Below are 72,089 nucleotides of genomic sequence, written 5' to 3' on the forward strand. Positions count from 1 at the left end.
GATGAAACTTGAATTCATCGTCTTACCCTTCAATCAATATCATATAAGTCAAAACCAATAGAACCCAGCCGTGAGCCTTAAAAAAAATCAAGAATTATAAAAATAAATTTATTCAAAATAAGACTATAAGAGTTTTCTCACCTCTAGTAATTATAAATATTAATAAGTTCCTCATAATTAACACTTAGAAAATCAACATGAAAATTTACTTCTTTATTCTTCAATTCTTTTCTGAAACGAAGAATTGTTAGTATAATCATAAACCAATGTATAAAATTGTTAAAGTAAAAACAAATAACGTGTTATAAAAGTAAGCTCAGAATAATATAATTATAAAAAGAAGAAGACAAGAGAAGTAGATGTGGGAGAAGACTTTTCTTCTTATTTAATTCTGTCATACAATGGTGAATGATATCTCTATTTATAGGTTGAGAAATCAATCTAAAGGTCACCTTGTTTAATGTCAAATTATAGATACATTGTTATCCCAAAAAATGGTTCATATCACCTTCGGAATACACATCCATGATAAGGATAAATTCATGATAAATTTAATGGACATCCACTTAGTTCAATAGATTTATAACAAGAAAAAAATAATTGAAATAAGAAAAGGTGCAATTTAGAAAAATATGTTGCTAGAGAGATTCAAACTAGTGACTTACAAGCACCTACACGCCTTAACATTAAGGTCAGAACCAAAGCATCCACTAGTTTTCTTTGTTTAGTGGGTGCTTATTTATCTGTTATATCATTTTTTCATATTTTATCTATATATATAGATTTTTTTTGTCGGAGTCAATGGGTGCTCGAGCACGCAAAATAATTCATGTAGATCCGCCCCTGAGGACGGTAAAATGGTATCGAAAGAAAATAATAGAATAAATATCATGTTAAAAATTACTGCTGGTAATTTAAATTTATATAAAACATAAAATCGACATTATATAAAAAAATTTAATCTTAAATAGTCAAATTAATCTCATAATCTCTAATGTAAGTTTTTACTCAAGTCTATATAATTAAGAGAATTTGCCCCGACCTCTAAATGGAGGGAAAAATGATCTTATTTTGCATAGTTCAAGAGCAAAATTAGACTATTTTTCCTTGTTTGAAGCAATCTTTAGTAAGAAGGGTATTTTTGAGCTATTTCGCTAGTTAGAGGACATATTTGAGCTAAAAATGTAACACTAAGGGCATTTTTGGGCAAATATATAATGAAAAGTAAAACTAAATGGTTCAAAGGTATACTTGACTCTTTTCCCATAAGATAAATCAAATAACTAAAAGTTTTTTTATCACATTTTCGTGAAATTCTAGTGACTATACTAGGTCAATCCAATTGGAATTGGACCAAATGAGTAAGACTGGGTAGAATTGGTTGAATAAGTAGTAATTCATCTTTGCGTAGATGAAAATGGGCTACTTCATCGCAGATGGAAGACTTTAATATCAAGAAAGATCTTTTGAAACATAATATTTTACACACTTGACAAATGTCCATGAACATTTAATAAATCTTCTCTTTGTTTACATACCCTAGACTCTTCTCTCTTTCTATCATTTGAGAATCGATCTCATAGCTTAGCCACATAACAAGTTTGATTAAAATGTGTAATGATCAGGTCGGTCATTTTTTTATTTTTCCATGGAAATTACCATTTTCCCCTCTCAATATTTACCTCGAGTCTTCTTTGGTTAATTTTAAAAAGTTGGTTTTGAACTTTGAGTTAAAAATGAGAATTTGGTAAGTTGTGAGTTTGAAAGGCTAAGTTGTTAAGAAAGTGGTTTTTGGTGTCTTTTGGAGTTTCGAGTGTCACAGTGGAGTTTTGTTATTGCATCAATCTTGATATGTGAAATCTGATCCGTGAGAGTTGATGGTTTCAGTTTCTGAGTCTTTTTGAGGATTTGAGGTCTTAAGTTGTGAAATTGAGGAATTTTAGCCTTTGGGTTGACTTTGGTCTATATTCCGAGTTTGAATGCTCGGATCAGAATTCCAAGAGTTCCATTGAATTTGGGTGATGACTTTAGGCCAAGGTGAGGTCTTGGTTGATTTTTGAGAAGTCGCGAGCTGGTTTTAGCCTTTTTAGGCATGAATTAGTTTCTTGTGGTTTTTACGATTGTCGGGTCAAGGAGACCTCAGATGCGTGCTTTTACAATTCCGTTGAGTTCGGAATATTGAGTATAATTGATTTCCATATGTGGTTTGTGTTCACAGGGTTCCGAACGAATCTCGAAGGTCTTTTCGATGTTTTGGAAATTGGCTGAGTTGTTGGTGTCTGCAGGTCTCGCTTTTGCGAAGGCCAACCAATTAAGCGACCTCCGCTTAAGCTATGGCATGTCGATTAAGCAACCTTCACTTAAGTGAAAGAGGTTTCACTTTTGCAACTCCCGCACTATTAGATGGGTTCGCAAGCGAACCCAAGGTCACTTGTGCGATACCTAAGAGGGGTTTTGCTCCAAATTTTGGGGTCTAAATCCTATTTCGCTATTTTTGATCTTGGGAAACCCTTATTGGCAAATTTTTAAAGTATTTTCTGTGCTAGATCAGTTGGGTAAGTGTTCTTGATCCTCAACCCTCATTTCCCATTAATTAATTATGAGCTTTAAAATCAAAATATGAGATTTTGATTGGTGAATGATGAGGTTTTTTAAGAATCCAAGTTCTTACCTAAAATGGAGTTCGTGAACTGATTTTAAGTCCTATTTTGAAATGATTTTCCCCTAATGAGTTCCTAAGGTCTTGAGTGTTTTCAAGTATTAAATTTCGGATACAAACCTTAATTTTAGAATTGGGTATTGTGTTGATTGACAAACCTTTCAAGGGAATTGTTGTGGGTGTTGTTATTTTTGGAAAGTGATTGTGAATACTTGCTTGTGCATAGATTGTGTGACTTTGGAAGTGATTCGTAAGGGGAAGACTCAACTATTGGAGTGATTTTGATTGAGTTAAGGTAAGTGGCTTCCTAAACCTTGTATTCTTGTTGAATTTGTATGCTTCCTTCGTTGATTGTGTATTGAGAGTAATGAGGATGAGGCGAAGGGTTTAAATTGTCCACTTGTTATATCTTAATGAATAAAAAGGGGTTGAAATGAAAAAGAAGAAGCTATGTGATGAATAAGATGATGTGAATTTTCTTATTGTTCCCTTGTTGATTAATTGATGAAATACTTGAAAGCATGATTGTGGACTAGAATTGTAAAAATTGTTGTCTTTTCCTTGTGGTGTGATATTGCTTGTGTGCATTGACTACGAATACCGTGATGAGACATGTGATGATGTTATAAAGCCAATGGGAAATGGTTCTGATTAGTTATGTGATATATAGTCGATGGAAAATGGTTTCGGCTAGTGATGTGATAAAAAACTGATGAGAAATGGTTCTTACTTGTGATATGATAAAAACTCGATGGAAAGTGATTCAGGCTAGTGATGTGATATAAAGCCGATGGGAAATGGTTCTGACTAGTAATGTGATATAAAGCTGATGGAAAATGGTTTCGATTGCCGATGGAAAATGATTCCAGCTAATAATATTTCCATTGTTCATACCATATTTGAGTAACATCCTTCAATTGGTAAACGGCTAGTTCCGCTTTTTCTACCGTAGTCACTCCCATGATAGCTAGCACCTTATAAACCTCCTTTATAAACCCATTAAGATCCTTTTCCATTTTGGAGCCACTAAACTCCGGTGGGTTCATCCTCAAAAACTCTCTCACCCTAGAAGCAGTCATCCCCTTTATTGGGTTTGCCGGAGCTACCATCTCCCTATTGATTTCAAATTGTACACAAATTTGAAAAGGTTAGAGGTGAAGTCTTCAATATCTTTGGCCTAAACAAAATTTTCATTTTGTTGTTTTTAATCATGACTATTATTTTTCACTCAAAAACCTTGAGCTCTTGATAAACATCAATACACCCAAAAATATTATTACAACAAGAGTTCTTGATAAAAAGCAATACACCACAAAAAAAATGTTAATGTAAGATAATACTTGTAAAGATTATGAAAACTTATCGGTTCAAGAGGAAAAAATTGGTGCTCAATTAAGAAAAGAGAGGAAGAAAGTTTGTAGAAAGAGAAAGAAAGTCGTGCAATGAGAGAGAGGCAGCGTGATTTTTTTCTACCATATTAAATAAGTTTGAATGTTGTTAAGACTCTCCTATAAATTTGATTCGTTCAGAACTTTTCAGATCCATAAAGAGGCTTTTTTAAAAAAAAAAGAAACAAATGGACCTAATGAGCCGAATCTAAATGACTAAGATTCAAACCTAAAAACGTTAATGAGTTGAATCTGAATGATTAAGAATTTTTTGTATTGGATTAGCTAATTAATCAGAAAAAGAAAAACTTGTACTATATATTCAGCAACTAAATAATCGTATTGTAGTGTTATAAGAATAATGAACATTAATATATTTTTTACATGAGCACATACAATTTTATAAAATTTATATCTTATTAGCATGCTCACATATCCCTTTAGTTCAAATAGTCATAAAATCAAACATATTTTCAAACCAAACTCCAGCAGATTATGTTGGAGTTTTACATGTGGGAATTTTAGTACTTTAAGATAGTGCGATGAAGTTTCACGCTATTAGAATTCTTTTGTATTTTAGTTGGGAATACTTTTGTCCAAATTTTATTTTCACATTAAAATACAATTAAATATCGAATAATTTTGAGATTTATTGTTTAAAAGTAGCTTATTTTCCCATTTTCCCTAAAATTAATTCAATTTAATTTCAATACAGAGCAAGGGCAATTCCAAGACCTTCTAAAATTTGTTGCCTTAAAATTTAATTTAGACTTATGAAACTGAAGTTGAATATTATGGATATGAAATTTCAAACTTCATAAATGCGAGTTTGAAAATTTAAACTTCAAAGTAGCAAATTTGAAGTTTCAAAATCTAAATATACAAATTGGGCTTTTCAAAATCTAGCCTCAAATCCGCATGTTAAAGTTTAAACTTCAATTCTAGTAAAAATCATAATCAAACTTAAAAAATCGAAAGTTGGCTTGACAAATCGTAACTTCAGACCTAAATATATGAGTATGAGGTTAGCATAGCCGTTATGAACTTTGTACCCAGAAAAAAGTCAGCAATTCCAAATAAGACATTCCTAACATGCTTAGATGAATTTTACTTTTTTTTTTTCTAGATAATGATGAATTTTACTACTCTAGAGCACCTATGAGATGCATGATATTTACAAAGCAAAAACTTTACCATCCTAGCTAAAATGGTAAATGACATTTATTTCGCAAAAAAGCACTAAAGTCGATCCATTAGGTATTAACTACATAACTCCAATCATTTTAATTTGTTTTTCTTAATTCAATATGATATGAAACTGGAGAATTATTTTTTTATTAACTTAAATTAAAGGTGTATAATGAACCAAAATGTCTTTTGAGTCTTGTGATCTTAAGAAATATGTCCTCCATGGATACTGCATATAAAAAGTTATTCCTCCATTCCAATTGACGTAAAGTCATTTGACTGGACACAAAATTAAAGAAAGAGAAGATTTTGTCCTTCAAAGTTGGACCCTTCTAGTATGTGTGAGTCTTTTCAATCGACAAAAATGCTGATCAAAACTTTTGAACAATCCATCTCTAATATTATCCTTAGATAATTATGTGGTTATAAATCATTATATGATAAAGTGAAAAAGGAAAATTTTGAAGTTACATTATTTATAGTTTACAATTTAAATATAAAAAGTGATGTTCTTTTTAAATAGATTTTAAAAATCTAAATATAAAACGTGATATTCCTCAAAAAAAAATTATTTTTTTCCCGAGAGAAAGAAAAAGAAGCAGCAGAGAAGGAGCAACAGAGCAACCTAAAATTTGCCAACACTGACATTTTAAATGGCGTAACTACGAGCAGCTACCAGATTCCCATTCCTACTTGTTTGCAACAAAAGAAAAAGTAATTCATGTGGTTTAGCATAAAATCAACGGAGTATGACACAAAATGTCCTTGAACTGTGATATTTGGTACTATAATTTTATTTTATTTTTATGACAAGGGAAACCCGCAGCCGCTACCCTTTGGGTGCGCACAGGGTAAAACCCCCGCTCCTATGCAATAGCTCGCAAACCACATAGGAGAGGTAACCCGCACTAGGCAAGCCCGGTGCGACGAGCTCGACCCAGAAGGCAAACCCCTTGCTTTCGCTGGCAAGGGGTTTCGAACTTGAGACCTCCAACATAAAAGTCCCAATCCCAAACCCCTTGCTTTCGCTGGCAAGGGGTTTCGAACTTGAGACCTCCATTCACCTATTGAGTCAAAACTTTAACGTTAACGTTTTGACTCAAGATTGGCCTTTAAGAATAACGGGCACACACCCAATTGAAATTATTTAAAAGGTGTTGGATCTCATAGTAATTTTAAAAAATAAAATAAAATCCGATATTTCAGGTAACTTCGTTTCAGCCCTAACTTGCCTATACTTGTCAGATGACGGCGGCGCCTGTGGGGAAGCCTCCACCATTGGAGGTTGCTCCAACACCTAAGGGAATCATTAATAATCTAGGGCGTCCATTGAATATGACTTGCGCCAACGCCATTAAACCAAGGAACTCACAACACAAGCCTATACCAATGAAACAAGTAGCATATCTACATGGAGAACCAAAGATAGTGTGGGAAGAAGAGGAAGTAGAACATATGATCATCAATGAAGACTTGCAGTTAGCGGTGATAGGAAAATTTTCCTACGGGTGGCTGGAGATCCAAGAGTTAAGGAGATTAATACCAAAACAATGTGAACTGAAAGGGGATGTAAACAATGGCTTACTAAGTAATAGGTATGTTCTAATAAGGACTACACTATTGGAAGATTATGTTACTCTACTGTCAAAACCACAGTTTTATATCACGCAAAATTATTGGTCATATCCTATGAGGACCCTTAAGTGGGATCCAATGTTTGATCCGGAGGAGGAAACATCAATTGCGATTGCATGGATATCGTTCCCAGTGCTCCCTCCAAACTTCTTTGGGAAGGAAGCAATATTCTCGTTGGCATCGGCTGTTGGAAAACCTTTACAAGTTGGCATGGCAATTCAAAATAAAACAAGACCAAGTTGTGCAAGAGTCAAGATAGAAGTGGATTTAATGGGAGATTTCCCAATTAGAATCAACGTGGAGTAAGGAGGAAGACAGGGGAAGTAGTGGAGAAGTGGGTTGCAATTAAATACGACTATGTATCAAAATACTGCAAAACATACAAGCTACAAGGACATAATGAAAAGGAATGGTTTATCATTCATCCAGAGTTATACCCTAAAGAGGAGAAGGAAAGTAATGCTGAAAAATTGACAGGGGACAAGAAGAACTGGAAAGAAGATCCAAAGGAAAAGAAAAGATGGTGGAGCATAAGGGGGAGATTAAGCAAGGTGAAAACAATAATTTAAAAGAGCAAAGCAGGTAGAATTTTGAGAAAGGGGATAGATATCATAACAGAGGTGGAAGGAGAGAACAGGTATGGCATCCAAGGGAACATCCAGTGAAGGACCATAATGTTCAAATACATACATGTATGAAGCTTTGGGGGAGAATAAAGAAGAGGAAGAAGGGGAAATTGAGATAAAAGAAGTGGAGGAAGGAAAAATCAGTGAAGAGGAAAGAAGAGATGTTGATCAATATGAGTCACAAAGTGGAGGGGGGATAAATAGGGATAAAATAGAGGAGAATAAAGAAAAGAATGGATCGTGATGAAAAGAATGACGAGGAGAGAGAAGATAGCCAAGAGAGACATGAGCATGATATCATGGGGGGAAATCAATCACAAGATGAATGGAATGAAGGTGATCAATTGATCAAGGAGAAAGACTCAAATGAAATAGGGACATCGAGTAGTACTATTAATTCATCAGAAAATTCCCAGAGAGAAAAGAACTAACAGCAAGTTAAAGGGGTAAGGGGACTGAATGAAGGGGTAAAGTCCGAACAAAAATCACCTGATTTGGAGGGAGAGCTATCCCCCAAAATCCATACAACTAAGCAGCAGGAAAAACAACATAAACAGGATACAGAGGAGGAAGACAACATGGATGCAAATATTGACAATATAGGCAGAAGTGGGGACTTATCACCAACGCAGATAGAGAGATTAAAGGGTAGAAACAAAAGAGGATCCAAGCATAATCAGCCGTCACAAATAAACACAAGGAGTAGGATGGGGTCTTCATTATCATCATATCAATGATAGACAAAGTCCTCTTTTGAAATATCAGGTCGGTTAAACCTCAAAATGCTTTTGAGAGAGTAGTCGACTTGAACATGAGACATCACTATTCATACATTGCAATACTAGAGCCTTTTCAAAGTCCCTCCGAACTGGAATATTATAGGAGAAAGCTGGAATTACCACATGCTAAGGCAAATTTTTCGAATAAGATTTGGGTTTTCTGGGAGGACGATTGGGAGGAGGAAGGTTCAACAGATACCTTTCAACTCACTATGAATTACAAATTAAAAGGCACACAATTTAGATTTTCTATTACAGCAGTCTACGCGATGTGCAGTGCGATAGAAAGATTAGAGCTATGGGAGGATTTGGATTTTGTGGCAAACGCAAACAAGATTGTACCTTGGATGGTGGGGGGGATTTCAACACAATAGTGGATGGCAGGGAGAAATTGGGGGGTCTACCAGTGTCTCATTTTGAGACACAAGACGTTCAATGTATTAATAATTGCGCGTTGAATGAGTTGAAGTTTATAGGTAGTCGATATACTTGGTGGAATGGGAGAATCGAAGAAGCTTGCATCTTTGAGAGACTAGATAGGGTCTTTGGGAATAACATTTTGATGAATTTTGCACCAGAAAGTGAGGTCCACCATTTAATAAGGTAGAGGGGTCAGATCACACACCACTACATGTAATGTGTAATTATGATCAAGAACCATTCAGTAGGCCTTTCAAGTTCTTGAATTTTTGGACCAAACATGTAGATTTCAAGAAGATTGTAGAGAAAAACTGGAGGAATCAGGTTGAAGGATCCCCTTTTACCATTCTTCATACAAAGATGAGACGACTAAAAACAGTACTGACGCAATGGAGCAAGGAGACATTTGGAAACATTTTTCAAAAAATTGCAACTTTGGAAGATGTGATTAAAGGAAAGGAGGTGCAGTTAGAATTAGCTCTTACAGAGGCCAACAGAGTGAACTCAGCAAGGCTAATGTAGAATTAAAGAGGTATCTGAAGATGGGAGAAGAGTTTTGAGGCAAAAGGCAGGAATGAGGTGGTTTACAAAAACACAAAGTTCTTCCATGCATATGTTAAAAGGAGAGGAGGAAATTGAACATTAAAGAAATCAAAACTATACAAGGGGACACTATTAACTCACCTCGGAATATTGGAGAGAAAGCAGTAAATATTTTCAGGGATCAGTTTAAGGAAACACATGAGACAGTGGACTTTTCAATGCTTCAGTGTATCCCTAAAATGATTACAGAAGAGGAGAATAATGAAATGGAGAGGATACCTACAAAAAAAGAAGGTGAAGCAAGTGGTTTTTAACTTAAATGGAGATAGTGCGAGTGGGCAAGATGGCTACTCAGGCCATTTCTTTCAATATTGCTGGGAAATCATTGAAGATGAAGTGTGGAACATGGTAAGGGCCTTTTTCAGTGGTTTTGAGCTACCAAGATACATACCACACACAAACCTGGTCCTGATTCCACAGAAAGAGGTAGTGGAGAATTATGGAGATTTAAGACCAATCAGTTTGAGCACTTTTGCCAATAAGATCATCTCAAGACTGATACATGAGCGAATCTCAAAAGTGTTGCCAAGGGTTATATCAGTGAATCAGTCGGGGTTTGTTAAAGGGAGGAGCATAACTGAAAACATTCTCCTAGCTCAAGAAATCATAAGGGATATTAACAAGAGAAACAAACTACATAATGTGGTTGTGAAACTAGATATGGCAAAGGCCTATGACAGAGTCTCTTGGAAGTTATCTTGTTCAAGTCATTAGAAAGTTTGGCTTCTCAGAAAGAATGATTGACATGATAGTAAGGTTGATTAGTAACAATACTCATGAATGGGAAGTCTTATGGTTTCTTCCAATCTTGAAGAGGGCTGAAACAAGGAGACCCACTCTCACCTACTTTGTTTATTATTGCAGCTGAAGTTTTGGCAAGAAACTTAAATGGTTTATTTGAAGAAGCTGAATTTGAAGGTTTTGGGCTTCCAAATTGGAGTCCCCAAATTAACCATTTATCTTATGCAGATGATACTATACTTTTTTGTTCACGACAGCCTAAATCAATGAGGATGATGATGCAGGTACTAAGAAGATATGAGGGTGTCTCTGGTCAACTGATAAACATTAACAAGAGTGTGTGCTATCTACATGAAAAGATGCCAATAGGGGTATGCAATAAAATAAGAAGGATTACAGGGGTCAAACAAGGTAAATTTCCATTCATTTACCTAGGATGTCCTATATTATATGGCAGGAAGAATAAAGGTCACTTTGAAGAGTTGATCAGAAAAGTAGCAAAAAGAATGGCCCTGTGGCAGAATAGGTTTCTTACATTTGGTGGAAGGTATGTTTTAATATCACATGTTTTACAATCAATATCAATGTACTTATTATCAACAATGAACCCTCCAGCCTGTGTCATAATTCAATTGCATAAATTGCTAGCAAGATTTTTTTGAGGAAATGCTAATGGAGCCAAAAATAAACATTGGGTGTCATGGGACTGCTTGTGTTACCCAAAGGAAGAGGGAGGTTTGGGTTTTAGATCATTACATGATGTATCAAAAGCTTTATTTGCAAAGGTATGGTGGATTTTTAGGACTTCAACATCTTCACTATGGAGTAAATACATATGGAACAAGTATTGCAAGAAGTATCATCCATTTATAGCTACAGGATGGGGTTCATCACATGTGTGGAGGAAAATGATTGTGGTAAGGGAGGAGGTAGAGCACAACATTTGGTGGCAGATTAAGGCAGGAACATCAAATTTTTGGTTTGATAACTGGACAAGATTAGGGGGACTTTATTATACTGAAAGTGGGGAAGTTAGGGAAGAAGAAATTGAAGTAAAGGATTTTGTTAGAGGGAAGATGGGATGAAAAAAACTAGTTGAATACCTGTCTACAGAAATGGTGGAGTATGTTAAGGATAACATAATTCCTCCTAATAGAGAGGATCAAAATGATAAAGCTTGGTGGACACATGGAGACTTTACTGTAAAATCAGCTTGGCAGAAAGTGAGGAAAAAGAAGGAGATCATTTTGATTATATATGGAATAAGGATGTCATTTTAGGTCATTTTTTCCCTATGGAGGGTATGGAAGAGGAGGGTCCCAACTGATGATAATCTAAAGAGAATGAAAATTCAGCTAGTATCAAGATGTTGGTGTTGTGAGAAGAAAGAGGAGGAAACAATGACACATTTATTCCTAACAGCCTCCATAGCCAATAGGCTATGGAAGCAGTTTGTTGGTTTTGCATACTTACACATGGATGGGATGCATTTGCAACAATTGATTATAGCATGGTGGACACACAAAACCTCACCACAATTGCAAGGAGTTATGAGGGCTATGCCAGCTATAATCATGTGGACTTTATGGAAGGGGAGAAATAATCTGAAACATGGAGGGAACTCAACCTTCAATGGGATGGTGATGCAAGTGCATGATATGGTTAAAAAGCTAGGGAAAAGGTTATACCTTTGGATATATTTGGAGTCAACCCAATGGTCAGATATAACCAGAAGACTGAGGAGGTACAAGCCAAAGCTACACTATTATAGTGTGGTATGGAGACCCCCTGACATGCAAAAGCTGAAATGCAATGTAGATGGAGCTTCAAAAGGTAATCCAGGACCAAGTTCATATGGATTCTGCCTAAGAAATTCACATGGGGATCTGATTTATGCAAGAGCTGCAGGAGTGGGTAATGCCACAAATATTGAAGCAGAATCATTAGCAATTTATGAATCATTGGAGTATTGTTGGGAAAAGAACTTAAGAGAGGTCATAATAGAAACAGACATTGAGTCTAGTGAAGATGATAAAGAGGACAATGGAAGATACCATGGGAATTGGTGGAAAGAGGGGAAAGGACAAGGAAAAGGTTACAAGGATTAAATGCTACTATTATCCAAACATTTAGAGAAGCTAACAGTGTGCCAGATCTACTATCTACTGGCAAAAGAGGTCGTGGAATCGCAACATATAAAAGAATATACAGCCTTTGGGGATCTACCAACACACATCAGGAGACAAATAAAAGCGACAAAGCACAAATACCAACATTAAGAATCAGGATGAGAAAGATAAACAGTCAGCATTGAGGATAACAGAAGCAGCAAAAGGGAGAAAATCATTAACATGTCAGCAATAAATACGAGAGGAGTTTATTTACAACATAACAGAAAATACAGAACTGAAGCTACGACTTAGGCCCGGAAACACGAAGGTAGGGAGTTTTGAGCTAGAAGATCGAACCATGGCTACTAGAAACCTTCACAGCATCACAAAGAGCTCCAATCAGTGTTTCTTCATCCCATTGAGAGTAAACCCAAACCATCTATCAGATGAAGAATTGATTAGGGAAAAACAAAATGGAAACAACTTTAAAATGAGGGGAAAAGAGATACCAGATGTCAGTTTCTACCATGGCAAGACAAGATCGAGCTTAAAGAGAAGAAGGAGCCAAAAAGATGGGATTCAAGCAACACAACGTCACTTGAGGAAAAGGAGGTGGAGAGCTCACTAGACTAATACTTTCCTAATAGGGATAGACATAAGCTGATTTTAGGAACTTAAATTTTATTTTGGGCCTTGGGCCATTGTTTGCTTTGTTAACTTTGAGAGAATGAAGCAATATGTCCTTGAACTGTGAAATTTGGTACTATAATATTGTTCTCCATTCACCTATTGAGTCAAAACTTTAACGTTAACGTTTTGACTCAAGATTGGCCTTTAAGAATAACGGGCACACACCCAATTGAAATTATTTAAAAGGTGTTGGATCTCATAGTAATTTTAAAAAATAAAATAAAATCAATGATCTCTTTTTCTCTTTCTTCTGGTCTTTTAAGGATTTGAGCTCATAATGACAAATATTTATTATTTACTTATTTGCTTCGTGTTAACAACAATATTACCTCGGTTTTAAAATGGAAGCTAGTGCTGACAATACTCTCTATAAACTACCACTAGTATATTATTATGACACTACAGCTACTCTCAGCTGATACATAACAATAAAATTCAAGAATGAGTAGCACAAAAGATTTCATAGATTCAGATTCTTACATGTCAACTCCTTGATTTGGATGAGCTTGGAGTTATTGCTCCTTTTGAGTGTGTTTATAGGTAAGGTTCTCTTTTCTTTTCTTTTGAGAGCCATGGAATTGTAGCAACAGTGAGTTGCTGATGACAAATATTGAGCTCATAGCCATTAACCCTCCTGTCACGAAAAAAAAAAAGTAACAGCTGTTAATTCTCTTTCACAATTTGCACCGCGGTTAAAGGTTGATTAAGGTTGAATTTTCTCCAAAATCACCAACAGATGAATAAAGAAACCACAGTGGAAAACCCTCTAAGAGATATCTATATATTGGCCATATTTTCCAGAGGATTGTCAACAAGATGCCAGATAAATGATAGGCAACAACAAGCATCTTAAATCATTTGGACCGAGAGGCAGAACAAGCAGTATGGATGTTATTTACCTGAAAGAGATGGTGTCATTGCAAAATCAAAATTTGGAAGTAGCACTCCAGCTGCAATGGGTATCGCAACCACATTATATGCAACCGCCCAAGACAAATTTTGATGAACTTTTGCCATTGTTGCCTGTGCAAGATCAAGAGTTTCCAGCACCTGCCAAAAAAAATAGGAAGCATTGACAATACAAGATAAGGCACATCATCATTTTTTCCATCTGAATAAATTCACAGGCAAATTGCATTGAACAATTGTGTAATTATCCCATAGAAATTGCTGATATATTCACAGAGGGATGTACAGTCTGCTTTCAGTCACCTGAACCTATTCTTCACGGTAATCCTCAAAACTATAGAGTGAAAAAAGTTAATGTGCTGTAAGTTATTCTTTGTGCTATGATATTCAGAAACTTTTTACAAATAAAAAAGATCCACCTTGTTTTTTCTCGACTGGAAATTTTGAATCCATCTTCTCATGACCATTCAATGAAAATGATAAGCAGAAACAAGACACGATAGGATAATGACTAAATAGTTATTCCTCTTATGTGACACAATACATGTTACCACTTATTAAAGAAAAAATAACTTGGTACACCTTACACTATTTTTATGGTCAACGCTAATATGTGAAGAGATCATTAATATTTTTTGAATAGACATAATTAAATAAAAGCCTCACTGTGATGACATGGAACAAGTTATTTATTTTAGGATGAATGTGATGACATGGAACATGTACCTGTGATAGTTTATTTCCAAGGAGTATAACGGATGCTGCATTTGAAGCAGCAGTTTCCTGTCCTTCAACTTGCAAAGCAATCCCCACATCAGCAAGAGCAAGAGAAGGTGCATCATTAATGCCATCACCAACCTTCAATATGAAGTTCCAGTTAGATAGCCATGCATAGTATCTGACATGGAGCAAATCAGATGTTCATATAGTACAAAACTAATACTCTTTGAGAGAGAAATAGAATAATGAATAGCCACAATGAGAAAAAGGAAATATGATGACACTTGCTAGAGGGGCAAAAAGACAGCTCAATTATTGGATGTTATGTGCCATTGAGAAGCAGTTTCCTTCAAAAGGGCCATGTAATTGTAGAAGTCAATTTTTATATGTTAACTTTTACGATTATATAAACCAAAGTTTTCTGGGAAAAAGGTAGCAGCCAATTGCACAAAGTATTACGGGTAAGATAACTTCTACATGTTTGAGGGACAAGTAGAATATTACTAGGTTTTCACCGGATAAATGCATTTACCATGACAACGCAATTGCACATGGTATTGCAGGACAAGATAACATCTATATGTTTGAGGGACAAGTACAATATATTTAGGTTTTCATCAGATAAATGGAGTTACCATGGCGACGCGGTGACCTGAAGCTTGAAGATCTGAGATGGCAGCAGATTTCTGCTGGGGTGTTAAAGATGCATTGACAAATTTGTCTTTTATACCTACTGTCTTAGCTACAGTTGCAACTGCCTCTTCCCTGTCTCCCGATAACAGTACTGTTTCAATTCCCTTGTGCTGAAGCCTTCAATTGGTAAGAATTTTAAAAGAAAATATGAGACAACTAAACAAGAATAAAATTAAGATGTTTTACGAGAGGAAGTTAGAAGAAAAGAAAAGGGATGAGCAACATGCAGGTGGTGGAACACATTTTTGCAACGCTCTACATATTGAATCCATTCAAATTGAAAACTGATGGAAACATCTGTAAAATCTTTATGATCTAAGTTTCAATCTATAACATGTTCATAGAAATCTGGAGTTCGTAAAACTGCGAGAGGCAAGTCAATTTAAGGATACAAGTAATTTCTTCAAAAGGCTGAAGACTGGATGATTGCCTCAAATTCCCACATTATGACAACTTCTTCAAAATAAAAGAATTAAGAAGCTAATGACCTACCACAGATTCAAGATGGGTACCATATCTATGCAGCAAGGAGAAAAGTGAGGAGTGGGGCCATGGGGGAGACAAATGATAATTATAACTTCTAAGATGCATCTAAAATTTACACTTGAAATTGTCTTCAAGGTTACCTGCTTATTGTAGACTCAGCATCCTCGCATAATTTATCATATATTGCAATGGCCCCAATCACACCCTCTCCCTCCCGCCCAACATATACAACTGTTGTTGAATGATTAGATGATTGACTGTCCTGTAATGATTTATGCATCACAGATTGCTCAAGAGTCATCAAATCAGAAAGGTCTGTTTTTTGCTGGAAACGTTCTTGAACCCATTTCAGCTTTCCAATTGCAACCAAGAGCCCATTTACTTCTGCCATGGTTCCAGAGCCAGGTTCAGCCAATTGTCCACGTGTGACAGGGATACTCAAATTTAATGATTCTGCTTTGCTAATAATAGCATGAGCAATGGGGTGTGATGTTGTTTTCTCCACTGCAGCAGCTATTTGAAGAATCTCTAATTCCTCATTCCCCAATGACGTGATAGCAGAGACAGCAGGTTTTCCTTCAGTCAGAGTTCCTGTCTGAGAGTTACAAGCAGAGATCAGGTTTGTAATTCAAACAAAATCACTACGGATCTTTTGATTTTAACTGCTGAAGCAAACTTTACAACCAAGTACTCAATTGAAGAACTACTAAACACCTTGTCCAGCATGACATGATCCACACTTGCCAAGCGTTCCAGTACATCTCCTCCTCTGATAAGAAGTCCTTGTCTTGCTCCTATTTAGTTTCAAAAGATAATTACAAGCTTAGCAATTTGGCAGTCTATAAGGTAACGCCATAAAAACTGAACTACTACCTACTAAACTAAAGAGAAAAAATAAAAAGGAAAGTATGTAATCCACAAAGTGTTTTTCTGAACACTTCGAAAAAATATTATATTTCTATCTCCTTGTTGTAACCAGAGTATTCTTGATTTGTGCCTCCAACTGAATTCTTCTTTTTCTTCTAGCTCCTCTAATTCCACTAAAATTGCAGCCCTTATTGCCATTTCTTTCTCAGTCAGGACACTGACATCTTTCACTAAATCCAGATCTGCCAGTTAATTGAGCAGGTTGCTTTTCTTGTTGGCTAACTCTCAAAATTTCCCTTGGCTCTTTGCTCCAAACTTTAAGCTTATTTTCAAGGAGCTTAAGTTTGATGCTAGTTTGTTATATTGGCATCCTTCTACTTCAAATTCACTCCACCAGTTGTGCTAGCACCCACAATGGCATATCTCCATTAAAGTTTGGTGGGTTCCAATGGAAAGTCAAGAAGATATTTATCATAGAAGAAGTATCTTGGAAGGATCTTCTGCCTTATGTATTTGAAAGCTTCTTCTCATTCCACTAGAGTATAAAATTCTATTCAATCTAGCAGCACTATTATGATTTGGTCCTCTGAACCAAGTAATCTGCCTCCATTTAAATGGGGATCATGCAGTTCCATCCCTTCAATCAACTTGGAGAAATCAGTCATTGTGTTTGTAATTCTATTGCAACCCCTTCTCTCCACCATAAGTCTAGTAGTAAAATCACCACATGTGACCCAATGACCACCACGTATCCCTCTCATTTCTGCAATTTGCTCCCAACAGTCATTTTTTTCATATCTAGTGTGAAGAGTAGGGATGTTCACGGTTTGGATAAAAACCGATCCAAACCGAAAAATCAAACCAAATCGATAAAATCAAACCGATTTTATTTGGGTTTGATTTTAGATTTTTGAAAACCGATAGTATTTGGTTTGGTTATGATTTTATTCGAAAAAAACCGAAGAAATAACCGAACCGCGATGTTTTTTGTTTGTTTTATGTTTTTATCAAAAAAAACCGGAAAAAATAACCGAACCGAACAGAACCAATGATTTATATACATATATTTTATTAATATACATACTTAATATATTATTTTTATAAATAATTTTAAAGATCTTATACATATTTTCATTAAAATTTCTTTATAATTTACTTATTGAAAGCAAAAATGCCCAAGATGAAACATTTATCTTATTGATTTCATGTATATGAGTGTCTATGACAATTCTTTGTGGGACTGAGAATGTTATTGTCTCTTCCTTCTAGGCCAATATAGAGAATTTTAAAGTTTTATTGATAGTAAATTTAGTGATTGAAAGTTTAGTAATTTAAGTCATTCTAACTGTTTTTCGTTTTGAATGGATTGTTGTCACTTTTTTCACATTTTAATTGAATTGTTTCTTTTATTTTTGTGTATGATTAATAACCGAATAACCGAACCAAACCAAACCGAATCCGATAATCACCAAACCGATAAATGTATATTATATTTGGTTTGGTTTGATTTTGATAATTTTAAAACCGATTAAGTTGGTTTGGTTTTGGTTTTGACCAATAACCGATCCAAACCAACCCGTGAACACCCCTAGTGAAGAGCATACACTCCTGTAAGGTACCAGCTAAAAGAATATCATACAGAGTCAAACCTGTAGGAAACAAAGTGGTTTCCTATATCCATTTGTTCCCCAGCCCAATTTCTACTATCCCCCACAATCAGGATACCTCCACTACTGCCTTGACTCTCAAGATATCCACATCTCATCCATCTGCAAGACCATAACTGTTTAGCACATGATTCCACATCTTTTCCAATTTGGTTTCTTGGAAACAATAACATCTGCATTCCACCTCTGCATTAAACTCTTAACAAGCTTTCTTTTAGAAATCTCGTTAAGCCCCCTTACATTCCATGAGGTCAAATTGACTTTCATTGATAAGTCTAAGTTTGGACCATCCGCCTTCTACTTCTTCAAATCTGAAGCCAAATTTTTCAGTTCCTTTTTTCCAATTCCTCTGCTCTTGGGAGCCTTGATCTTATCCACATGTCCTTATCTCTTCAAAAAAGCCTTTCTTTCATCTAATTTTGAGAAGAGAGCAACAACTTCCTTCGCACATCCTACATGTAATTTTTTTTTTATGACAAGGGAAACCTGCAGCCGCTACCCTTTGGTGTGCACAAGGTAAAACCCCCGCTCCTATGCAATAGCTCGCAAACCACATAGGAGAGGTAACCCGCACTAGGCAAGCTCGGTGCGACGAGCTCGACCCAGAAGGCAAACCCCTTGCTTTCGCTGGCAAGGGGTTTCGAACTTGAGACCTCCAACATGGAAGTCCCAAGCCCAAACCACTGGGCCACCCCGAAGGGTCATCCTACATGTAATTGAATGGAAGATCTTATCTTATTCCAATAGGTGAACAGTGAATAAATACAATACATAAGGTGCTAACTAAGGAAAGAAATAAAGAGTGATTCCTATAGATCTGCAGTGATCCCTATAAATCTGTTGCCTATATATAGCTATGTATATTACTAAGATTAAGTCTATATACATTCTATAACACTGCCCCTCAAGCTGGAGCATATATGTTGATCATGTCCAGCTTGTTACAAAGATAATCAACTCGAGTTTCATTCAATGCCTTTGTGAGCAAATTAGCTACTTGCTCTCCTGTCTTCACGTAGCTTGTGGAAATCAAGTTTTCCTGAATCTTCTCACGAATAAAATGACAGTCAACCTCAATGTGTTTAGTTCTTTTATGATACACCGAATTTGAGGCAATATGCAGGGCAGCTTGATTATCACACCAGAGTTTTGCTGGTGTATGATGTTCCAACCCAATTTCAGTTAGAAGATGATGTATCCACATAATCACACATGTAGACTATGACATAGCTCTGTACTCAGATTCTGCACTGGATCGAGATACAACACTTTGCTTCTTACTCCTCCATGAAACTAGGTTCCCTCCAACAAAGACACAATAGCCTGTAGTCGATCTCCTGTCAATTTTGGATCCAGCATAGTCAGCATCTGCAAAACACTCAACACGAGTATGACCGTGATTGCTATATAATATCCCAAGTCCAGGGGCTCCTTTCAAGTAACATAAAATCTGTTCCAAAGCTGCCCAGTATTTGACTGTAGGCGAGGACATAAACAGGCTAACAACACTTACTGCAAAAGCATGTATGGACGAGTCACAACAAGGTAGTTTAACTTCCCAACTAACCTCCTGTATCTCTCAGGATCATCAAAGGGGTCGCCATCATCTTTCATAAGCTGCACATTGGGAGCCATTGGAGTACTGCAAGGTTTAGCTGCCAACTTACCAGTGTCTGCAAGAAGATCAAAAATATACTTTCTCTGAGACAAAAGAATTCCCTTGTTTCTATTCACCTCTATACCCAGCAAGTATTTTAACTGACCCAAGTCTTTCGTATGAAACCTAGTATGCATGAAGGATTTGAGGGAAGAGATCCCCGCATAATCACTTCCTGTGATGACAATGTCATCAACATACACAACCAGCAGGATAGTGCCAACTGTTGATTGTCGGTAGAAGACTGAGTGATCACATTTGCTCATTTTCATCCCAAACTCCAGGACTACCTCACTGAACTTCCCAAACCAAGCTCGGGGACTCTGTTTCAAGCCATACAAAAACTTCTTCAAATAACAGACTCTCCCATACTCCCCCTGAGCAACAAAACCAGGTGGTTGCTCCATATATACTTCCTCTTGAAGATCACCATGAAGGAATGCATTTTTTATATCCAACTGATGTAAAGGCCAATTCACAGAAGCAGCTAAAGGAATGAACAAGCGGACGGAAGTAAGTTTGGCAACTGGAGAGAAAGTGTCTGAATAATCCACTCCATAAGTTTGAGCATACCATTTAGCCACAAGCCTGGCCTTAAGTCCTGCCACAGAACCATCTGGATTAACTTTAACTGTGAACACCCACTTACATCCCACTATTTCTTCGTGCTAGGTAAATCCACCAAATCCCAAGTGTGATTTTCCTCCAAGGCATGTATTTCCTCAAGCATCGCATCATACCATCCAGGATGGTTCAAAGCTTCCTTCACTGTTTTGGATATAGAGATGGAGTCTAAAGAAGCAACCAAGGATCTTGACATAGAGGATAAGCGGTCATAGGAAACAAAATTAACAATGCGATATGTGGATTGACAAGTCCTTTTACCTTTGCGAAGAGCAATAAGGAGATCCAAATTCTCTGAAGGATCGGGTGAAGAAAGATTTGATAACAGAGGAACCGGTGCAAAACATTTATCATTGATCTCTCGTCTCCTCGAATAAACTTGAACAATTGGCGGTCTTGCTGGAGCAGAAGTTGTAGGCCCAATAGTCAATTGGTGTTCAACAGGGAAACTAGGAGATTGAAGAACATTATTTGATTGTTCTGTCACAACCCGAGTAACCTGATAGACTAACCACTCATCTTCCTCCTCTTGAGTTGTAGAAATGGGAGGTGCATAGAAGAATGGGTAGTCGCTAAAAATACCACATCATTTGACACCAAGTATTTACCAAGCTCAGTAGAATAACATCGATACCCCTTCTGAAGGCGTGAATAACCCAAGAAAACACACTTTAATGCCTTAGGATCCAACTTGGTAACAGATGGCCGAACATCTCGAACATAACACGTGTTTCCAAATACCTTAGGCTCCACCGAAAATTGTGACTTGTTTGGAAAAAGAACAGTGTAAAGCTTATTACCAACAAGAACAGTCGATGGCATGCGGTTAATCAAAAAACAAGTTGTAGAGACTGCATCAGACCAAAATTGTTTAGGAACCTTCATTTGGAACAAAAGTGCTCGAGCTGTCTCAAGTAGATACCTATTCTTTCTCTCAGCAACTCCATTTTGAGAGGGTGTATCAACACATGAAGTTTGATGGAGAATACCATGTTGTCTCATGTAGGACTGAAACGATTCTGACATATATTCTTTAGCATTATCACTCCTTAGAATACGCACTGAAGTATTGAGCTGAGTTTTGACTTCAGTACAAAAGTGAGTAAACACTTCAGAACGGCTTTTCATAAAGTAAATCCAAGTCATTCAAGAGAAATCATCCACAAATGTGACAAAATACTTATGTCCAGATTTGGAAACAACAGGACATGGTCCCAAACATCAGAATGAACTAACTCAAAAATCGAATCCACCCGCTTATTAACCCTTGGATTTGTTGAGCTACGATGGTGTTTAGCAAATTGACATGACTTACAATCTAGTGAAGGAATATTCTGAAACTGAGGACAGAGCTTCTTCAACATAGGCAAAGAAGGATGTCCTAATCGACAATGTGCCTCAAATGGAGACCTGGCACAAGAGTAGGCAGCAAATTGAGGCTCCCAATATTCATCAAGAAAGTAGAGACTATCAGATACATGTCCTTTACCAATAACTTTATTTGTCTTCAGATCACGAAACAAACAATGATCGGGAAAGAATGAGATATTACAGCTTAGGTCTCCGGTAAGCTTACTAACAGACATCAAATTAAAGGCAAACTTTGGTAGACCTAATACAGATGACAAGGTAATGGAAGAAGTTGGTTTTACAGTCCCAGATCCTATAATATTACAGATTGAACCATCGGCAACCGTCACAGGAGAGAGTGCTACGTGTGATCGAAAGCTAGAATATATGTTAGGACTACCTGTCATGTGATCTGTGGCACCTGAATCGATCACCCATCTTCGAAGAGGATATAAGACATGCTTTTCATGACTCAACAAGGGTAGTAACTGAAATAGATTCTTTTTGTAATTTTTGATATTGTGAGAATTTTGCAAACTCTTCCGCCGAAACCAAAATTCTTTTATCCGAAGACATAGGAGCCACAATTTCAGTCATTCTCTCCAAATATTTTAGCAGCACAAGAACTCATCAACAAAAAATATAACCAGAAGCATGTACGTGACCCCACAAACACAGATGAACAAAGTCTAAAAATGATTTTATCAACTAAGAAACCAATTGTCCACCCAAAATAAAGGAACTGAGTACTTTACCAGTAGACAAGAGCACGTAGTGAACAATCAAATACCCAAGCAAGTAGTTCAGAGAAAGAAATCCTGAACCGCAACTTATGATCAAACAACACCAATTATCTGAACTGAAGAAGACGCTAGCAGCCACAAAACCACAAATCACAAACAAGATTCAGTGTCGCATATAGAAACGAACCTGGAAGTGACGAACAAACTTTCCAGATTGTATTTTAACACCAGAACAAACCTGTGAAGTGACGAACAGACTTTCCAGATCGTATTTTAACACCAGAACAGACCTGACATTCGCCAGAAATACGTTTCCAGATTGTATTTTAACACCAGAACAGACATGAGAATCGCCAGAAATACGTGCCGATGCCGGAAATTTAAAACCCAATCAATTCAGCCAGACACGCACCTTCACGTGCCGGTGCGTGATGAACGAAAGAACTGTATGAGCGGTGTGTGACAACCACTCGCTTCACAACCAGATGCCGATGAAGACTGGTTTGGCCGGAAAATATACCACGCCTCCTTCTGTGGTGGTGTGGTGGTGATAGTAGACTGACCACTTTAAATCAGTGGAATAGAAATCCAAACTTATTCCGTAACACAGCCAAAACAAAACGAGCCTATAAGCTTTGATACCATGCAATTGAATGGAAGATCTTATCTTATTCCAGTAGGTGAACAGTGAATAAGAACAATACATAAGGTGCTAACTAAGGAAAGAAATAAAGAGTGATTCCTATAGATCTGCAGTGATCCCTATAAATCTGCTGCCTATATATAGCTATGTACATTACTAAGATTAAGTCTATATACATTCTATAACACTACAAATGCAACTCACATGCCATGACATTTAGGTAGCAATAAAAGCTTCTCATTAGCGTTAAATGGGAAGTTTAAATTAAATTGTGTCCAAATTTAGAAAGGAGAGATTCTTTCTTGAACGGACTAAAAAGGAAATAGGGTCACATAAACTTGTGCGGAGGAAGTATATATCTAGGGCTAAAGCTAGAAATTTTTTCTGGAATTGCTTGTATTATTGGCATTTCTGATAGCCAAGGAGCCCACATTTCTGCTTGTTGGTTGGAACATCTAAATCTCCTCTAGCAGTTTAGTCTATAAAGCAAGAGATACATCAAGGAGAATACTCTTGTGAGTAAGAATGTGAAAAGAGGTATGGGTATGTCCTCAATTGCTGCATAGCAGTGAGAATGGAGGAAATTCTTTGAACTACAGCAAAAGCATTTAAATCTGATTATGTACCTAGTGAGGTTCCAACAAGAATTGCAGTTGGTGTGGCAAGGCCTAAAGCACAAGGGCAGGAGACAACCTATCAAAAATCAAAGACAACAATAAGGTTAATCAAAATCAAATCACACCATTTAAGGACATCTATAAGTGGAGGATCATATGCCGGAACTTTTAAGTCCCAGTCAAGCTAGGCATCAGAATAAGAACAGACTAGGTGAAATGACCACAGTAAGTTTGACCGACTGGTATCACAGTTGTTTTTTTGGAGATAAGGGTAACTTTGTATTCACAAAATTTTTTGGAAACTACATCGCACAGGATGGTGGGCACACCCTCAAAAAGACATACAGAATTACAAGTTTCCTCTAAAATCGACCATCTCTATGCTTTCCCCTACCAACTCTTGCTTACACCAAAAAAATAAAAGACTTGAGCATTTCATTTTTATCTTCTAAAAACAATCATTTTGTCCTTCAAAACACCTAGCATTCCTTTCTTTCCATAAAGTCCACCATATACAGGCAGTCTTCCACCAATTTTCACTTCTCCCTCTATTGCCAATTCTTATCCAGCTATTAAGCAGCTTCATGGTTGTCTTTGGCATCACCCAGCTAACCCCTAGTATACACAAACATATTCCACAATTTTGAAGCTGCTTTACAGTGAATGAACAAATGATTATTTACTTCTGCTTTCTGCTCACACATAAAGCATCTTGAGCAAAACTGCATCCCCTTTTTTGTAATGCCTCATGGGTAAGGCAAGCTTTTCTTATGACCAACCAGACAAAACATGCTACTTTTAATGGGCTTCTCTTCTTCCACACTAGCTTCCAAGGCCACTTTTTAGTCACTGACTGATTAACATTTATCCTCCAGTAGCAAGATTTAACTGTGAACATTCCTTTGCTATGTAGCTTCCAAATTGGTTTTATCCTTTCTTTGAGATATGGCTAGTGGGGTGTTAAGCACCTCTAGTAGCCTGGCCACATCCTCAATTTCCCAGTCGTTCAAAGCCCTCCTGACCACTAAGTTCCACCCTTGTTGGCTCCTTACTTGAGCAACAGTAGCAGATCTTTGTAAGCTCAAGGTGTAGAGATTTGGGAATAGGTTCCTCAGGCTATCATCCCCTTTCCAGATTTCATTCTGGAAATCTGTTTTCAGACCATTGCCCACACTAATATAAATATTGTTATTGAACTCTGGCCACATCCTTCTGATGGTCTTTCACACGAAACATCCAAACGACCCCATCACCTCCTCAGTAGTCCATTGGCTAAAAAAGTCTTATGTCAAATAGAAATCACCTACCGAGAAATATTTTGCCTCCAAAGGAGAGCAGCTTTAACTCCCTAATAAAGAAGCATCCCTACAATATCTGTTTTCCCTCCTCAAGGTTCTAAATATCTAAATGCTAGAAAATGTACCAAGCAACAAATATTACTTGGAAGGAAAAACATCTCTAAGAAAAAGTGTACTGACCATGTTAACAATCTTGGAAATTGTTGAATTGGAACCAGTGGAAGAGGCCTCAATCCTCAAAGGACTGTCCTGAAACATAACAACGACTTCAAAATAAAAAAATATAATCAGAAATGCAAATCCAGTCTTCAAGGAAAATCCAGTTCTACCATCATAAGGTGTTCATCAACTAACATTTGGATCATCATAAGAGGCACAAATCTAAGAACTCTGAAAACAATTGGCGCAAATCTAATGCACCATCATTCATATAACCTTAACAAGGATCAGTTAACATTTTTGAATCTAATGTCTCTTCAAATGTATACAATTAAGTCATTCTAAAAGGTCATGAAACCTCATTTTGTTACAGATGACACAGTGGAGCAGTAAACTAGTTTACGTCAGAAAGCTGCAAATAGCATATCTATACACGTAATATCTTGGCACCATGTCCGAACAGAGCAGATGGGATGTAGAGGATTCATATATCTGAAACCAACTAGTTTGGGTATCATATTTGATTGATTGATTGAATCTTGAAACCACCATACCCAGTTAATTGTACCAGCTGAGACAGAAACACCCTTCTCTTTAAACACCGGAAGAGACTCTCCAGTAAGCATAGACTCATCCACAACACTTCGACCTGCAACGACTCTTCCCTGCAGAGGCAATTTGATTTATCATTTGAGAATGTAAGATGTTGTATGTCTAGTCAACAAACAGAAGAAAACAAGTATTTTAAACAGAACTCAACATCCTTGAACAGGCATTTGTATTCCTTACGAGGACTGAAAAAGGTGCCATAAATGCTTTTAAGCTAACAATTGGTCAGTTGCTTTTAAACAGGACAAATTTCTCATTTGTCAAAAATTACCTATTCAATCCTAGGGAAAACTTCTTTAAAAAAAATCATTCCTATGTAACACATATACCATGTGTTTTTTAAGACGAGGACCAAAATGTGCTAGAAATCACTGTTAAGATGTACTGAGGTAATAACTTTTTCCTTGAGTAGTGACTCCATATTATGTTTGTAGTAGTTGATGGCTTTATTTTACAGTATTATCCTAAATGCTTGGATAAATGAAATCCAAGGAAATTCGATATGTATTCTGTTCTGCTTTAATGAAGATATTCATACATTCATCCTTGGGATAAAGTCCTGAAAGAAAAGTACTCATGCAAAATTTGACTTACATCTACGGGTATAGTTTCTCCAGGAAAAACGAGCAAAGAATCACCAACTCGAATATCATCGGTTGGAACTACAATACAAATTGCATCAGAACCGACAATGTCAGTCGAGGAATCACTGCCGGATGAAGTAATTACAAGTCTAGACTGAGTGGATATAAGTGACTGCCAAAAGAATCACACCAATATTTCGTAAGAAAAAGGAGTAACAAAGTATAGAAGTTTTTCTAATCATGAATACAAAGGGAAAAAGTAAGATACAATACAAGCTTCAATTTATTTTAGTTCTTCAGCACTTCATTAGTGGACTCAGGAATCTAGTCTGAATAGTGAAATGTATTTTATTTCTTACGCAGATCAAAAATAAAGAGTAGCCTTGTGTAGCTTTATTTATTGTGTTTAATAAAGTAAGAAAACTGTAGCCCGAAAATAACCTGAGATTATTCTTTTGTTAAGTGCAACTATAAGTCTTAAATGTTCGGGATACTAAACAAATGTTTTTCCTCCATAGGTGTGAATAAATATATACTGGCCACCAGAAATAAGAGATCAGAGCTTTTATGCAACTTCTAAAACTAGATCATCCGTAACCCACTTCATACACACCTTTTACAAGCTCTAAAATATAACTGCTTTTTTTTTCAAGTAAAAGGTCAAACTCCAGAAGTATAACTGATAATAACCAATAGTAGCTTTCTGGAAAAGGGAACTATTTAATGCATCAATCGAACAAGAGAAAATTTGATAGTAGGTGTAGTTCATTTCCATTTAAAATATGCTAACTAGTGTGTGCAAGAACTCAAAATCTGTGGACTTATTGGAAAAACAAAACATTTATAATAGTTGGATTTCATGATATCAAGGACAACATATTGGTCAATAACAAGTTTAAATAGGTGGTTTAGCATGGAAATCTCATGAATGGTTATAACCTACTCATTGATGCTACTGTATCAGAGAGCTCAAATATCTAAAAGACTAAAACAACCAGTATTCCAGTGGTTAATAGAGTTTCCAACCTTTGGAGATGGTCAAATATTGAACAGTCTCATAGCCCATATTTTTGATCCATTTTCTTAAATCACATGCAATGAAAACAACTTACTAATAGCTCATTCATGTCACTAGATGCCTTCAGCCTTGCCCTTTCCTCCAAGGAACGCCCTAGTAATACAAACCCAAGAAGCATGACCTGCGTGATAAAATCAATATTTTTGAATGAACAAATAGCAGTTTAGAGATAGTGAAATACTGAATAGATTTTGGTCGAGACAGACCATAATAGAAGTACAATTAGAAGGTATTGCAGAGCATAAATGATATCTTAATGAATTGGAAAAATAGTACAAATGAGAACTACATAGTGAATGTTAATGATTGATAGATGGAGAATGGTTAGAGATTTATGGAATTTCACAAAATTCAGCCATTGCAAAGGGAGAATGGACTCAGTGGTTAGTGATACATTTCAAAATAACTTCAGGCAGGTCAAGAAAAACATGACTAATGATTTAGAGTAGAGGACCTGGACCATGTGAAACCCTGATGATATTATTTGAATTTTGCAAGGACTTCAGATGAAAATATTTTGAAGCTTGAGATTTTTAAATGTTAAAAAAGGGCTGAGCCCAATAAGGCTCAAGTATCTGTGGCACCACCTCGACAACCTATTACATTGAACTTTGTGAATCGAAAGACCCTCTCAGCATTTAAAATTCATAAGCAAATATAAAAAGAGAAACTACTACTTAAAGACTACAATATGCTGACTGTCCTAAACAGCAGAAAACAGGAGTACTTATGAGCAAGCAAATAAAAACTAAAGGGACAGAATAAATGGAAAGAAAATCTAAGCACTTCGAGAGAAGTAGAGAGGAAAGTAAGAAAAGACAAACCGGCTCATCAAAAAATGATGCTTCCCATTGAAGCTCAGGGTTAAGCAGGGAGACCTAAGAAAGAGAAGAAGTTGTCAGCATATCAGTCTTAACTCAAGAGAGTAATGGGTTTCTAATATATTATGAAAACAGACACTGAAATCATAACAAGAGCTACTAGCAAGATAAAGGGCACAACTTTAATTGATTCTTACAGAACTAATTGCAAAAAAAGCAATCGATCCAAAGCCAACAAGAGAGTTTGTATTTGGTGATCCCTTTGTGAATGCCCGAAGACCATCAAAGAGCAGGTCTGTAACATAATTTATTTCGGTTAGTAATGAACTAAGATGATAAGCTACATAGTTCCTATCTACATAACTGCCAAAAAAATGACGCTAGTATTGGGGGGAAAAAACAGCATGGTGCACTAAGCTCCCACTAATGCATGAAGTCCATGGAAAGGGCCCATCCACATTTTCATTTGAATTCTTGACATGACACTATTAACTTGCAAACTGAAAAGGGATTCTCTATACTACTCATAATAACAACTTTAATCGACTCTCTTCCAAGACTTAACCGCAAAGATGACGGTCAAAATTGGACATCAAATTCAATCACACGATCATACCCATTTGATTTTTTAGTTAACTACCACATTTAACTAGAAAAAGTAACAAAGGAACATAAACAAATAAGAAAACAGACAAAAGATAAATGGAGTAGAAAGTAACAGTCAATTAAGAAAGAAACAGAATAGAATTAACAAGTAGTGATTAACCTCGTCCAGGTCCTAATAAAGCCCCAACTGCCAATCCAGCTTTGACATAAGAATTATGCAGTATATCCAACATTGAACCTGCACCAATGTAGATCAACTAGTCTGAGTTATCCAGAACAGAAAATTTCATCAAACACTAGCTATTTAGCTTTTGGTACAGATATTTCCAAGCTGAATTGGATATAATTTCAAAGAAAAGCAATGTAAGCGGATGCTTCTTTCCAAGCAGAATTTGATATAATATAATATTGATCATTATGGAACCGGGTAAGAGTATTTGCCTTTTTTCTTTTCAACATTTTTTACAAACTGTTAAATCAAGTGTTCAAATCGTTGTTGTTCTGAAGTAGCAAGCATGTATATTCACTCAAGAAATGAATTGTGCATCTTTTGCAAGTTTACCGTGAATATGAATGCCAAGAGAGTGCAAAATATGAGTAGCGTGAGTTCCACAGCATAAAGCAACCAGAGTCCAAGCGAAAGCCACTGGGTTACGACTCTCAACAAGCAACGCCTCCTTTTTCTTCACCATGTCCTTCCACTTCTTCACCTTGGCATCGATTCCTAACCCAGATTACCTCTTCTTCATCGGAAAACCACATTCCGTCAACCTCTTAGCCAACTCTTGAGCCGCCAAACCAGTCTCAGCTGCATCCGCTTTCAACTTAACCGCAGCTGTCTCGGTCAACATATTGGCCACAGCCAAGTCAACACTGTCGTCCGCTGATAAAATCGCCTTGACACGTGAGACACACGCGCCGCACATCATCCCGCTCACATCTAGTAGCGCCGTCGTCTCATCATTTTTCAACTGTACCTGCTGCTCAGTTCCACTCGCCGGAACTTTGAACTCCACATCCTTGGCGAATGCGGCATTGCACCGCAGCAATAGCTGACTACTACGACGTCATTGATGAATGACAGTTTATATATATATATATATATAGTACATGTTTTTTAGCCTTTTCATTTCTTGTTAGTTTAGTCATTTCACACTTGGTAATTTACCTCTAATTTTGGACCCATGGAGGAACTTCTAATGGTTTGACCAATATCTTAAAAAATATTTGCCTGATTTGACAGATTACCTCCATGACATTTTGACTAGTATAAGCTTCACAAAAGGATGCTATGCACACAGTTACCAAAACTGTACAGGAGTCAGTATTATCTAGTGTTACCATCATTATACAAAAATGATTATTTCTTGGTTTTATTCTATAGTTTGGGATACAATCTTGATCAAGTTACAATGTTGATTTCACTATTTCTGGTAGAGAAATAGCTTCATCAAATGTAACTTGATCTCTTAACCTTTCCCCATATTGGCTAGTTTATATCTCCTCTCCCACTCAGTATGTGAGGACAAATACAAAATAACACTACTTGAGAGGTGAACAATCTGATCAATGGCATGTTGGATCTGTCAAGGTGCTTTCTTTTTGTTGTTAATCATGTTAATAATCAACTGGGAATCAGATTCCACCATCACATAAAATGAACTTCTGCAAATACACAGTTTCACACTCTGTAAAAGAACTCTGCCCTCGGCCATATTATTCAGCACAGGCCAGGACAGAGCAGCCAAGGTTGGCCCTAATGATACAACAACCTCCTCCAGAGCTTCCCAATTCCCTTTACAACAGCCTGATATCAATGTTTAGTTTTAGCCATTCAAACTCATGCTTATTCCATCTAACCGGTCCACAACTGATTATTTGTTTTGCCTTTTCCACTGCATTACACATCAAATTTCAGGATAGAGGCAATTGGACTCTGGGAAATTGGCTATAAAAATTTTGGTCATGTTTTCACAGACCTGCTGAATAATATAACTCTGCCAGACATGTGAACATTATCATACCTAGCAACCACATCTATTTTTCCTTATCTCCCAGCATATAACAGTTGGGAGGCATTGAAATAGCACTGCATGGATACCATTATTAGCTTTAGATAGTCACTAAACATGAGTAATTGTTTCATGTTACCACCATTTCTAATTACTATACCACAACTTTGACCAAAGGACCAAATATGTTTTGCAATCTGTCTTGTACGAAAAAAAGGTGCATGATAATCTCTTCATTATGAGTAGTACAGCAGGAACATTTAGATCGTAGCATCATAGCAAATATTTATATCACTTCAAACCAGTGATGGATCCAGGTTTTGAAGTTTATGGATTCCTACAATGATTTCAAGTTAACATAAAATAATAACTGGGTTCACAATAGAAATACATGGTATGAACAAAAGATATTGGTCCCCTGAGCGCATACCTTAGGGCTAGATCCGCTCCTGCTTCAAACCTAAGAGTGCTGGATTCAACAGAAATGATTGCTATAGTCTTTTATGCTCAGTCCTTCTCTTTCCTATTTAATGTAAGAGTTGATTGTCTCTATCAAAATAGGATTTCAAGTACAAGCAGGAATAGCCTAGATTATGTTCCAACATTAGAATGGTTGATACTACTGACATTAAGACTTGAAAACTGTGCAATAGTCTATAATTTGACATATTATTGGGCATTCGATTTTTAACACTTAAAAGAGGAGACAAATCTCACTAAAGAACATATCCAGCAAATAAGATACAACTGTGTAAAGGTAATGGGGTACATATCTCAAAGTTCTAGACCATCAGGCAGAAATAGACTCCATCCTGAACATGAAAGAATGCTGGTTTGTCAATGGTCAATCAGAAAACATCATATCTCTGGGTTGTTCTGAAAGGACAAATGATCATAATAAGCGAGCACCATGAGACTGGTACAGCCAAATTCTAAATGAAATCCATTCAACTTCCAAGACGAACAAATAGGTGCCTCAAAATGAATAATGTTCTCCATTTGACGTTATGGTGCTTGATGGCCAAGGTACGATCTTGGAAGCAAAAACTTCATAGCAACAAAATATGTAATATTGACATATTGAAAACCCCAAAAGAAAAATCTCAGAGAAACTAGCAGTTTGTGATTATAGAATAGAGTAGCTTCCTCTAACTGAAGACTATACTTTCTTGCTCAATTTGGCCAAGTGTAATTTCAAGATTGATGGGACTGAAGCGACAATTTTTTGGTAAGAATACTTCGACAGAGTATATAGCAAAATGCCCTGCAAGAGATGACAGCAGGAAATGTAGACAGACATGCCTTGAAAATATGCTATCCAATGATTACATGGCCTGATACTTCAAACACGTCGAGATCAAAAGTCAATTGCATGGTATGACTATAAGAAATATTGCTAGAGTTCAAGAATAGAACTGCAGAAACCAGAGTGCCCTGAAGAACCAGGATACCGAAACCAATAATTTGGATGACTAACCCATATATTAATTAATTTATTTGGTGGAGCATTTATCCTAACAAAACATTCACCATCTCATAAGAATAACTGAATGAGATGGTGATAATCACTGACAATGACAGGAATTCATAAACTTTTGATCAAAGTAAACCTTAATAAGGAGAAACCAAGAACGTCGGCAGGTTCTCTTCCAACACAAATTGCAGAAAATGATATATCCGCTTCATCAGACGCATTCAACCAACCTTCAGTTTAGATATCATAGGTAAGATCATACCAGCATCAACTTCCAATATTCCACGGTCTTCGTGGGTCACATTTCAAATTCTCAAAGGCAGAAACACCCATCAGTTCAGCAGCTTAAACAATTTCATGATCTGCTGTCAGTGCATTCCCTATTTACCATTCCACTATCTTCTTGACCAGAGGAAAATTCAAATGCCATTGAGAAAATCAGAGTTGACAGCATATTCTAATCATCATCGCTCTCCTTTCTGCACTCCTCATCAAATAGATCTTCAGGTGGATCATAAACTACAGTATCTGGGAACAGTTCCAGAAAGTCATCCTTCACTTTTTCTCTCAATTCGGGGTAAGGAAGTAGCCCCTTCAACATAACACGATAAGGTAAAGACATAGGAGGATCAGGAGAGCGCCTCATTTCATCATATATGTGCATTGCCTCTGAAGGTAATCCGCCATCTAGAAAAGCCCTGACAAGATCGCCAAATGTATGTTGATCAAAAAGCACCCCTTCTTTCTTCAAATCTTCCCATACCTTCTTTGTTTCATCTACCTTTTTGTTTCTTGCAAGCATGAAAAGCATATCCCTGTAAAAAAACATGTCTGGCCGATACCATATTTCTTTGCGCACAGCCTCATACAACTGCAAAATTTAAGAGTAAAAGTCAGCAATATAAACATTATATAAATGATTAATGAAAGTGGATAACTTCCATCTCCAGATAAGATAAAGAAAGGGACTAGCACTAGGCAAACATTCTCTATCTACTCTAGAATTACCACTTATGTGGACAACGGGAAGTAAATATAAGAAGTTGAACATCACATTTCTATTGATTAAGATGAATTAACCATCAAAGTATAATTGATAATGTTTCAAGCAGGAATCAGACGTGTTCAACATCGTGAAACACAATGTTACATTTTGTCAAAGGAGTATGATAGTACAACAATACATAGGCATTACAACAGTTACTTCTGAACGAAACAAGATAACATTATTCCCAATACGCAACAAACCCAATGGCGAACTTATAGCAAAAAATTGGAGCACCTGAACCCGTGATCTCTTTGTAAAACTAGATATTTTATGTACATATTTTCTAAAATTAGTATAATATTATTTGTTGGCACCCATGCTACAAGAACACTAAATGATTCACTTGATTGAAAGTTGAGTTATTTACCTAAAAGGACTAGGAATCAAGTGGTGCACCATCTTTTTCTTCAATTTCCTTTCTATATTGTACAATAATCAATTTTTATAACCAAAAAGGGGTTACAACTTGGTAGCAGAAAAAGGAAAAAGAAAAATTCAAATTGTTACCCTCATGGAGAGGCAAGGGAGATCTTGTCTTTGGAACTCAGCAAGAACGGCGACGAGGTCAGATTTGAGTAGACGAGAAACATGGGACTTCATAAACCGCTCAAACCTAACGGCGTTGGACTGCAAGCGCTTAAGCTCCTTGGCGACCATTAAACCTTCTTTCCCCATTTCTTTCTTGCGCCTCCATATAGACACACTTGGGCTCGAAGATGACGCTGAACCAGTAATGATTTGTCTGATTCCGCAGCTATGGTTTAATACCGACGCTCGCCGCAGAAGATTCTGACCTTGACGCCACATCTGCAACTGGTGAACTTCAGGTGACTCACAAGTCTAAATCATGTAAAAGGGGTCAAATAAGTTGAGTAGATTTTCTTAGTGACACTTTGATCAAAAGGTGTCGAATAAGTTTTATTTTTGTTTTTACTGACACTTTAATCAAGGAGGGTCAAATTTAATTACTTTTTTAACCTAATTAGTATAAAAAGTAAAGAAAATCATTCAAAACTCTCGTCTCTCCAACGTTTTTCTTCCTTGAAAATCGACCATTAACAGCTTATTGAAATCTAGATTAGATATTCTCATTCTCCGCTTCTTTATCACCAATCGTCACTTTGTCTGAAGATGAACACCATCGTCGATCGTCACTCTTCTTAAAACGGGTAAGCCATTATTTTTTTGAAAAAATTTAGGATTGCGAACAACACATTATTGATAGTAGGATCTTTTCTTGGGTTAATAAACAAGAAATTGTTCTATAGATATGAAAATTGAATTATGGTCTAATGGGACCTGTTATTTCTTATTTACGAAAGAAAAATGAGAAATCCAAAAAACCTAATTTTTGGGAAATGTGTATGTGTTGTTGTTGTTCAGTGAAAAGTGATTTTTTGTTGCTTTTGTTCTTCTTTTTGTTAGCATTTTGTTTATATATTGGTAGAAATATAGACTGTTCAGTTGTCCAACATATAACTCATTTGTTGAAAGAAGTGTCATATGTTGCAACAGAGGAGTCATATGTTGGTAGAAATTTCAATGTAATTATCATATGTTGGAATATGTCACTATGTGTTATGACAACCAGAATGGTCATCTATAGTAACATGTTACTCATGTGTTGTAACAGAAGGTTCATCTGTGGCAACATAAGCATATTTACAATGTAATGTTATGGACTCGGACGATGTCACATGCGACAAGAGAAAAGAAAGGGAATTAACAGAGCAATTCAAATTGAAAGGAAGAAAGATTCTGGAAATCAATTGTAACAAAATTGAATGCCTAACTAAAAATGAACAAATTTACCAGATGAAAAAGGAAAATCACAAACATGATCAAACTTTAACAGGCTATGGGCAAATAAAATCCAATCACATTATTCCTTAAAGAAACAGTAAACAACAAGCTATTAAGAAAGGAAAATTACACTTAAGAAGCCAATCATATTTATCGACTAGGTGACATATGTCAGGGTAGAACATAACACTCTTCTCCTGCATTTAGCTGACTCATATAGCTGACTTGCTTAAACAACAACTAACTATTATGCAAAATTAAAGTGAAGCTATCGACATAACTCTCATGTTCATATATAAAAAATCAAAGAAAAGAACAAAATTAGACTTTTTTGAATATACAATGCAGAACTTTTCTCATGAAAAAATTAAAACGGAGCTAGGCAGCCAAAGCATGAATCATTTAAGATTCAAACAGATCAAGTTAGAGAATTTCATGGTCTGAGTTTTCAACAAGAAAAAAAAAAAAGTAAAGCTATGCATTCATAGCAAATACAGATCATAAACTAGTATGGATTAACTGGATAGCTTTAGGTGATAACACGAAAAAATGAAATCTACCTTGTTAAATTTTAGAATAAACAAAGAGTCTGCAAGTCACTCAAATCACAGGAATGTGACAAAGAGTTGAAAGAACAAGCTGTTATATCCATCATCAATGAAGTAATTATCATGTACAAAGAGAGAACAAGAACAGAAGCATGATGCACAGTGCATATGTAGTCAAGGGAGCCGACGTGTGAAGATGAATTTGTGAATCTTTAATTAAATAAAGGTTGCTCGTCATACAAATATGACAACAACAACATTACAAAGGAAATTTCCAATCAAACAACCCCTAGTCTGATCCATTTAATACATTACTGAACTCATTTAAATAGCTAAGACATGTTACTAAAGAGATGGCAACAAGCTGGTTCAGCGGTACTCAAGTAAAAGGGGCTCAAGATGAGGAGTAATAAATAAGCATGATTAACAAAATGAGCTCAAATAAGGAAGAATGAAGCAACAGAATTAGACAATTCACACCATATGTATATTTAGCTATATTCAAATATTAGAACAACAACTTTGTATTTTCATTAAGGTTGGACACTAAAATGTTTAAGAACAGCAACATCTTTAGTTCATAAAGAAACTAAAACTGAAAAGATTGTTACCTTTCCGAGGGCAGCGAACCCGGCTCGAACTTGAAAAAAGGGGAAAAAGGGGCGTGAGGGTTGTTGGATGTGATCGCTTAGGATTACTAGGGTTTTGGGTTGGGGAAGACGAGTACGGGAGTGTGGGGCCTGTAGGATCGTCGTTCTTTCGCGGAGAAGAAGAAGAGTAGCGGGTCGGTTCGGGTTGGTATTGCTATGGTCGGGTCGGGTGTTACTGTGCGTATGTTGCTGCTGATTGTGTTTTGTACTAATAGAAAGGGATTGGGTCGGGTTTCGTTGATGGGTCGGGTCTTCTGGTTGGAGGAATTGGAATTGAAGAAGGAAAAATTACATAATTGAAGGTCTTTTATTTAATAATTACCACTTTTAAGTATATTTTTAATTTATTACCATTTTTGTCAACTTTTAGCAATACTTACTTAAAACAAATTTGTTCCTTTTCATGTAATTTTTAAACTTAGCAAAAAAGTGTTGACCATTCGCTCATATCCTCTCTCTCTTTTCTTTCTACTCTTCTGTCCAAAAAATTTAGGGCTTTGTTGTTCTTTCTTCCCCATTTTTCAGCACAGAATTCTAATGGAAGAAGGTAACGAAAATCGCTTAGAAGAAGTCCACGGATACTTAGTGATGTTGGTACTTCGAATCAGAAAGTTTATAGAAGAAGTCGAATGAGAGGTCAAGTTTCATCTCCTACTGCTACGGATGAAGTTAATGACGGTCCCAATTTTAGTTTAGGAATCTCACAAGTATCGGGTGAGCAGAATCATTTGCATTCTTTAGGTTATATTTGAACCGATATTTCTTTGAGGGTGGGGTGGGGGGTTTATTTTTAGTTGTTTTTTATTAACTATGCATGATTTTCTTTTGTCTTTGTCCTTCTTTCCATGAATCAGGATCTACTCAAAACTGGTTTGTGAGTAATGATGGTTTGTCCCTATTTTGTTTTGATGGTCACATTCTGGGCATGAAGTTCATTAGTGTGAAGGTGGATGCGTAATTTTTTTTTTGGGTAGTTGACCAAACATTTCTGTTTTACTTAATTGCAAATATCTTCTCTTTGTCCATTGTTTTGTCTAGAATTAGTGAGAGCTTGTCAAATAGCTGGCAACACTTGTTCGTGTTAATTTGGAAAACAGATGGAAAATATGTGTAAATGAGAGGACACATCATATATTTGGAATAACATTGTTCCATGTTCTATCTGATCTTTTCTCCCGCACTCGAATGTTTTGTTCCAATGGATAAAGTGGAAATGTAGGTTTAAGTTGCTTTGGAAGTTGGTTTTTTGATAGAAAATAGAGCTTTAAGTGTATGACAACTAGCTCATTGTTTACGCTGCTTGTGTTGAAGTTGATAAATTTTGGGTCTGGATTTGGAACCAGAAGTGGTCATTGGTCTTATTCATCTTTAATTCAATTGATTACTACCTTGCTTTGATAACTAAAGGTGTTCTCAGACAACAAGACGACTCGCTGTAAGTAGGTATTCTTTTTTGTATTAAGTAGATATTTTGATAATAATTTTATATTGAATTTTTTAGGGACTGTGGAGTTTTCGTTGCTACATTTGCAGAGTTTGTAAGTAATGGCCAACATATTCTAAATCAACAAGTAAAGGCAGACATTCTCCGAAAGAGATTTGGAGCTATATTATGGGAATATGCAAGAAGGAAGCAACGAGTGACCTTCAAAGTGAAGACGAAAGACCGGATAGATAAAGAATATAGTTATATTAGTTAGTATGACTATGAAAACTACATGGTGTAAAAACAGTTTGTAGTTAGTATGGCTATGAAAAACTATATCGGTCTATTGTAAGTCTTGGTATTATATACCTAACTGTATTTTGTTTATGTAAGTCCTCTGTTTGAGGTTGTTCTTTCTTCGTGTCCTTACTGGGGCTGTCATGGCGATTGTTTCAGGTTTGGAGTTTTGGGGATTACCCAATGCACCGATGTAATTGGCTAATAGCATAAATCTGCCGTCTTTGTTGCCTTTGAACTGGGTGGGATCGTATGTGACTTGAGCTATAATAGTTGTTGGGTAATTGTCGACCTTGTAATCAGGTGTAGATTGTATCAATTCGTATTTGGGTATTTGCCGATCGTATGTGACTAGAGCTAAATGATATAGATGTCATGTTAACACCCTTTTGATCTTTTGACTTTTGTTTGTGGTCTCTGTCGATGAATCCTCTCTCTTTTTCTCTCCCCTACTGGTATATTCCCCAAACCCTTAGAAGGCTGAATTGGAAAGCATAAGCCAAAGGCTAGTTGAGGATGTTATTAATGGCAAAGCAATCCTCTGAAAGTGGGTGATTTGGTTTGCATATAAGATTCTGTGAGCATAGAAATTGGTTTATTATAAGGTGAATGGATGTTAGTGTAATATAATTCAATGTAGCTTTTATTGTCATATTTGTTGGACATAGTAATGAGATGTACTATACTTTTTCTTAACTTTCTGATTGCTTAGCTTTTATTGAGCAAATGTGTGCTGGCATGTACAATTTGTTTAATACAGTTTTAATACAGTTTTACTGCAATTGGCAGTATACTCCCTGCACCATTCGAAACCCCCTTTTTCTTGAAGGCCTAAAACGATATCAAGATTGCAGTGGAAGCACCCACACAACCAGCATACTGAACTCTAACCTTAAAAAATTTACAACTCTAATCCTTCAATACAGTTCACGATATATACATTCTTCCAACACACAAAACTCAAACTGGTGTGATAAGTAAAAAGAAAATGGAAGCCACAAAGATAAGCAGCAAGAACACAAAAGATAGATGAGCATTTTTACTGGGGTGTGAAAAGATCCAGAACCGAGGAAGTACATACCAGATATCCACACCTATAAGAGTCCTCACCAGTTGGATCATTACAAAACATAAGCATCTGGACTAATAGCAAAAAATGCACTTATGGAAAGAGTTATCGTAGTTGAAAACATTCATGTAACAACACTTTTGACAACAAAGTAAGGGACTCTTTCTGTCCAGGGAAGAAAACTGAATCGAAGAGCTAGATACTAATACAAAGCCTGAACAAAGAAACTTCAACATTACGACCAACAAGGCTACTCCATGAAAGGGAGACTTCACTGATCTTGAAAGACCCAACAACAGCAAGCACAAAAGAAGTTAACAGTTAAAGTGCTAGAAGCCAAACCCATACCACATAGAACAGATGACTAGAGATGCCAGACTCAACAACTCCCCTGCCAGTGCCTGGTGATATCCAAATTGCAGTGCAAGCACAAGCACCAAAATGACAAAGGAATAGTGTGCACAAGGGAAGGACGAAACCATACTTCAAAATTACCAAATCCAATCCCCCTCACGGTCACCATGTGGTCTACAAACATGCATCTAACCAAACTTGTATTAAAAGTGTATTACACTATATTAAAATTGAATTAGAAGAGTGAATTAAGAAAAAAATATAAACAAGTATCTAAGGAAACGACGAGAGAGTGTTCTATAAATTGAATTATACTTCAATCTATTATGAATTAAGCAAGTAATTCAATAGTAACAAATCAACCAACAAACTTCAAAATGGATTAAACTTCTATTTAAAGTGGTAACACAAAAATACTAAAGTTGAATTAGTAAAAAGAGGATTAAGAAAGAATTTAAACAAGTAACTAAGGAAACGACGAGAAAGTGTTCTATAGATTGAATTAAACTTGAATCTATTATGAATTATGCAAGTAAATCAATCAGAAGAGTGAATTAAGAAAGAATTTAAACAAGTAATCAAATCATAACAAATCAACCAACAAACTGCAAAAATGAATTAAACATGTATTAAAAGTGTATTACAATGTATTAAAGTTGACTTAGAAGAGTGAATTAAGAAAAAAATTAAACAAGTAACTACGAAAACGACGAGAAAGTGTTCTATAGATTGAATTAAACTTGAATCTATTATGAATTAAGCAAGTAAATCAATCAGAAGAGTAAATTAAAAAAGAATTTAAACAAGTAATCAAATCAACCAACAAACTGCAGAAAATAAATTAAACTTGTATTAAAAGTGTATTACAATGTATTAAAGTTGACTTAGAAGAGTGAATTAAGAAAAAATTTAAACTAATAACTAAGGAAACAATGAGAGAGTGTTTAATAGATTGAATTAAACTTGAATATATTATAAATTAAGCAAGTAAATCAATCAGAAGAGTAAATTAAAAAAGAATTTAAACAAGTAATCAAATCATAACAAATCAACCAACAAACTGCAAAAATAATTAAACTTGTATTAAAAGTGTATTACACTGTATTAAAGTTGAATTAGAAGAGTGAATTAAGAAAGAATTTAAACAAGTAACTAAGGAAACGACGAGAAAGTGTTTTAGATTGAATTAAACTTGAATCTATTATGAATTAAGCAAGTAAATCAATCAGAAGAGTGAATTAAGAAAGAATTTAAACAAGTAATCAAATCATAACAAATCAACCAACAAACTGCAAAAATGAATTAAACTTGTATTAAAAGTGTATTATACTGTATTAAAGTTTATTTGGAAGAGTGAATTAAGAAAAAATTTAAACTAATAACTAAGGAAACAATGAGAGAGTGTTTAATAGATTGAATTAAACTTGAATCTATTATGAATTAAGCAAGTAAATCAATCAGAAGAGTGAATTAAGAAAGAATTTAAACAAGTAACTAAGGAAACGACGAGAAAGTGTTTTTAGATTGAATTAAACTTGAATCTATTATGAATTAAGCAAGTAAATCAATCAGAAGAGTAAATTAAAAAGAATTTAAACAAGTAATCAAATCATAACAAATCAACCAACAAACTGCAAAAATAATTAAACTTGTATTAAAAGTGTATTACACTGTATTAAAGTTGAATTAGAAGAGTGAATTAAGAAAGAATTTAAACAAGTAATTCAATCATAACAAATCAACCAACAAACTGCAAAAATGAATTAAACTTGTATTAAAAGTGTATTACACTGTATTAAAGTGAATTAGAAGAGTGAATTAAGAAAGAATTTAAACAAGTAACTAAGGAAACGACGAGAAAGTGTTTTTAGATTGAATTAAACTTGAATCTATTATGAATTAAGCAAGTAAATCAATCAGAAGAGTGAATTAAGAAAGAATTTAAACAAGTAATTCAATCATAACAAATCAACCAACAAACTGCGAAGATGAATTAAACTTGTATTAAAAGTGTATTACACTGCATTAAAGTTGAATTAGAAGAGTGAATTAAGAAAAAATTTAAACAAATTACTAAGGAAACAATGACATAGTGTTCTATAGATTGAATTAAACTTGAATCTATTATGAATTAAGCAAGTAAATCAATCAGAAGAGTGAATTAAGAAAGAATTTAAACAAGAATCCAATCATAACAAATCAACCAACAACAGCAGAGTACTTGACCTCACACACCTATAAACTTCAAAACTCTTCTCCAAAACCTCCTCATTCATAAATTCAACATATCTTATCAAACACTACCACAACCTCTCCACAAAAGATCTAGCACACTCAAAAATGAATTTAACTTGTATTAAAAGTGTGTTACACTATATTAAGATTGAATCAGAAAAGTGAATTAAAGTTGAATTACTCAAATACTGACAAGTGAATTAAACATGTATCTATTGTGAATTAAGCAAGTAATTCAATACATGTATTGCTCGAAATTCATTCATCTCGAAATTGATCACGTATAGCCGAGAAAGAGAATTAAGCTTGAATTAAGCAAGTAACTAATGACATGCAATCAAATTTAAACCTTCTAACATTTCAAACTTCAAAAAACTTAAAACTCAACTCTCTGCCCTAACTTGATTCATCTCGAAATTGATCACTGAATACACATTGATGAAGGTGAGTATAGACGAGAAAGAGAATTAAGCTTGAATTAAGCAAGTAACTAATGACATACAATCGAATTTAAACCTTATAACCTTTCAAACTTCAAAAAACTTCAAACTCAACTCTCTGCCCAAACTTGATTTATCTCGAAATTGATCACCGAATACAGATCGTTGAAGGTTAGTATAGCCGAGATAGAGAATTAAGCATGAATTAAACAAGTAACTAAGACATGCAATCAAATTTAAACCTTCTAACCTTTCAAACTTCAAAAAACTTCAAACTCAACTCTCTGCTCTACTTGATTTGTCTCAAAACTGATCACTGAATACACATAGCTGAAGGTAGTATAGTCATATTTGTGAAGAAAATTGTGAGTAAGAAGTGGCGAGAGAAAATTGCAGCGGCGAGAGAAAATTGGGAGCGAAAGATGAAAAGGATGAAGTGAATTTAATTTAATTCTGCCAAATTGTCATATATGGTTAAAAAAATAATGTTGACAAATGTGGTAAATATTTTTTAAAAAGTATACACCTAAGTGATTTTCCCATTGAAGAATATAGTGGGCTGCTGATAGAGTTGTAATGGGCTGCTGGGATTTAGTGAAATTTGGGCCGGTTGAGCTGAAGAAAATAGGCCCAAAACTTGGTGTCAGGTGGATTAAGGTGAGGTAAGAAAAGAGCTTAGATCGGAATTGAGAATTTGTCCCAATTGATTGCAATTATAGCCAATTAAAATTAAATTAATTGGTGAATTCGGTTAAAAGAATTGAAATGAGACGAATTAATATAGATTAATTAATGAGTTTTTTTAATTCCAACGAAATAAAATAATTAACTTTATTATAAACTAGTTAATTCAAAATTATAACTGTAATTTTTAATACATTTATATTTGATAATTTCAAAATTTGCTTTTAGGATTTTAGATTTGGGGAAAGCATATGTTTGTCTACAATGTCTAAATCAATGAGAACTACAAGAGGTATACCAAATAAGATTCAGATTTTTGGAAAATTTCCCTCGTTTGATTTATGTATTACCCAAGGGTTGCTCGAAAATGTAGGCTCTGCGGCTAAAATGGCGCAAGAGAGCAGTCCAAAAAAAAGGAGAGTTATGAGTTCTGAAAATCCTGATGAACAAGTTCAAGTTTAAAGTGATGAAGTAATACTTTATGGCGATGAAGAGGTATTAAATTATGTTTTCACAAAATTATTTGAAAATATTTTTGAATGTTATGTAGTTGTAGTTAATTTTGTGTTTGCCTATTTATTTTTTATTGTATAAGTTAAATGTACATAAACAAGATTTGTATTTTTGGTTTTTTTTTTCTGTTTTTCTATCTAACATACAATTGTATTCATAATGTGTATCATGTTGCCCACTAACATAGATTTCTATATATTTTTTTAGAAATTGTGATTATTTTTCATTATTGTTATAGTCACCCAAGAGTTCTTTTTTTCAAATATGATTTTGTAAATTAGATACATTATGTATGTGTGGTTGGTGATGACAAATATTGTATTCTACTAGCTCAAATATTTGTCCCTAATAAGTTGTATACATATATTACATAGTTGTATTATATCAGCACCTTTCTGTATCCCAATTTATTAGTATACTAGTATGAGTTCAGTATTTATTATATTTTTTCGTATTAATTTGTTATCTGATTCATATTCATAAATCAGAATGCATTTGTATATAAGTAGTTTATGTATCAAGTTTTCAGATTGTATTTCATTTTTTCGTATTTGTAGTTTCTCTTATTCTAAATACATTTATATGTCAATAATTATACAAATATGTATTCATTTACTTGAACATGTGCAGGCAAATGATTTTTATGTCAAAAATTATCCTACAAAAGCTCCACATTTTCAGTGTGTCTTCAACAATGACATAAACACAGACTTGATTAAAGATTTACATGAGCATGTATATAAGGTATTTCGTGAGAGAACTTGTTTTGGTCACTGCATGCAAATGCATAGATGTTGTGCACATGGATAAATACATAGGTGTTGCATGGTTTTAGAACTCAATTGCAGTTCTTGTCAAGCATTTTTCATGTGTGTTAATGGATCTATGCTTCGTTTCACGCTAAGAGAATTCGCTTTGATTAGTGAATTAAATTGTGTTAGTGATGAAAAAGATTTCAATTTTGATACAAAAGAACCAAATAGGTTGATGAATTAGTATTTTCAGGGTGTTAAGTTGATCCGAAAATAGATCTAATGGAGAGATTTAAGGGAAAGTGTAGGGTGATAACGATCAGGATGGCTTGAAGTTTGTCATCTTATTCTTCATCCAAACAGTTATTTTTTCTGGTGAAAAAAAGGATCAAAAAAGTTCCCAGACTACATTTTTACTGGTTGAAAGCGATATGTGCAGTCAGTTTTCATGGGGTAAAAAAGCATTATACTTGTTGATGAAGAGTTTGAGCAAGAAGTTGGATAGCTCAAAAACGTTTAACAAAATTGGTGGCATGTCAATTGTCATTCAAGTATGGTTATACGTGTGCAGTTCAAGTATCAACTTCCAAGTTGCTCAAAAGGTTGATGACCACATTTCGAGGTTACTCAGCTGGTAGACGGCTGAAGTGAAACTGAGATATAAGAAACTAATGAATACCATATTCAGTGATGTTAATAACAAGGTATTCAATTGATATATATTGAATAAAATTCAATTTGTATAGTTTTATTATCGTTTATATTATAAATAGTAATAAAATTTGTTTGGTTCAGTTTAAATTCAGGAACATTACACCCAATCCAAGGGAACTTGCAGTATTGCAATTGCCACCGGAGGGTATCAAAAATCAAGGCGAAGGTCAGTATTCTGATTCATCTGACGATGATTTAGATGATGTTACAAGTTATGATAAAGATTCTGACGATGATTTTCAAGAACCTCCTCCACCAATAGTAAAGGATAAAAAAAAAGTTGGTTCTTCACTGACGCCTGTTAAAAAAAAGGACGAAGAAGCAGTTGACTGATGGAGCCAAACAAGCTGTACAAAAGATAAAACCTCGTCTTGTTGTAAAACAGTCGGTGAAAAAGGATATTATCTAAAATTGTACCGAAGAAACCTAATGTTGTTTTAAAGCAGACTGAATCTGTCTCTGCAGATCCAATTAAAACAACATCTAAGGATTCTGACATTCCAAGAACAAGCGAATCTGAAGTGCAAGTCTAGATGAAAGAGTTGTCAGATATCTAACATTTAATACATTAATTGGATATTTCAACATTTTTAGCATATTTAATTTTTATTAAGCTACATTATTATGTCCTATTTTCAGGTTAAACAAGAGTTGTTGACATTCGCAAATTGATCAACGATAACTTCAAAATTGTTCTGACATCCATTAATTCTAAAGATACTGAGCAGGAGGTTCGCTATAATCAAACACAATGATGTAATGTATTTTAACTAATCACTTAGTTTTTAATGTATATGCTGTAATATAACACAAGAGCTGTTAGATTTCAGAAAAGAGGTATCTACCGTTTAATACATTAATTTGATATTTCAACATTTGTAGCATATTGAATTTTTATTAAGCTACATTGTTATGTCCTATTTTCAGGTTAAATAAGAGTTTGTTGACATTCACAAATTTATCAACGATAACTTCAAAACTGTTCTGACAGCCATTAATTCTAAACATATTGAGTAGGATGTTCGTTAAAATCAAACAATATGATGTAGTGTATTTTAATTAACCACTTATTTTATAATGTATTATGTTGTAATCTAACACAGGTCAGACATTCTTATGATCTCATTGTCCCCCAAATTTAAATGATGAAGAGAGGTATAGATCACCAGCTACTTCAATTTCGGAATCTCCATCAAATCAAGTGCAGGTAGTTTAGTTAGACAAACTGAAATTTGAGAAATTGGAGGTACTTGTATTTTTTTTATTAATTTGGTTCAATATGGAACTATATAATTATCTTTTTTTTCTTCTATATTTTCTATAGTTTAAATGTAGTCTTTTTTTGATCAAATTGTATCCAAAATTATTAATACATTGTATTTTCTACAATTTGAATCTATTAACCTTTATAAAGTTGTATCCATTAACATTTGTTTATATATTTTTTATTTTTTTATTTTTCTGTTAAGACCATCAACAATCTAGATGGCAGTGATTCCAAAATTGTTGAGCATGAGGTAAGTCAAGTTTTAGATTGTATTTTCTACTCAATACATTTATATCCATTAACCTTTATATGCCTCTTATCTTTATATTTTCTACATTTATATACTTTAAATGTAGCCATTTTGATCAAACTGTATCCAGCAATCTTAATACAGTTTATTTTTACAATTACGTATCCATTAACCGTCATAAAATTGTATCCATTAATAGTTATCATTTGAATTGGACAAGGAGTTTACATTGTTGTATCCATTAACATTTGTTCATGTGTTTTTATTCTTTTATGTTGGTTTTAAGACCATCAACAATCCAGATGGCATTGGTTTCAAAATTGATGATCATGAGGTAAGTCAGGTTTTAGATTGTACTTTTGATTATATATCAGTACTCCATTTTAATTTTTTTGTATATCCTTATGTGAATTCAATATACAGATTTGTTTTAATTTTTAGTGTTCTTAATACATGTTCAATTTTAGCTTATCAATTTCATTTATAATTTTTTATATTATAAGGTTGTTTATCTCAACTCCCCTGTTCGAAATCTGATTAAAGTGAATGTTGTATTCAGTGATCCAAGACCTATAGTTTCAAGAGTACATTATTTAATTTTATAGACAAATTACGTATATTATTATTAGGTTTATTTAATATAAGGAAGTTATATTTTTATCAACTTACCAGGTACCTTAGCCAAACTTTGCATTTGATGTACCCCAAAAAACAGTTCCGGATGTATTTGAAAAAACACATGAACACGCCGAGGAACAATGCCAATGTCCAGTCCCTATTCAGTCTATGGATCCCATTAACGCGACAACACATTTACAGTTTGAATTGGATGATCATTTCATGCCAAGTCTCAATTCTATAAAGAGTATCATCGCACCACAGTCAACCATAATCAGATCACACCGCACCGCAGTCAATCATAATTGCAGATCACATCACAATTACTGTAGATCACACCACTATCGATGTCCAGACTGGTACGAGCGAAGAAAGAATCATGCATGATCAGACCGCCATCAATAATGAACAAACAATGTTACCTATGCATAGGAATATACGTTCAGCTCCTTATAATACATCTCCGTATCTGACCACTTTTGAATCATCTGCTGGTATAATATTCCAATTTTTTAAACTTTTTTTTTATTTCTCATCCCGTAATCAATATCCACATTGGAGCCCGACTAAATTCGAATTCGAGCCGAAAAGTTTCACATTGGGGGATAAAGCGCTCCTTAACAAAGGTGACTCCGTACCCAAGGGGACTCGAACCCAAGACCTCTTGGTTAAGGATGAATGAGTACTTACCACTCCACCATAGCCCTTGTTGGTAATTTTTTTTTTAATAAAACTTTCTTATTGTAGTCATTTTTATTATTATTAGTATTAGTTTGTATTACTTTAATTTTTTGTAACCCTTTCAGGTAGTTCATCAAGTCAGCCCCATATTTTTTAACTGAAACACCCATTCATATTTGATTTAATTTCTGACAATCATGTTATACCTTTGTGGGATGCATATCGTACATGAGTCCGAGAAGGTATGCTTACAAAGCATGAGAAAAAGTAAGTAGTTGAGAAATAAATACAATATATTTTTGCATTATAACTACTATTTGTATTCATTAAAATGTTTGTTCGTGTTTCAACATCATTATTTGTTAGGTGCAACTTATATCTAAGTTGTCTTGATAAATTTGTATTTCTTAGCTGAAAGTAGTAATTATCTTTAATGAATGTTTTTCATTGAATTGTATAATTTTTTCATTTTGTATTCTTTTTAGGCAGCATGATCAAGACCATTACAAGAAGAATCGAGCTAACATCCCTGTGGCCATGAATTTTGGCGTTGTCCTAATAGATAATAAGAACTGGTTCTACAATCTGTCTTTCAAAGGACACTTATTGAATAATTCGGTAAGAATTATATATCTTTATCTTTCCTAACAATGTTGATTAGTAGTTACATTATTTATATCTTTATTTTTTACTTTCTCAGCATATCGATGTGATTTTCTATTATCTCCGTAAGAAAGCTAAGTACGAAGTTGGAAGCAGTTACAAATACACAACTGTAGATTATGTATTTAGTTCAAAGATTTCTTCTATTCGGGACAAGTACTTAGATTTAGACAAAAGATTTCTTCTATACAGTCAAGATACGCTACATGATGTGAGGCCAAAAATACACATTTTTAATCATTATTTGCCTCACATTTATTATTTATATTTATCCTTTTTGAGCATGAAGTTTATGGATTGTACTAAATTGTGTATTTTATTTGTAGGATTGAATTGGTGTGAAGATGAAGAAATTTGGAACTAAAACGAATTAAATATGGAAGGTTGAAGAAGGAAATCAAGCAGGTAGTTTAATAGATTAAATTGAATAAAATAATATATAATATAGGGATAAGGGTCTGAAAAATACCCCACTTTGATCAAATTTGTTGTTGCAATACTAAACTTTCATAAGGACCTATTACCTCCATACACTATTTAATACCGTATTTTAAACATATATTGCCCACGTGGACATAAAAAATAATGCAAACTTATAAATAGTAATGTGTCCACATGGGCATATATATACTTTTAAAATACACTATTAAATAGTTCATGGGGTAAAAAATACGGTATTAAATAGTCTAGGGAGGTAATATGTCCTCATGAAAGTTTAGTATCGCAACAACAAGTTCGACCAAAGTTGGGGTATTTTTCAGACTCTTATCCCTATAATATATATATATATATGAAGTGCATTGAAGGAAAGAATTTGAATTGTCGTAAAAGACCTGCCACGTGTCACTAGCGACGGAAGCATCAACGAAAATAATTGAAGGCGGCGGACGAAACAGTTTCACGCATACATAAATTCTAATTCCCTTTGGTTTTGGATTCCTAATTTGTTTTGGGCTCAATTATTTTATTCAGGATTTCCTATAGTTGTAATTGCTCTATGTCTATGTGGAGTTAAACTTCTTGTTCTTGGATTATATTTACTTACAATATAAATGTTTAGTTATTTTGATTCGGCATGATTTGTTTATCATATTAGTTGTTCTTATATTCTTGTGATTACTATTTTGATGCTTGATCACCATTGAAATAAACATATTGTCCGAATTGAACTCGGGATAGGAATAAGAGGATAGAACGTGGAATATAAGGAGCATGATTTTCTCTTAATAATTAGGGTTAATTTGTATCTAGGATAGGGATATACCTAAAAACCATGCTTGGTCACTATACATGAAGAAATCGTAATGCTTGATACTTAATCCATCCTATCCCCACTCAACGATGTAGTTAGGGTGTTATTTATCGTAGGTGATTAGAGGTCGGGAGACCATGATCATACATTTAACTCTGTGAATCAATAACTAGATAATCAAATAAGTTGATGAAATTGATGTTAAACATGATTGTTAGTTAAATTATAATCCTAGATCGATTCATTCATTGATAGTGTAAACATCTATCTTTTCTTAGTTAATTGCTTTTTAGTTATTTTATCTTTATTTTTAGTTTAGTTAATAAATTCATCTTTTGAAATCCTCCCTTAAATAAATAATTATAATTAATATAATTTAGTAAGAATAATTAATTGACAAGTCTTTTGGGTTCGAGAATTCGGTTCTTTTAAGAGCCACTATATTACTTGTGCGGCCGCGTACACTTGCGTGTGCAATTGGAAGCAACACTACACTTCTTTGAAACTATGGCCAACAAAAGAATGATGTCGGAGCTATAAGTGACAATGAAGCACATCCACGACATAGCAAGATTAACGTAGCTTTTGAGGATAGTGATACAATTCAAATAGATTAGTTATTGTCTATTTTGCTAAGGAACCCCTCTAACGTTATGAAGTTCTGGTTTTATTACTGTTTTTCATAATTTTAATATTTTGAAGTTTTGTGGTTTATCTTTAGATACCTTTTTGTAATAAAACTACTAACTCAAAATACAACTTATAAATGACCAAATTATAGTATATTTATGCATATATTATACAGGTCTTAATCATAATTGTATTAGTAAGGCATATTTTGTATTTTATTTTGGTTAAAACAATACAATTGTGATATTGAAATACAACCTGATCCAGAAAAATACTCTCTACAATTTTAAAGTAAAATACTCTCTACAGTTTTAATCATAAATGTATTATTAAGACATATTTTTGTATTTTATTTGGTTAAAGCATATAATTTTGATGAAAACATAATATATAAAATTGTGACGAATACATTATAAGAAGGGAAATACAAACTTATTGGTATTCATTTTGTGTTTGAAATACAAAATGATATTGAAATACATCCTGATACTAATTATATACATAATTATGTAATATATATATATTTCAAAAATTATAAAAAGTGACAAAACTATTTTAAAATAACTTGCAAACCATTTTTTTGATATATAAAACTAACTATTTTAAATCGTTTGAAATTGAAGAAACTCGATTAATTCATATCGTGGATGGTCAAAATTAGGTGTCAACATTTATCCCATGACGGTTCAATGTTGCTATTGTGGAATCTATGTTGAACTTAAGACATCAAGGAAATCAATTAATCCTGGAAGAATGTAATAAGTGTGGATTCTTTCAATGGACTGATGCAAATGATTCAACATTTCAAGAACAATACAACACCAAGAATCCATCAATGAATTCAGGGCAAGGAAGACATAGAAGACAAGGATCAAGCAGTAGTATTGATATCATTGTTATTGTGATTGTTGTGATTTGGTTTCTAACTGTTCTTTTTAAGATGTATTAATTAGTATTAGTTGTTATTTGATAATGAAATGGCATAACAAAGACATTGGCTTCAATAGTTGATTGCATTGGCTTTAGAATAGCCTCTTAATACAAATCTGAATAGCAACTTAACAAAGGCATTAACTTCATTCAACACAGATTCATATATGAAAGTAAAGTCTTCCCAATAGCAAGTTAACAATAGTCGAAAATGAAAACAGAACCAAAACAGTTGGGATCAAGTCATTAAGCTAAATAAAGTCAATTCGGATCAACTCATTAAGCTAAACAAAGAGAAATATAATGTGTGACATTAGGGCTTGGTGTGGCATGAGTGTTAGTTGTGGCTTGAATGCTTCTGTAACTCTCCTCTCGTAGCTGCCTTTGAGTAACTGCTGCTCTTTCCTTCCACCTTAGTCCATTGGGTTTGTAACCAAGATCAATATTGGTAGGAATTAAACTTGACAATGTAGCACTATGTAACACCCTATCAGTATTTCCAGAATGAGAAAACAACAAGAATCATCACTTAAAGATGAACTAATATCAATTAAGGCAATTAAATGATAAAATACATACCCTCTCAATTACACTGCCACCTGATCCAAATAAGAGACCATAACCAATTATTTTTGCTTTTATTTTTGTCTTGGTCTCTTATATCCAAGAGTTGCATCACCCCTCTAAGTTGTGCTAGTCTTTCTTTTTTGGCCAGTTGCACTATAAGTTGATTGTTGAGTACCAAATGGAGTTGTTGCAGTCCTCACACCACTTGATGAAGCATTTGTAGGCCTTCCACCAGAAATTGAGGCAGTTGCAGCCCTCACACCACTTGATGAAGCATTTGTAGGCCTTCCACTAGATGTTGAGGCAGTTGCAGCCCTAACAACACTTGATGTAGCCCTAGTAGGCCTTCTACCATATGTTGAGGCAGTTGCAGCCCTTACACCTGTCGTGGTAGGTGTCACACTTGGACCTGCATTTACACTTGATTGACTTCTTATTCCAACATTTGTAAAATCAGATGCTTCATCACTTTTACCAGTTCCAGCCGTTGAAGTTCTAACATTTTTCTACAAACATATCTTAAAGTCTAAAGTGCAACTAAAATTCAACTATTGAAAGTCTCTCACATGTTGTTCTCAACCACATCACAATTGCTATGTTCTTTAAATTATGATTTAAATCGTGCTTATTTATTATACTTTATCAAATCTTCCACAATGCCTTGTCCTAACTGACTCATGTCATCAAGTTTTACGTAAAAAGGACCTCAAATGATGCCCTGACAACATGCCAGAATTTTCTTCACCCCTCCACTCTTTCTTCCACTTTTCCCATATATGCCTAGCACACCATCTAATTTCAACATTTGGTAATAATTCAGCAAGTGCAAGATGAAGACCTTGTCAAACAAAGAACATTAGACATACAACAATGTTAAATATTAATTACTACAGAAAGTTGAAAGAATAAATTTGACAACTAATTTAGTAATACCTACCTTTTACATATCAAGACATCAATGTTAGTCATTCACCTTCATTCCCTGTAAGTTTCAAATCATGTTTGATGCACTTGAGAAATCAAGACCATATGTCCTTGGTTTCTTTATTCAACTACTGCCCATGCTATAAGGTACATCTGATTATTTCCATATTTGAAAATGCAAGATAATAGTTCACCTTTACATACACTCTTGAGAAATGCACCATCTAGACCAATAATCATCTATACCTTTCTTTCCATCCACTTTTTAAGGCACAAAGACAAATATAGATGCTCATAAACACTTTTTCCCTAGAATTATGTTATTGGATGTCCTAATAAATATAGTAGTTCCAGGTTTGTAGTAGTTGATTCCTCATTTATATTTGTCTTGGTGTCTTAAAAAGTAGATGGAAAGAAGGGTGTAGAAGGATTATTGGTTTAGATGGTGCATTTTCTCAAGAGTGTATGTAAAGTTGAACTATTATTTTGCATTTCCAAAGATGAAAATAATCAGATGTACCCTATAGCATGGGCAATAGTTGATAAAGAAACCAAGGACACATGGTCTTGGTTTCTCAAGTGCATCAAACATGATTTGGAACTTACAGAGACTGAAGGTGAAGGACTAACAATGATGTCTGATATGCAGAAAGTAGATATTACTAAATTATTTGTCAAATTTGTTCTTTCAACTTTCTTTGGTAATGATATTTAACATTGTTGTATGTCTAATATTCTTTGTTTGACAGGGTCTTCATCTTGCACTTATTGAATTATTATCAAATGCTGAAATTAGATGGTGTGCTATACATATATGGAAGAAAGATTGGAGGGGTGATGAGGGGAGAAGAAAATTCTAGCATGTTGATAGGGCATTGTTTGAGGTCCTTTTACAGGTAAAACTTGATGACATGAGTCAGTTAGGACAATGCATTGTGGAAAATTGTTGAAGTATAACAAAGAAGCATGGTGTAGAGCATATTTTAAAGAACATAGCAAATGTGATGTGGTTGAGAACAACATGTGTGAGACTTTCAATAGTTGAATTTTGGGTGCTAGATTCAAATCAATCATCACTATGCTAGAGGAGATAAGAGTCAAGGTCATGGAAATAATGAATCAAATGAGAGAATTTTCAGAAAAATGGACTACTAATGTATCACCAATAGCTATGGAAGATCTTAAGCAAAATGTTGAAATTGCAGATGATTGCGAGGTGAAGTTTAATGGTGATCTTGGCTTTGAGATTCATGATCCACCATATAAACATGTTGTTGACCTAAAAAAGAAGGTGTGTGGTTGTAGGTCTTGGCAACTAAAGGGAATTTCTTGTGCCTGTGCACTTACATCAATTCATTATAAGGATTGAGTTGTTGAGTCATTTGTTGATCACTCGTATAAGAAGGAACCATACTTGAAAGCATATAATAGGTTTATTCAACTTGTGACAAACATAAAAATGTGGCCAAAAAGTAGAAGACCAACCATTGAACCACCTGAAATTACTTTCATGCCAGGAAGACCAGGTAAAAAAGGAAGAAAAGATAGTAATGGGCTTGTCAAGAAAAAGTCTGGAAAGGCAACAAGGAAGGGAAGAAAAATGAAATGTTCTCTATGTAAGACTTTTGGACATAACAAGAAAGGATGTCCAACTCTGGTAAGTTTTGCTTTAATGTCTTTCTGTTACTGAATTTTACTCTTTTTAGTTGTACTTTTGACTTTAAGATATGTTTGTAGAAAAATGTTGGAACTTAAACGGAACTGGTAGAAGTGATAAAGCATGTGATTTTACAAATGTTGGAATATGAAGTAAATCAAGTGTAAATCCAGGTCCAAGTGTGACACCTACCACAATATGTATAAGGACTGCAATTGCCTTAACATCTGGTGGAAGGCCTACTAGTGCTACATCAAGTGTTGCGAGGGTTGCAACTGCCTCAGCATCTGGTGGAAGGCCTACAAATGCTTCATCAAGTGGTGTGAGGGTTGTAACTGCCTCCACATCTTGTAGAAGGCCTACAAATACTTCATCAAGTGGTGTAAGGCCTGCAACAACTTCATTAGTACTCAACAATCAACTTATAGTGCAACTGACAAAAAAAAAAGACTAGCACAACTTTGAGAGGTGGTACAACTCTTGGATATAAGAGACCAAGACAAAAAAAGAAGCAAAAATAGTTGGTTATGGTCTCTTAGTTGGATCTGGTGGCAGTGTAATTAAGAGGGTATGTATTTTTATCATTTAAACACATTTAATTGACTTAATTAATATTAGTTCATCTTCAAGTGATGATATTTGTTGTTTTCTTAGTCTAGAAATACTGATAGGGTGTTACGTAGCAACATTGTCAAGTTCAACTCCTACCAATATTGATCTTGGTTACAAACCCAATGGACCAAGGTGGAAAGGAAGAGCTGCAGTTACTCAAAGGCAACTACGAGAGGAGAGTTACAGAAGCACTCAAGCTACAACAGACATTCATGCCACACCAAGCACTCAAGGCATATTAGATTTCTCTTTGTTTAGCTTAATGACTTAATCCCAACTGACTTTATTTAGTTTAATGAATTGATCCCAATTGTTTTGGTTCTTTCTTCATTTTTTACTATTGTTAAGTTGCTATTGGGAACACTTTGTTTTTGTATATGAATTTATGTTTGAATGAAGTCAATGTCTTTGTTAAGTTGCTATTCAGATTTGTGTTAAGAGGCTATTCTGAAGCCAATGCAGTCAACTATTGAAGTCAATGCCTTTATTATGCCATTTCATTATCAAATAACAACTAATACTAATCAATACATGTTAAAAAGAACAACTAGAAATCAAATCACAACAATCACAATAATAGTGATATCAAACTACTGCTTGATCCTTGTCTTCCTTTGCCTTCCATGTCTTCCTTGCCCTGAATTCGTTGATGGATTCTTGATGTTGTATTGTTCTTGGAATGTTGAATCATTTGCATCAGCCCATCAAAAGAATCCACACCCATTACCAGATGATTATTTTTGGCAACCCCAACACATTCTTTCAGGATTAGTTGGTGTCCTTGACGTCTTAAGTTTAACATAGATTCCACAATAGAAACATTGAACCATCATGATGAAGACCAACAAAATCAAACCAACAAAAAAATAATGGAATCACACAAAAAATGAGTAAATCGAAGAAAAAAAAAAGGAGAAGAAATTTGGAGAAACAAGATCGAGAAAGAGGCCAGAAAAAAAGCTCAAATTTGCCCAACAGTGGTGTTGAGTGCAAATAAGGAAGAAGAGATAGTTTCTAAAGGAAGAAAAATGATCGTTGTTGTATTTACAATGTGTCTCACACTCGTATTTTGGGTGTTTCACACGCTCCGTGTAGTCTCTTGCCACATAAAATGTCACATCAAAAATTGTGTTTAAAATGTTGTGTCCTTGAAACAAAAGCAATTTGTGTTTGACTAATTCATCTGAAAAGTGCTTTTAATAAGCAAATTGTGTTTGACTAATCTTATGTAAGAAGTGCTTTTTCTTAGAGTCAAATTACGAAAAAGGGCAAGTATCAAGTACTTTTAATATTAAAATTATTTTATAGAGATAAACTATTTTAAATAGGAAAAAATGTATAAAATAACAAATTATTAATTAAAATTAAATGTTATAACCACAATTTCATTTAATTCTAATCTGTAGCAAACACTTTGCCATTCGCCTCTCTCCCCAGATATCTCGCCCGCCACTCTCTCTCGCCTCTCTCACTTCATACAAACACAAATGTATAAATTATGTTTGTGTTTGTATAAAACGAGAGAAAACTGTATATATAAATAAAAATACATATATTTTCGCTCGCCTCTCTCCCCAGATATCTCGCTCGCCACTCTCTCTCTCGCATCTCTCACTTTATACAAACACAAATGTATAAATTGTGTTTGTATAAAGCGAGAGAAAACTGTATATACAAATACAAATACATATCTTTTCATCCTATACATTTATAATTATACAAGACAAATCTTCCCCTGCCTAGTTCTCTTTTGCCTCTCTCTCTTTCTCGCTTTATACAAACCCAGATTATACAAAAAGAATACTTTCTTATTTGTATACAGATTCCAAAGAAAACTGTATATACAAATACAAATACATATCTTTTCATCCTATACATTTATAATTATACAAGACAAATCTTCCCCTGCCTAGTTCTCTTTTGCCTCTCTCTCTTTCTCGCTTTATACAAACCCAGATTATACAAAAAGAATACTTTCTTATTTGTATACAGATTCCAAATATACTTATACAATTGATTCTTTTGTATAAGTATACCGAAATATAGCTATAACATACAAATATGATTTTTATGTTTGTTAAACCTAAAATTTACTCTTTTAAATATCTATTACAATTTTTAAATTTTATTTTAATTAAATTTAAATGTACATATTCAAATTTTCAATCAATATTATACATACATAAATAAATAAATTAAATATTAATATAATTTTAACATGAAGATTTAAATATAATTAAAAATATTAAACAAAATAAATTTAAAAACCATTCCACAAATTAAACCACTATATACGAAAAGTTCACCACAAGAATAAATAAAGTCCTTCATATTTTTTATCCTACAAAACTATTATTGTTACCTTTGTTTCTAATTTTGTAAAATAAAACGTAAAATAATATATAAAATATAAAATAAAATATAAATTTATTATATAAAAATAAAAAAATTAAATTTTTGAATGAAACATAATCAAACTTATGAGATATGCTAATTAATTAATAAGAGATATATTGGTAAATATGTATATAGGAAAAGGATATTTTAATCTTCAAAAAAATAATTTTCTGCTTCTGCTTTTTTTAAGAACCAGAAATTTTTAGCTTCTTACCAACAACAGAAAAGCAATTTCTGCTTCTATTTAAAAGCAATTTTAAGGATTCGCCAAACAATTAAGTTTTTTTTTAAAATATTTTTTTTCTCAAAAAACATTTTTGACCTCCCAACAACAATGTCAAACAGGCTCTAAAACACTTATGAGATGCATGATACTTACAAAGCAAAAACTTTACCATCCTAGGTAAAATGGTAAATGACATTTATTTCACAAAAAGCATAAAAGTCGATCCATTAGGTATTAACACTCAACTCCACTCATTTTACTTTGTTTTTCTTGATTCAATATGATATGAAATTTAAGAAAAAAAATAATTTATTATCTTAAATTAAAGGTGTATAATGAACCAAAATATTTTTTGAGTCTTGTGATCTTAAGATATATGTCCTCCGTGTATACTGAATATAAAAAGTTATTCCTCCATTCCGACGTAAAGTCATTTGACTGGACAAAATTAAAGAAAGAGAAGATTTTGTCCTTCAAAGTCGGACCTTTCTGGTATGCATGAGTCTTTTTTCGATCGACAAAATGGTGATAAAAATTTGAGAACAATCAATCTCTCCATTAAGGCTAGTAAAATTTGTGATCTAATATTATCCTAAGATAATTATATGGTTATAAATCATTATTGATAAAGTGAAAAAGGAAAATTTTAAAGTTACATTATTTATAGTTTATAATTTAAATATAAAAAGTGATGTTCTTTTTTAAATAGATTTAAAAAAAATCTAAATATAAAACGTGATATTACTCAATCATATTTTATTTTTATTTTTACCCCAGAGGAAGAAAAAGAAGCAGCAGAGCAGGAGCAACAGAGCAAGCCTAAAATTCGTCAACACTGACATTTTAAATGTCGTCACTACGAGCAGCTACCAGATTTCCATTCCTACTTGTTTGCAACGAAAGAACAAGTAATTGAGGTGGTTTAGCATAAAATCAACGGAGAATGAAGCAATATGTCCTTGAACTGTGAAATTTGGTACTATAATATTGTTCTCCATTCACCTATTGAGTCAAAACTCTAACGTTAACGTTTTGACTCAAGATTGGCTTTTAAGAATAACGGGCACACACCCAATTGAAATTATTTAAAAGGTGTTGGATCTCATAGTAATTTTAAAAAATAAAATAAAATCAATGATCTCTTTTTCTCTTTCTTCTGGTCTTTTAAGGATTTGAGCTCATAATGACAAATATTTATTATTTACTTATATGCTTCGTGTTAACAACAATATTGCCTCGGTTTTAAAATGGAAGCTAGTGCTGACAATACTCTCTATAAACTACCACTAGTATATTATGACACTACAGCTACTCTCAGCTGATACATTATACATAACAGCAAAGTCCAAGAATGAGTAGCACAAAAGATTTCATAGATTCAGATTCTTACAGGTCAACTCCATGATTTGGATGAGCTTGGAGTTATTGTTCCTTTTGAGCATGTTTATAGGTAAGGTTCTCTTTTCTTTTCTTCTGAGAACCATGGAATTGTAGCAACAGTGAGTTGCTGACGACAAATATTGAGCTCATAGCCATTAACCCTCCTGTCAGGAAAAAAGAAAAGCAACAGCTGTTAATTCTCTTTCACAATTTGAAATCGCTTCTTTTAGGTTGAATTTTCTCCAAAATCACCAATAGATGAATAAAGAAACCACGGTGGAAAACCCTCTAAGAAAAATCTATATATTGGCCATATTTTCCAGAAGATTGTCAACAAGATGCCAGATAAGTGATGATAGGCAACAAGAAGTATCTTAATTCATTTGGGTCGAGAGGCAGAACAAGTAGTATGGGTGTTATTTACCAGAAAGAGATGGTGTCATTGCAAAATCAAAATTTGGAAGTAGCACTCCAGCTGCAATGGGTATCGCAACCACATTATATGCAACCGCCCAAGACAAATTTTGATGAACTTTTGCCATTGTTGCCTGTGCAAGATCAAGAGCTTCCAGCACCTGCCAAAAAAATAGGAAGCATTGACAATACAAGATAAGGCACATCATCATTTTTTCATCTGAATAAATTCACAGGCAAATTGCATTGAACATTTGTGTAAATCATCCCATAGAAATTGCTGATACACACACAGAGGGATGTACAGTCTGCTTTCGGTCACCTGAACCTATTCTTCACGGTAATCCTCAAAACTTTAGTGTGAAATAAGTTAACGTGCTGTAAGTTATTCTTTGTGCTATGATATTCAGCATCTTTTTACATCAAAAAAAGATCCACCTTGATTTTTCTTGACAGGGGAAATTTTGAATCGATCTTCCCATGACCATTCAATGAAAATGATAAGCAGAAACAAGACACAATAGGATAATGACTAAATAGTTATATCCTCTTATATGACATAATACATGTTACCACTTATTAAAGAAAAAATGACTTGGTACACGTTACACTATTTTTATGGTCAACGCTAATATGCAAAGAGATTATTAAATATTTTTTGAATAAACATATTAAATTAAAGCCTCACTGCGATGACATGGAACAATTTTTTTTTTTAGGATGAATGTGATGACATGGAACATGTACCTGTGAAAGTCTATTTCCAAGGAGTATAATGGATGCTGCATTTGAAGCAGCAGTTTCCTGTCCTTCAACTTGCAAAGCAATCCCCACATCAGCAAGAGCAAGAGAAGGTGCATCATTAATACCATCACCAACCTTCAATATTAAGTTCCAGTTAGATAGCAATGCATAGTATCTGGCATTTAGCAAATCAGATGTTCATATAGTACAAAACTAATATTCTTTCAGAGAGAAGTAGAATAATGAATAGCCACAAAGAGAAAAAAGAATTGTGATGACACTTGCTAGAGGGGCAAAAAGACAGCTCAATTATTGGATGTTGTGAGCCGTGGAGAAGCAGTTTCCTTAAAAGGGCCATGCAATTGTAGAAGTCAATTTTTATATGTTAACTTTTACAATTATACAAACCAGAGTTTTCTGGGAGAAAGGTAGCAGCCAATTGCACATGGAATTGCAGGACAAGATAAGTACAATATTAGGTTTTCATCAGATAAATGGAGTTACCATGGCAACGCGGTGGCCTGAAGCTTGAAGACCTGAGATGGCAGCAGATTTCTGCTGGGGTGTTAAAGATGCATTGACAAATTTGTCTTTTATGCCTACTGTCTTAGCTACAGTTGCAACTGCCTCTTCCCTGTCTCCCGATAATGAAGAGATCATTAATATTTTTTGAATAGACATAATTAAATAAAAGCCTCACTGTGATGACATGGAACAAGTTATTTATTTTAGGATGAATGTGATGACATGGAACATGTACCTGTGAAAGTCTATTTCCAAGGAGTATAATGGATGCTGCATTTGAAGCAGCAGTTTCCTGTCCTTCAACTTGCAAAGCAATCCCCACATCAGCAAGAGCAAGAGAAGGTGCATCATTAATGCCATCACCAACCTTCAATATGAAGTTCCAGTTAGATAGCCATGCATAGTATCTGACATGGAGCAAATCAGATGTTCATATAGTACAAAACTAATATTCTTTCAGAGAGAAGTAGAATAATGAATAGCCACAAAGAGAAAAAAGAATTGTGATGACACTTGCTAGAGGGGCAAAAAGACAGCTCAATTATTGGATGTTGTGAGCCGTGGAGAAGCAGTTTCCTTAAAAGGGCCATGCAATTGTAGAAGTCAATTTTTATATGTTAACTTTTACAATTATACAAACCAGAGTTTTCTGGGAGAAAGGTAGCAGCCAATTGCACATGGAATTGCAGGACAAGATAAGTACAATATTAGGTTTTCATCAGATAAATGGAGTTACCATGGCGACGCGGTGACCTGAAGCTTGAAGATCTGAGATGGCAGCAGATTTCTGCTGGGGTGTTAAAGATGCATTGACAAATTTGTCTTTTATACCTACTGTCTTAGCTACAGTTGCAACTGCCTCTTCCCTGTCTCCCGATAACAGTACTGTTTCAATTCCCTTGTGCTGAAGCCTTCAATTGGTAAGAATTTTAAAAGAAAATATGAGACAACTAAACAAGAATAAAATTAAGATGTTTTACGAGAGGAAGTTAGAAGAAAAGAAAAGGGATGAGCAACATGCAGGTGGTGGAACACATTTTTGCAACGCTCTACATATTGAATCCATTCAAATTGAAAACTGATGGAAACATCTGTAAAATCTTTATGATCTAAGTTTCAATCTATAACATGTTCATAGAAATCTGGAGTTCGTAAAACTGCGAGAGGCAAGTCAATTTAAGGATACAAGTAATTTCTTCAAAAGGCTGAAGACTGGATGATTGCCTCAAATTCCCACATTATGACAACTTCTTCAAAATAAAAGAATTAAGAAGCTAATGACCTACCACAGATTCAAGATGGGTACCATATCTATGCAGCAAGGAGAAAAGTGAGGAGTGGGGCCATGGGGGAGACAAATGATGATTATAACTTCTAAGATGCATCTAAAATTTACACTTGAAATTGTCTTTAAGGTTACCTTCTTATTGTAGACTCAGCATCCTCGCGTAATTTATCAGATATTGCAATGGCCCCAATCACACCCTCTCCTTCCCGACCAACATATACAACTGTTGTTGAATGATTAGATGATTGACTGTCCTGTAATGATTTATGCATCACAGATTGCTCAAGAGTCATCAAATCAGAAAGGTCTGTTTTTTGCTGGAAACGTTCTTGAACCCATTTCAGCTTTCCAATTGCAACCAAGAGCCCATTTACTTCTGCCATGGTTCCAGAGCCAGGTTCAGCCAATTGTCCACGTGTGACAGGGATACTCAAATTTAATGATTCTGCTTTGCTAATAATAGCATGAGCAATGGGGTGTGATGTTGTTTTCTCCACTGCAGCAGCTATTTGAAGAATCTCTAATTCCTCATGCCCCAATGACGTGATAGCAGAGACAGCAGGTTTTCCTTCAGTCAGAGTTCCCGTCTGAGAGTTACAAGCAGAGATCAGGTTTGTAATTCAAATAAATCACTACAGATCTTTTGATTTAGCTGCGGAAGTAAATTTTGCAACTAAGTACTCAATTGAAGAACTACTAAACACCTTGTCCAGCATGACATGATCCACACTTGCCAAACGTTCCAGTACATCTCCTCCTCTGATAAGAAGTCCTTGTCTTGCTCCTGTTTAGTTTCAAAAGATAATTACAAGCTTAGCAATTTGGCGGTGTATAAGGTTACGCCATGAAAACTGAACTGCCTACTAAACTAAAGAGAGAAAATAAAAAGGCGAGTATGTAATCCAGTATCCACAAAGTGTTTTTCTGAACACTTCGAAAAAATTTATATTTCTATCTCCTTGTTGTAACCAGAGTATTTTAGATTTTTGCCTCCAACTGAATTCTTCTTTTTCTTCTAGCTCTTCTATTTCCACCAAAATTGCGGCCCTTATTGTCATTTCTTCCTCAGTCAGGACACTGACATCTTGCACTAAATCCAGATCTGCCAGTTGATTGAGCAGGTTGCTCTTTTTTTTTTTTTTTTTTTGAGAAGGTAACGATTTGTATTATAAACCAGTACTTATGTAGTACTGAAAGCCCCTTTACAAAAAGGTATGAAAATCTAGGAACAAAAACAGCAAGCCTAGCATGATTCTAATACTTTTAGGATTGTTTCTGCATCTACAGGGGAACTCTTTGTACACCAAAAACATAATAACAGAATACAATCTGTTTTGATTCATTTGTAGGGATCTGCTTCTATCCTCAAAGCTTCTAGCATTCCTTTCTCTCCAAATGGTCCACCAGATGCATGCTGGAATTGTCCTCCAATAACTTCTGTTCTTTGCCTCAATTCCTGCTTCCTCCCAACTTGAGAGAGTGTCTACAATCTTGCTAGGCATTGTCCATTGAATGCCTCTGAGATTGATGAAAATCTTCCACAATTGATCAGTGATTTTGCAATGCAAGAACAAATGCCTAACTGTCTAAGCTGCCTCCCCGCATAAACAACAATGTGTCACCAGAATGTTGTTTCGTTTCCTCAGATTCTCATGTGTTAGTACTGCCTCCTTTGATAGCAGCCAAGTGAAGCATGCCACCTTGAGTGGAATTTTGGTTTTCCAGATTTGTCTCCAAGGCCAATTGAGGGTTAGAGGAGCCCTGTTCATGACCTTGTAACCTGAGCTCACTTTGTATCTTCCTTTGTTGGGCTCTGTCCACCATAAGCAGTCCTCCCCTTCCTTCAAACCTTGAAATGATTCTAACCTTTTAAAGAATTCAACTAATCTACAAACTTCCCAGTCATTTAAATTCCTTCTGAGAGATAGATCCCAACCTTGGGGAGACCACATTTCAGCCACTGTTCTGTCTTTATGTAGTGCTAAGTCAAAGATGTCAGGGAAGATCTCTGACAAATTTTGATTACCAAGCCATCTATCTTTCCAGAATTGTGTCCTGACACCATTGTGTACTGTTATAGTAGTATGATTCCTTAGGAAAGGCCACCAGTTCCTAATTGATCTCCAAACAGTAACACCATAGGGATTGGTTGCTTCCTTGGTGACCCATGAATCCATCTCTCCATACTTCAGTTTAATCACCTTGCTCCATAATGAGTATGGTTCATGAGCATATCTCCACAACCATTTCAGCTTTAGAGCCTTGCTTTGGTTCTTCAAATTTTTGATGCCTAATCCTCCTTGTTTTTTTCCCGTGATCATAACTTTCCATTTTACCAGATGGTATCCCTTTCTTTTTTGATAAGGTGGTATCCCTTTCTTTTCTTGTTTCCTTGCTAGAAAAAATCCCTTCTTAGTTTATCCAATCTCTGTACTACTCCTGCAGGTATTGGGAACAAAGTTAGCATGTACGTAGGAAGGGCATCCAAGACTGCATTTATCAAAGTGAGCCTGCCCCCGTTTGATAAATATTGTGCTTTCCATCTGACCAACTTCTTCTCACATTTCTCCAAGACAGAATTCCAAATTTCTTTGGACTGTGATTTTGCTCCCAATGGCATCCCCAGGTAGATAGCAGGTAGTGCTCCCACCTCGCCTCCGAGCAGGTTGTTTTTCTTGTTGGCTAACTCTCAAAATTTCCCTTGGCTCTTTGCTCCAAAATTTAAGCTTATTTTCAAGGAGCTTAAGTTGATGCTAGTTTGTAATCTGGGCATCCTTCTACTTCAAATTCACTCCACCAGTTGTGCTAGCATCCACAATGGCATATCTCCATTAAAGTTTGGTGGGTTTCAATGGAAAGTCAAGAAGATATTTATCATAGAAGAAGTATCTTGGAAGGATCTTCTGCCTTATGTATTTGAAAGCTTCTTCTCATTCCACAAGAGTATAAAAATCTATCCAATCTAGCAGCGCTATTATGATTTGGTCCTCTGAACCAAGTAAATCTGCCTCCATTTAAATGGGGAACATGCAGTTCCATCCCTTCAATCAACTTGGAGAAATCAGTCATTGTGTTTGTAATTCTATTGCAACCCCTTCTCTCCACCATAAGTCTAGTAGTAAAATCACCACATGTGACCCAATGACCACCACGTATCCCTCTCATTGCTGCAATTTCCTCCCAACAATCATTTTTTTCATATCTAGAGTGAAGAGCATACACTCCTGTAAGGTACCAGCTAAAAGAATATTGTACACAGTCAAACCTGTAGGAAACAGAGTAGTTTCCTATATCCAGTTGTTCCCCAGCCCAATTTAAAATCCCCCACAATCAGGATACCTCCACTACTGCCTTGAGCCTCAAGAAATCCACATCTCATCCATCTGCAAGCCCATAATTGTTTAGCACATGATTTCACATCTTTTCCAATTTGGTTTCTTGGAAACAATAAACATCTGCCTTCCACTTCTGCGTTAAACTCTTTACAAGCTTTCTTCTAGAAATCTCATTGAGCCCCTTCGCATTCCATGAAGTCAAAGTGACTTTCATTGATAAGTCAAAGTTTGGACCATCCCCCTACTCCTGACCCCTTCTACTTCTTCATTTAAATCTGAAGCCAAGTTTTTCAGTTCATTTTTTTCCAATTCCTCTGCTCTTGGGAGTCTAGATCTTATCCACCTGTCCTTTATCTCTTCAAAAATGCCTTTCTTTCATCTAATTTTGAGAAGAGAGCAAAAGCTTCCTTCGCACATCCTACAAATGCAACTCACATGCCATGACATTTAACGTGGCAATAAAAGCTTCTCATTAGGGTTAAATGGGAAGTTTAAATTAAATTGTGTCCAAATTTATAAAGGAGAGATTCTTTCTTGAACGGACTAAAATGGAAATAGGGTCACATAAACTTGTGCGGAGGGAGTATATATCTAGGACGAAAGGTAGGAATTTTTCTGAAATTGCCTGTATTATTGGCATTTCTGATAGCCAAGGAGCCCACATTTCTGCGTGTTGGTTGGAATATCTAAATCTCCTCTAGCAGTTTAGTCTATAAAGCAAGAGATACATCAAGGAGAATACTTTTGTGAGGAAGAATGTCAAAAGAGGACAAGGAATGTATGGGTATGTCCTCAATTGCAGCATAGCAGGGAGAATGGAGGAAATTCTGTGAACTACAGCAAAAGCATTTAAATCTGATTATGTACCTAGTGAGGTTCCAACAAGAATTGCAGTTGGTGTGGCAAGGCCTAAAGCACAAGGGCAGGAGACAACCTGTCAAAATCAAATACAATAATATCAAACTTTTAAGTCCCAGTCAAGCTAGGCATCAGAAAAAGAATAGACTAGGTGAAATGACCACAGTAAATTTGGCAGACTGGTATCACAATTGTTTTTTTCCTTATACGGTAGGTTATAAATCGTATATTATTACAAATCATTTACTCTCAATACACAAATAGCACAAACTTCTTCCTATAGGCGAGCAATTTTGTGCTTTTACCTATAATGATATCATATTTATGAAGCAACAGCATCGAAAAGCAGCCTTCTGCAGTAATCCAATACATAACATGTCTTCTGTTTAAACTTTACAATTTGGTTTCTGTTTTTCTTTTTTATCAGTAAACTTTACAACTTGATTTCTACTTTGGGTCATCTCATAAAGCTTCTGCTGAAGTTTAATTACTCCTACAATTTCTTCGCCCTAAAGTAATTGGCCAAATCTTCCTTCACCAGTTATATCATAAGAGCAAATGGAGAAGCACAGATGTGACCAGCAGACAAACTGACAAAGCACAAAGATTGGACAAGCTAAAATGATAACTCCAAAAGTTATTGTCTAGCATTTATAACTTCCAATAAATAGCAGCAATCTCTAACAAGAACTGACAGAACAGAGAATGACTAGAAAATTTCTAGACAAAGATAGAAGGGAAATGGAGAAGCAATTTAAATTAGTTAGAAGGCATCAATATAAAATGGCTCATTAGTTCACCATGACGCACCAATACATCTACAGCAAGTTTCAGGCTCAGAAGCAAAGGATCTCCTTCTGGTCCGGCAATATCATTCAATAGAACATCTGGGAAGATGTTTGACCCAACGTAATACCTATATAATGAGCAATACTTATCAAACAACAGAAAATTATAAGTAACTTCTCAGTAAAATGAAATATATACAGTACCAGACCATGCTATCATTGTTGGAGAGACTCAAAGTAACCAAATAAGAGTATCAAAGATTCATTTCTACTGCTACCTATAAAATCAAGAGATCGATATATCTTTCATTGATCCAATGTTGTGTTTATATACAAGAATGGACTAACCAATTGCCTAAACTGACTCCTCTTTCTAAACGTGCTAAACTACTTGCAGAGATATAGGAGTGCTAGACTACTAGCTGAAGAATAGGTCAAACTATAATCAACTTAATATAATAATTAACATGTGCTTTAATACTCCCCTCTCAAGATAGGCAGTGTGAAACAACACCTAGTTTGAATAGGTGTTTATCAAAGGCTGGCTTTAGTAGAGCTTTAGTGAGAGTGTCCGCGAGTTGCTCTGCAGCATGGATATGAACAATGTGAACTTTATTCTGCTGAACTTGTTTGCGAACAAAGTGAAAGTCTACAGCAATGTGCTTCATGCGGCTATGAAAAACTGGATTTCCACACAGATAAGTTGCACCCACATTGTCACAGTAAATGGTTGGTGCTTGGGGAAGTGAAACATGTAGTTCTTTTAGCAGATTTGTCACCCAGTTGGTTTCAGCAAGTGCACTCAGCACAATACTCTGCTTCAGTTGATGAGCAAGCAATTGTTCTTTGTTTCCTGGAGGACCAGCTCACAGGATTTTGGCCGAAAAACAATATGTAACCAGTAGTGGAAGCTCGATCACTCACATCTCCAGCCCAATCCGCATCAGAGTACATGCATAGCTTGAAATCATTATCTCTTTGAATGTGAAGAGCAAGCTGAATTGTGCCTTGGAGATACCTGAGTACTCGTTTGAGTGCTTTCCAGTGGACTTCAGATGGGGAATGCATAAATTGAAACAATTTATTTACAGAGAAGTTGATGTCCGGACGAGTAAAAGATAGGTACTGTAGTTTTCCAAGAACTCTCCTGTAACGAGTGGTATCAGTTGGTTTCGCGCCATCATTCAGTTGAGGCACTTCAGTGGCACTCATTGGGGTTTTTGCTGAATTGCAGTCCTGCATGTTTTCTTCAGAGAGAATTTCATGTATGTATTTAGACTGTGATAAGGTAATACCTTTGGCAGTACGGAGCACCTCAATTCCAAGGAAGAAGTGCAGATTCCCAAGATCCTTAATGGAAAAACATCCAGCAAGAGAAGATATAGCCTGATTTACCTCGGAGTTGTGGTTCCCTGTGATGATGATATCGTCCACATAAACCAGGGAGTACGGGATAAGTGAGCAAGAAAATCAATGATGGTTTTTGGTTTGTGAATGTTGTGCTGGGAGCGGGTCACAACACGAGTTGGTGGAGGAAGAGAAGGTTGTGGAGGTTCTGTGGCTTGAACAGGTTCAGGAGAAGGTTGTAGGGGAATTGAGGCAGTGGGATGGGCAGCGGAGTTTCGGCCAGCAGATGACATTGTTTTGTTTCTGCGAGTGTACACAATTGGAAAAGCTGATGATTGAGGCAACGGGGAATAAAACGGGGTATCAGTGAGATCAGGAGGGGCAACGGAGTGTGTAGGAGAAGGAGAAGAGGTACCTGGAGGTGCAGATTCTGTTGGAGCGCAAGCAAAGGAGACGGTGTCTTTGTGAGCGTTGGTGGTACCTGCCTTCGGGATAAGTATGGGACTCAGTAAGTCGTGGCTAATAGGAGGAGAAAAAATAGGGGATGTTGTTGGATTAGTTTCAATTGAACCTTCCCACGCAAGTGTTTTACAAGTTGAAGAAACATTTGAAAAAATATTTTGGTAGGGAAAATTATTTTCAAAAAAATTCACGTCACGAGATAAATATATTTTAGAAGATTTTGGATCAAAACATTGATGACAATGATGAAGTAAAGAGAAACCTAAATGTTGAACGGGGCGATAATTTATTTTTGGAATAAGGTTTGAGCCAGGGATAGCAGAGACACCCAAAGATTTTTAAAGAATTGTAATCCGAATCTTGACCAAACAATAGTTGAAACGGTGATTTATTTTGTAAAAGTGGGGTAGGCAAACGATTTATGAGATAAACTGCATGTTGACAGGCAAAAGACCAAAGAGTCGATGGGAGTGAAGCTTCATGAAGTAAGGTTCTGGCCGTCTCAATAATATGCCTGTGACGGCGTTCAACAAGAGCAACTCTTTGGGGGGTGTATGGAGGAGATAAAAGATGTTCAATACCCTGAGATCTTAGGTACTGATCAAGACCTTTATATTCGCCACCACCATCTATAGAGAGAGAAAGAACTTTCGTATTAAAATGACGATTGATTAATGCTTGAAAGTTCTGGAAAAGGTTGGTAACCTCACTTCTATTTCTTAATGGGTAAAGCCAGGTGTATTTGGTATAATGATCTACAAAAATACAGTAATATAATTTATTGTCAATCGATTGAACTGGAGAAGGAACCCATAAATCACTAAAGATTGTTTGAAAAGGTTGGGTACATGATAAAGTGAACTGCTGAAAAGGATGGCAATGAGCCTTATTCGAAGAACACGAATTACAAACTGAATTTTTTTCTCGCGAGCAAGGTAGCGAGAATTTATTCAAAAGAAAATGTAAAACTCTTGCATGTGGATTACCCAACCGACGATGCCAAGTGAAACTGGTTGTGGTGGAGGAAGTCAAATGCGCTTGAGGAGGAGAGATGGAGGTTAAGTCCGGCCACTCATAGAGACCGTCTCTACTCTGCCTGTGCACCAACGGAGACCGCGTTTCCAAGTCCTTCACAGAAAAATGGAAAGGAAAGAATTCAATAGAGGTTAGGTTATCTTGACAAAATTTAGAGACAAGAGAGTAAATTGCGTTTAATGCTGGGAGCACAAAGGGTGTTAGAGAGTTTGAAAGATTTATTTGATGCATTTAAATGAGTGGAACCAGTGTGAGTTATTGGGATTTTGTTACCATCACCCGTGGAGACTTGCTCCATGCCATTGTATGCCTGCAGGTTTTGGGGTGCGGCAGTGATGTGATGAGATGCTCCAGAGTCGAGAATCCAAGGATTTTCTGATGTGTGCAAGCTTGACACATAATTAGCCTTGGCCTCAAAATGATTGTGAGACTACGATCGACAAACGCTTGCAACATGACCGGGCTTGTTGCACAGCTGGCAGCGTACACCATCATAAGAGTTGTTGTTGGTCGAAGATCTTCTCTGATTGGGTGAAGTGAAGCAATTGTTGGACCGCCATTGTTGGTTGCTGCCATTGTTATTGTTGGGGCGACGATCGTTGCGAGAGTTCGAATTACCAAATTTGTTGGATGTAGCAGCAACAGTAATCTGGGTAGGAACGTTTTTGGACTCCTCACGTTGAAGAAAAAGTTCATGGTCCTGAAGCTTTTCGTATAGTTCTTCATAAGTTATAGGGGAGTCACGAGCATGAATTGCAGCAGAAATACCATGAAACTCTGGACCCAGACCACTAAGGATCTTTACTATAAGTTCAGAGTTGGTGACGGGGGAACCAGCAATAGAGAGTTCATCAGAAATAGAGCGAACACTTTGCAAATACTCGGTGACTGGTTGGGAGTCTTTGTTCAGACACACAAGTCAATCACGCACACTGAAAATTCTGGTTTGAGACTTATTCGCATAAGCGGTGTGCAGGACATCCCATGCTGTCTTAGCTGAGTTAGCAGCGGCAACTGTTGTGGCAATTGTTGGATCAACAAATGCCATAAGTGCGTTTTGAATGAGTTGGTCTTGTTGAAACCAAAGAGCAAATGCAGGATTGGCACTAGGGGTTGTGCCAGTTATGATAGTGCGAGATGGGGAAGGAGTAGACCCATCGAGATGACCATGCATAAGCATGGAGAATTGTGCCTTCCACGTTGCAAAACTGTGACTGCCATGTAATTTTATGGGCAATTGGGACGCAGGGTTAAATTGAACGACCATTGTGCCGATGTTAGTCTTTCTGAATGTGATAGCTGAGAACTGTGATTCTGCGCTCAATCAATTCTTGCCATCACGCTCTGGCTTTAGCATCTGCCGAGCACATCTAAGCGAAAAATAGAAAAAAGTGCCTGGAAGCTGCATCTACTTTAATTGATGATTTCTCACCTTCAGCCTCTATACTATATTACATCAAATAGAAGCGATGGTACAGATATTGACCTAACCAAGCTAGTATGAATCATCTCAGCTCCGATCATGGTGGGTGACTGCGGGAGATTAGTTCTAAGCCACTGCCTCGACAACATTAACAATGCGAGTAGCATCTCCCATTTGTGGAGGGTGGGTTGAAGAGAAAAGAAAAAAAGAAAAGGTCTTACTCTTAGAGTATATTAGGGCTCCCGATACCATATAAAATCAAGAGATCGATATATCTTTGATTGATCCAATGTTGTGTTTATATACAAGAATGGACTAACCAATTGCCTAAACTGACTCCTCTGAAAGAGGAGTGCTAAACGTGCTAAACTACTTGCAGAGATATAGGAGTGCTAGACTACTAGCTGAAGAATAGGTCAAACTATAATCAACTTAATATAATAATTAACATGTGCTTTAATACTACCAAGTTATTACAGAACATTGATCATCTATATTTTGGATGCTTATACCAAAGCTTGTATAATGCGCTACTTCCTCTGTCCCATTTTATGTGGCACCCTTTCCTTTTTAGTCCGTCCCAAAAAAAACTCACCTTACTATAATTAGAAATAATTTAACTTTAAAATCTCTTTTCCCTTAATGAAATGATTTACAATCACACAAATATCTGAGGATTGTTTTAGACCACAAATTAAAAAAGTCTTCTTTTTTTTCTTAAATACCGTGCCAAGTCAAATGGTCCCACATAAAATGGAACGGAGGGAGTATTATTTTTGATAAAGTAATAAATTTGTTAAATCATTGTTAGAGAGACTTAAAAGTA

At 35.2% G+C, this 72,089-nt stretch overlaps 3 protein-coding genes and 1 long non-coding RNA gene across 11 annotated transcripts in view; all 4 read right to left on the reverse strand.

Annotated features, from left to right (window-relative positions):
* Window positions 1–12,349: 12,349 nt before the first annotated feature.
* On the reverse strand, window positions 12,350–29,792 carry LOC102600832 (copper-transporting ATPase PAA2, chloroplastic-like). 3 transcript variants are annotated; one of them, XM_015311515.1, is made up of 16 exons: window positions 29,534–29,791; window positions 29,132–29,209; window positions 28,563–28,660; window positions 28,369–28,422; window positions 27,579–27,665; window positions 26,477–26,638; window positions 25,828–25,938; window positions 25,295–25,363; window positions 23,826–23,892; window positions 16,363–16,442; window positions 15,789–16,243; window positions 15,105–15,279; window positions 14,476–14,607; window positions 13,740–13,890; window positions 13,321–13,474; window positions 12,350–12,589 (listed from the first exon to the last, which is right to left on the reverse strand). In XM_015311515.1, the coding sequence occupies exons 1-15, from the start codon at window positions 29,661–29,663 to the stop codon at window positions 13,353–13,355; spliced, it is 1,971 nt and encodes a 656-aa protein (XP_015167001.1). In that variant the 5' UTR covers window positions 29,664–29,791; the 3' UTR covers window positions 12,350–12,589; window positions 13,321–13,352. The 3 variants fall into 3 exon arrangements, with proteins under 3 accessions (XP_015167001.1, XP_015167002.1, XP_015167003.1); XM_015311516.1 differs by lacking the exons at window positions 12,350–12,589; window positions 13,321–13,474; window positions 13,740–13,890 and adding an exon at window positions 14,063–14,083 and having other exon boundaries at window positions 29,534–29,792; XM_015311517.1 differs by lacking the exons at window positions 12,350–12,589; window positions 13,321–13,474; window positions 13,740–13,890 and having other exon boundaries at window positions 14,570–14,647.
* Window positions 29,793–30,142: 350 nt separating this feature from the next.
* On the reverse strand, window positions 30,143–36,732 carry LOC102596247 (pentatricopeptide repeat-containing protein At1g62350-like). 3 transcript variants are annotated; one of them, XM_006353790.2, is made up of 3 exons: window positions 36,468–36,732; window positions 34,013–34,312; window positions 30,143–33,328 (listed from the first exon to the last, which is right to left on the reverse strand). In XM_006353790.2, exons 2-3 carry the CDS (start codon window positions 34,310–34,312, stop codon window positions 32,915–32,917), a joined length of 714 nt encoding a protein of 237 aa, XP_006353852.1. In that variant the 5' UTR covers window positions 36,468–36,732; the 3' UTR covers window positions 30,143–32,914. The 3 variants fall into 3 exon arrangements, with proteins under 3 accessions (XP_006353852.1, XP_006353853.1, XP_006353851.1); XM_006353791.2 differs by having other exon boundaries at window positions 34,013–34,318; XM_006353789.2 differs by having other exon boundaries at window positions 34,013–34,345.
* Window positions 36,733–42,148: 5,416 nt separating this feature from the next.
* On the reverse strand, window positions 42,149–42,553 carry LOC102597004 (uncharacterized). Its single transcript, XR_367732.2, has 2 exons — window positions 42,412–42,553; window positions 42,149–42,311 (listed from the first exon to the last, which is right to left on the reverse strand). It is a non-coding gene; the product is annotated as an uncharacterized lncRNA (long non-coding RNA).
* Window positions 42,554–58,835: 16,282 nt separating this feature from the next.
* The window catches only part of LOC102597236 (copper-transporting ATPase PAA2, chloroplastic-like), a 24,382-nt gene continuing 11,128 nt past the window's right edge, over window positions 58,836–72,089 (reverse strand). Inside the window, exons 10-18 of one of the 4 annotated variants that reach the window (XM_006353792.2) lie at window positions 67,019–67,124; window positions 66,218–66,284; window positions 62,720–62,799; window positions 62,148–62,602; window positions 61,594–61,638; window positions 60,707–60,836; window positions 60,206–60,337; window positions 59,469–59,619; window positions 58,836–59,208 (exon numbers count right to left, since the gene is read on the reverse strand). In XM_006353792.2, coding sequence (XP_006353854.1) covers window positions 59,087–59,208; window positions 59,469–59,619; window positions 60,206–60,337; window positions 60,707–60,836; window positions 61,594–61,638; window positions 62,148–62,602; window positions 62,720–62,799; window positions 66,218–66,284; window positions 67,019–67,124 — 1,288 coding nt within the window. In that variant the 3' untranslated portion in view covers window positions 58,836–59,086. Of the gene's footprint in view, window positions 59,209–59,468; window positions 59,620–60,205; window positions 60,338–60,706; window positions 60,837–60,962; window positions 61,135–61,463; window positions 61,639–62,147; window positions 62,603–62,719; window positions 62,800–66,217; window positions 66,285–67,018; window positions 67,125–72,089 lie in introns of those variants that run through there. The other 3 variants (XM_006353794.2, XM_006353793.2, XM_006353795.2) reach the window with 3 other exon arrangements.

This window comes from Solanum tuberosum, unplaced genomic scaffold (genome assembly GCF_000226075.1).
Source record: "Solanum tuberosum cultivar DM 1-3 516 R44 unplaced genomic scaffold, SolTub_3.0 scf00162, whole genome shotgun sequence".
NCBI lineage: Eukaryota > Viridiplantae > Streptophyta > Magnoliopsida > Solanales > Solanaceae > Solanum > Solanum tuberosum.

What these genes read in the sequence shown, in the direction of transcription:
- LOC102600832 (XM_015311515.1), bottom strand. Translation starts at nt 29,663, where the DNA reads ATGGTGAAGAAAAAGGAGGCGTTGCTTGTTGAGAGTCGTAACCCAGTG. An exon ending in CTTTTTTTGCAATTAGTTCT is followed by an intron (nt 28,423 to 28,562) that starts GTAAGAATCAAT and finishes TCTCTTTCTTAG; the next exon opens with GTCTCCCTGCTTAACCCTGA. An exon ending in GAGAAACTATACCCGTAGAT is followed by an intron (nt 25,939 to 26,476) that starts GTAAGTCAAATT and finishes TTGCCTCTGCAG; the next exon opens with GGAAGAGTCGTTGCAGGTCG.
- LOC102596247 (XM_006353790.2), bottom strand. Translation starts at nt 34,312, where the DNA reads ATGTGGCGTCAAGGTCAGAATCTTCTGCGGCGAGCGTCGGTATTAAAC. An exon ending in TCCCTTGCCTCTCCATGAGG is followed by an intron (nt 33,329 to 34,012) that starts GTAACAATTTGA and finishes TAAATTTTGCAG; the next exon opens with TTGTATGAGGCTGTGCGCAA.